This window comes from Humulus lupulus, chromosome 1 (genome assembly GCF_963169125.1).
Source record: "Humulus lupulus chromosome 1, drHumLupu1.1, whole genome shotgun sequence".
Taxonomy (NCBI): Eukaryota; Viridiplantae; Streptophyta; class Magnoliopsida; order Rosales; family Cannabaceae; genus Humulus; species Humulus lupulus.
The window spans coordinates 154,536,782-154,608,870 of record NC_084793.1 but is presented as its reverse complement, the minus strand read 5'-3'; the positions used below and the strand labels follow the sequence as shown (position 1 = coordinate 154,608,870).

Genomic DNA, 72,089 nt, shown 5'->3' with positions numbered 1-72,089 from the left:
CAAAAGAATTAAAACATCAAAGAAAATGCTAACTTGGGCCCATTGGGCCAGCCCAAACTGTAACTATCATCCGAAAAATTGGAGCTTTTAGTCTGGGCATCTCGAATTACGAGACAGATTCATGGGACAAAATCGGTCAGAGCAGTGGTGGTACAGGTCTGAACCAGCGGCGTACAATCCCGAGGTGGCCTTTTCCGTAGGTGAAACGTGGGGACAACTCCCACGCTCTATAGGGCGGAGTCAGGGTCATGGATGCTTGAACCGTCTCCTGGATAACCGTCCCAGAAAATACTTCCCAGATGCCTTCTGGGCCTCGCCCAGAATTGGGCTCTCGATATCCATCCTGCTCCTTGCCAAACGGGCCCGGACTAGGCCCAACCTCAATTGGGCAGTTAGTGAGCCTGGAATGCGATCTCGGGCCCATGGCAGGAAACAGGGATAACATTTAACCCCCAAGCCTTCATCTGGGCCTGCACGGTGGAGGCTTGCCTTGATCCCGGATACTTCCGGCTATCTTCTCGGTTCCTTATTAGAATAGTTGGCCCGTGGCAAGGGGGCTTCGCGTGTCAGGCGACTACGGAGCCCGGACTGTTTACCAAGGTCCGGGTTCATTTACTAAAATCTCGGTTCGTGATGAGGGGCACACGTGTCGCCCAACAACTGCTGCATTGATGGCACTTGAACCTGAAAGGTCATCAACCACCTCAGGGTTGCTAGGCCTAGGCTATTGTGTCAACTCGGACTTCGAAGCGTCCCATCCGCGTGGGGGATTTTCATTAATGCTTATGCGCTGAGGTGGACCGTAGGATGGGGCGACTTTGAAGAGCCTCCTATTATGGGACGTTGGATCGAAATGGAGCAGATCCAGCACTTGAGTGGATTCATTAATGCCTCTGCACAATCTTGGACCGTCCGATGGGGGATCGATCCTATCTGCTGGATTAGAGATCAGGATTTGGGTCCTTATAAATACCCCTCAGGCATTCATTTGAAACCTTTGCACTCTCGAGCCATTCTAAGAACTTGGAGGATTTGTTTATGTCCGAGCTTGCCGACGAACTCTTCCACCGTCTGCTCATTCTGCACCGTCGCCTTTTCCCAACAGTTCCGGCATCTGTACCTTTGCCTGAGCACACGTCTTCAGCCTGTCCTGTCGACGAGTTGCCGAACTGCCTTTGTCAGTTCAAGACTGAGATTTTGCCATCCTTACTGCCAGACAACCACCATTTTTTACGACCAACAATTCACAGTAAGTTCTTCTGTCATTTTCCTTTATAGATATACAAACATAGGTTTCCTGTCATTTTGCTTATCTGCTTAGGCTGCTAGAACTTGTTTGTGCTTAGAATTAGTGCTAGGGAGACTGCCTGGTCCGGGCCGCTCTGGGCCCTTCTGGGTCTGGATGCTTCCTGGACAAGTGGTGATGAACCGATTTAGGAGTAGCCTACTTTTCATTCCCGATCAGGGTCTTGTGGTTCCTTGGTGAACCCGGGCCTGATCCGGAGGGGACTCTAAGCAGTTCGTAGGAGACCCCCCGTAACTTAACCGACTTTCTTGGGTTTCGGTATTGACTGCTTCATTTGTTTTTTCTTTGCTCCCAGATTATAAGCCATGACATCGGGCGTCACCCTTCACTCGGAGGAGGAAGTCAACAAGGCCCCTGTCCTTCTTCCCGGGTCTCGGACCCCTAAAGGCAACCGATGGGAGATGGGCGCGGTACCAAACCTGTTCCGGAACTATCGGATGTTGTACGCCCTGGAGAAACACCTGGGCATAGAGTCAACTCCCGGACTCTTCACAACCACTTGGCCAGGAAAGAGGAGCGGGTGCACACCTCCGTGAATGGGTTTGGGGCCTGGAGCGTAGGCCACATCAGTGCGGGAGCTACACTCCCGCTTCATGATTACTTCGTGTGGTTCCTAACCTTCATGGGGATCACACCCTTCCAGCTTCTGCCCCAATCCTATCGATTGCTTGTGGGATGGCGCGTCTTTTGCGCCGCGAAGGAGATCGCGGAGTCGACCCCCACAGAAATCTTTACTTCTACAAGATGGAGCCGCAGGTCAATGCTAAGGACAAGGCCTTGGATGACTTTTATAGGCTCAAGCCGCAGAGCAACTACCCCGCTCCTACTAGCACCTAGAAGCACCCCCGAGATGTCTGACACTACTGGTTCATGACGTTCGGGTTCCTCGTAGAGAAGAACCCCACACTGATGTTGGACTTCCAGCGAGTGGGTAAGTGTTTTCCCGATTCTCTACATCACCTGTCTTCCTTTTTCTTTTCTTTTTTTTATCCACCGTATTATCTCGGGTGGCAGGACCTTTTGCCTAGACTCTTCTCACCCAGTTCATTTTGGACTGGAAGAAACTCTACTTTGAGCTGAGCGTGGAGGATTTGGACGTAGGGGGTTACGTCAACACCGAAAACCTCCAACTGCTCGGACTGCTCGCGGCCCACCAGACGATCAATGCCCCAAGCCTCCTGGGAATAAAGTGTGAGAAAGATCCCGCTATAAGGAAGAAGCTGGCCCTGGAGCACATCAAGGACGTAGAGGCCGCGACACTCGCGGACTTGGCCAAGCGGAAGAGGGACTTGGCCCAGTCGAAGGAGGCGGCCACTTTCAAGGAGCTGGAAGCCCTCTTCGAGGAGGCATTTCCAAACACGAGGACCCCTGGGGCTAGCGTATCCAGGCTAGGTAACTCACCTATGCTTTTGACTTATGCTCCCCAAGTTGGGGACTTAGCTAGGGATAGGCTATCACTTCCAGGCCCTGCGTTCGAGGCTGACGGGGAGACGAGACCTTCGTCTCCCGTTCCCATAGGCTCGAAAATTCTCATGTACCTGTCCGGGTTCCTCCAATACGGGAATTTCCTGAACCCGGATGTTAATTGTACTGACTCCTTTCCATTTGTGTTTGTTTCAGGAGAGTCTGACATGTCCGATCCCGTGGAAGAAATGAAGCAGCTCCTTGAGATCCAGGCAGCCAAGGCCGCGGCAAAGAAGGCTGCCAAGAAAACATCCGAGGCGTCAGGCTCTTCCCCCACAGCAAGGAGACGCCAGGGGCGGTTCCTCGACCCAGCCAGGTTGCACTTGCTGTGGTTCCCATTACAGTTGTGGACCTGGCCACCATCCCCAACCTTCTCGTTCACCCCCCGGTGATCAATCTGGAGCTGGGACCTGCGATAAGCCAGAGTTCCGGGAAGAGGGCCACGGGGTCAGGTGCGGCGGAGGTGGAAACTGGGAACAAGAGGCCCCGGACGAGGCAGGCTGGCTCGGATGGAGAGCCCTTCGGGGAAAGTCGCCTCGTCGCGAAGGACCTTTCGGCAACACCGGCCCTTCCCATCTATCCGGCCTTACCTAAGGAGGGGGAAGTTGTCTTGCGGGACGAACAGTCCAAGCTTATTTCCCAGACCTGGGAGAGTGGTTGGGAAAGGAGGGGCGAGACCTACAAGGCCCTGACGATTCGTCGTCAGGTTAAATTCGCTGAGCGCCCGGCGGCTTTTAGTGCCCCTCAGCCGATTGTGGATCGGCTAGTCGCCAAGACGGGCTTCCGCCCTAATCTGGGGTAGGACACGACCCCATTCACGGTGGACCTGCTGGATCAGGTGGGGAACACCATGTACAATCTCCAACTGAAGCGATACACCACCATCGCCAACCCGGACATGCTGTTCATTTCCCAAGCTCTCCGCCATCAAGCCACCACTGTAAGTTTGCTTTGCATCTTCTTTCTCCTTTTCCTTATTCAGTAAGGACTCTTCTAACTTTGCTTTGTTTCAGGATGCTCTACTATCCCATCGGAATGCCGACTTGGTGGCCGAGGCAGCCATGAAGATGGAGACGCTCCAGCTGGAGCTGGAGGCGGCCGTGAACCAAAGGGAAGCCGCCAAGGAGGCCTTGGTCAGGGAGACAGCCCAGGCAAATGAGTCCCTGTCCAAAGCGGTTGCTCAAGCCGAAGCAGACCGCGCGGAGTTCGATAGGGTCACTTTCCGGCTTGAAGAGTCCATGTCCTGGAAAGAAGCTGAGGCTGATGAGAAGAGTTCCCTTCTGGAGGCGGAGCTTCTTCGAGTAAAGGCCGCAGAGGAGGCAGCTGCGACTCAGTCCATACAGGACTGGGAGAGGGTCAAAGGTTTAAAGGCTCGGATCCATGAGCTGGACGGCTCACTTCGCAAGGAGGTTAAGGCGCATGAGGAGACCCGCCGCGCAAAAGAGCAGGTGGACGACATGCTACGCGTCACCTTCAAGGAGGCCATCTACATGGCTTGGCACAAGGATAAGAGCATGAACCTCCTGATCTTTCCTGACCCGGACTCAAAGAGAGCCGAATTTGAGGCCAAGGAGAAAGAGGACACGGAGCTCCTGGATGATAAAGCCTAGACCCGGATCTTCACCTCGCCTTTTTTCCTTTATTTTGTAATAACATTTTTACAGACGTGTACGCGTCCAAGACAATTTGTAGTGTTTTATCCAGCTTATGTTATTTTTGTTGCTCTTTTTTTTTACACCGTGCTGAGCGTCTAGTCCTGGTTCCAAAGGCCTGGACTAGATTATTCATGACTTTAACTTGTCAACTTACTTTAATCCCGTTATCTAGGACCCAACGACCTGGGCCATTAGGGAGTTGATAGTCATTACTGAATCTACCCGTCCAGTCCTCAACTTTGAAAATCTAATGGCCTGGACCATTGGGGTTCGGTTGGTTTATTTTGAAACCTAGACTAGGTTCCCACGGCCTGGGCCGTACTACTTTTGCACACACCTGGGACCCACACTCTAACAATCGCGGGCTATGTCCTTGCCCTGGGGCATACCGAATACTTTATCCCCCGGACAGTGTTCGTCCGGGGCAGGACCAGCCTGAGGCTTGGTCCTCTTTTTTATACCCCCGAACGTCGTTCGTCTGGGGCGGGACCAGCCTGAGGCTTCGTCCTCTTTATTATACCCCCGGACATCGTTCGTCCGGGGCGGGACCAGGCTAGGCTTGGTCCTCTTTATTATACCCCCAGAAATCGTTCGTCCGGGGCGGGACCAAGCCTCGCTAATGGGGTTTGTACCCCTAGACCTTGCCGGTCTGGGTCGAGACTAGGCCTGAGCCTTGCGCCCCACCTGGTATTTGTTCATACCGGGGATACCCCCTAAGTGAGCGGAGATTGGTCTGGGGTCACTTGAGTAGAATTTTCATTGTTTAATAACAATTCTTTATGGCATTTTGTACACACCATTTTTATTATTCAAGGAATTGCTCTGAGGCATACATTATTTACAGTGAAAATATAAAAATGGAACATGTTCTCCTGACTACTGATAGTATTTACGGAGATGTTCCGCGTTCCAGGCTCTTGGGACTTCCCTGCCATCAAGCCGCTTTAAATGGTATGTTCCAGGGCACACTTCAAGCTGGATCTCGTACGACCCTTCCCAATTCGGGCCCAAAACCCCCACTCCCGAATCTTGGGTGGCAGGGAAGACTCTTCGCAGGACCAGATCGCTAGTTTCGAACCTTCGACTTTTTACTTTAGAGTTGAAATGCCTGGCGATCTTGCCTTGGTACATCTTCAGCTGCACTTGTGACTCTTCCCGGATCTCCTCGATGAGATCTAGGGATTCCTAGAGTAAGGCATGGTTCTGGGCGGGATCGTACGTGTCTCTTCGGTGAGACGGGATGGTCATTTCAACGGGGATGATGGCTTCGCATCCGTAGACCATGGAGTAAGGAATGTTCCTGGTGGATGTCCTTTCGATGGTCTGGTAAGCCCATAACACGCGAGGCAGCTCTTCAGGCCACTTACTCTTACAGGCTTGGAGTTTTATCTTTAACGTCCCTTTCAAGATTTTTTTGACGACCTCTTCCTGCCCGTTTTCTTGGGGCCTGGCGACCGCGGAGAAGCTTTTGACGATACCATATCTTTCACAGAAATCTGTGAAGTGGATGTTGTCGAACTACTTCCCGTTGTCAGATAAAATCTTGTAGGGGAGCCCGTACCGACACACGATATTGTTGATGACAAAATCCAGGGACTTCTTCGAGGTGATTGTACTCATGGGTTCCGCCTCAACCCACTTGGTATAATAGTCGACGACCATGATGGCGTATTTCACCCCTCCCTTCCCGGTCGGGAGCGATCCTACCAGATCGATTCCCCACACTGCGAAAGGCCAGAGGCTTGTCATCAGGGTTATTTCTATTGGCAGGGCTCGCGGGACCTTCGTGTAACTTTGGCACTGCTCGCACTTGCGAACGTAGTCAATACAGTCATTCTTCATAGTTGGCCAGAAATATCCTTGGCGCAGGATCTTTTTGGATAGACTGAGTCCGGCTGTATGGTCTCCGCAGAAGCCTTTGTGCACTTCATCAAGGATGGTGCTTAGTTTAGTCCCGGACACGCACCTGAGGTATGGCATGGACAACCCCCTGCAGTAGAGTTTTTCGTCCATCATTACATACCTGTGGACCTGGTACTGAAGCTTCCTGGCTGTGGTCCTATCTGCTGGCAATCCACCAGTTGTCAGATAGTGGATAAGGGGTCCCATCCAGGACGCGGAGTGGTCAATGGTGTTGATCGTAGAGACTTGAATGCTTGGCATGGGGAGATAGTTAACGGGGACCAGTCCCGATAGCTTCGCTTTGGCATCGGTGGCTAATTTTGCTAGCGTGTCCGCGAACATGTTTTGCTCTCTGGGGATCTGGTGGATGGTGTGTCTCTTGAACGCTTGCAGCATTTCTCTCATCTGAGTCACATAAGCCGCCATTCTCTCCCCTTTGGTTTGATATTCTCCCGAGACCTGCCTAATAACCAGCTGGGAATCGCTGTAGATCTTCAGGTTCGTGGCCCCTACTTCCCGGGCCAAACGCAACCCGACCAGCAATGCCTCGTGTCGGCCTCGTTGTTCGATGCTTTGAAAAGAAATACAGGGCGTTTTGTAACTAGTGTCCTTGTGGCAACACTAGGATGATTCTGACCCCTGCCCCATTCTCATTCGAGGCCCCGTCCACGAACACCTTCCATACGGGCGTCGCGGGATCTGTGGGATCGTCCGCCTTGGTGATCCCGGAACATTCCACGATGAAGTCGGCTAGGGCTTGTCCCTTGATTGAAACTCTAGGAATGTAGGCTATATCGAACTGACTTAGCTCCATGGCCCACTTTAAGAGTCTCCCTGACGACTCGGGCTTCTGCAACACTTGCCGCAAGGGGTGGTTGGTCAGAACTTTTATGGTGTGGGCCTGGAAGTAAGGCCGGAGTTTCCGGGACGCCATCAGTAAACACAATGTCAATTTTTCAATCAGCGGATACCGTGACTCAGCCCCCAACAACCTTTTACTCATGTAGTAGACCGAGAGTTGGGCTTTCTCCTCCTTGCGCACTAGTGCGGCGCTGATCGCGTGCTCGGTCATTGCCAGATAGAGATATAAAGGCTCTTCGTCCACCGGTTTTGCCAAGATCGGTGCTCAGGCCAGGTGCTCTTTCAGCTTTTGAAAAGCCTCTTTGCACTCGGCTGACCATTCGAAGCGTTGGCTTCCCTGAAGAACATTGAAGAATGGGATGCACTTGTCCGTGGCCTTAGAGACAAAACGACTTAGGGCGGCTATCCGCCTGGTCAGACTTTGCATGTCTTTATGCTTCCTGGGAAAGGGCATATCAATCAGTGCCTTGATCTAGTCTGGATTGGCTTCTATTCCCCGGAAGCTCACTATGAACCCCAAGAACTTCCCGTAGGTCACGTGCGAAAGTGCATTTCTTGGGATTCAGCTTCATCCCATACTTCTGAATGACCACGAAAGCCTCGGCCAGGTCGTCCAAATGTTTCCCGAATGTCTTGGACTTGACCAGCATATCGTCGATGTAGACTTCCATGTTTCGCCCCAGCTGGGCCCGGAACATTCGGTTGATGAGCCTCTGATAGGTGGCCCCGACGTTTTTGAGCCCGAAGGGCATGAAAATGTAGCAGTATATTCCCTTGTCGGTTTGGAAACTGGTGTGCTTCTGGTCTGCTACATGCATGGAAATCTGATTGTAGCCAGAGTAAGCATCCATGAAGCTTAAGATCTTGTACCCGGATGTCGCATCCACCATCTGGTCGATTCGGTGAAGCGGGAAGCAATCCTTCGGGCAAGCCCTGTTGAGATCTGTGAAATCAATGCATGTCCTCCATGTCGCGTTCGGATTTGGCACCAGAACGGGATTGGCCAGCCACACGGGGTACACAACCTCGCAGATGAAGTTGATCGATGACAGCTTCTCTACCTCCAGCTTGAGGGCCTCAGCCCTCTCCGTTCCCAAGGGCCTTTGTTTTTGTCGGACCGGGGTCGCGTTCGGGTCGATGTTCAATGCATGGCAGATGATGTTACGGTCGATCCCCGTCATATCTGAATGAGACCAGGCCAGAATATCCTGGTTCTCCTTTCCTTGGGCGATTATGGCGGCTCGGACCTCTACCGGCAGATTTTTCCCGACTTGGATTATCCTGGTCGGATCGGTGTCACTAATGCACACCTCCTCAATTTTACCCATGGGCTCTAGGACGCGGTTGTCTCCTATCCTCGGATCCAGCTCATCTTCCTCCCTGACCACTCTTCCAGCAGGGGGAGGAAGAACCGGGCCGATGACTTCCTCGAAGGGTTCCTCCTGGACCATGTAGATTGGTCGGGCGGAAAAGTGGTAGCACTTCCGGGCATTCTTTTAATCTCCTCGGACTATCCCCACCCCTCCGTTGTCGTAAGGGAACTTCATGCAAAGATGACGGATGAAGGTGATCGCCCCGAACTCGACTAGTGCGGGCCGGCCGACAATGACATTGTAAGCAGTGGGGCAATCCACCACCACGAATGTGCAGAACTTGAATGAGTGCTGCAACTCGCTCCCCAATGTTACGGGCAGCTGGATCTTTCCCATGGGGAGTAACACGTCTCCGTTGAAGCCGTAGATCTGGGTTGGGCACGATACCAGATCCACTTCGGTCAAGCCAATCGCGGCAAAGGCGGGATTGAACAAGATGTTGACGGAGCTTCCGTCATCCACCAGCACCCGGGACACCAGCTTGTTGGTGATTTGGGTGTCTATGACCAGCGGGTCATGGTGCGGGAAATGGACGTTACGGGCGTCGTCCTCTGTGAAGGTGATAGGGAGGTTCATCAGTTTCGGGCGCTGAGCCGGGGCCTGGACCAGAGCGCACACCTCCTGATCGTGGTCGAGCTCGCTTATGTAGCGTTTCTGATCATTCCTGGACGGCCCTCCCAGGTGAGGCCCGCCCGAAATGATGGCCACATGTCCATCCACGCGAGGGAGTGTCGTCCCGGGTGGATAAGGCATTCCAGGGTCTGGTGTTTACACGATTGGGACCCCCTGAGGGGCCTGCGCCGCCAGGCCCTGTGCATATCCTCCCTGAGGCGGATATGCTCTGAGTGCACCCGGGACCACGGGTTGTCTGGGACCTGCTGACAGGCCCGGGACTCCCACAGGCATCCTTACCCACTGGTGGAGATGCCCCAGCTTGATCACATTCTCGATATCATCCTTGAGCTGCCGGCACTCTTCAGTCGTGTGGCCCACGTCCTTATGGTAGGCGCACCGTTTGTTGGTATCTCTCGGATTTCTCCCTCCTTTGAACATGGGGGCAGGCTTCCAGTAGTGAACCGCCCTTTCTGTGGGCGGGAAGATGTTCTCCCTGGTGTCCACCAAATTGGTGTATTCCGAATACTGGGGTTCGTAGCTCCTCTTGCCTTTCTTAGCTGGCTCAGAGCAATTTTGGCCCTTCCCGGACCTCTTCCCTCGGGAGGGGATTGCACTTGCCTCAGTTCCCCCCACCTGGGACTGTTGGGCCCCGACGGGGGCAGCACTGTAACCCACTAGTGCGGCTCCATAATCAGAAAAGGGGGCAGACTGGACCGGGGTATATCCTGAAGAGGCAGGACCATACACTGTAGGCGTGGTGTAGGTAACCCCGGGGGTAGCCGTCGAACCTGGGGCAATCGGGGGAGTGACGTAGGGCTGTGCTGGGAACTGCACCCCGTATCCCGAGAACGCCAAGGCATTGGGCTAAGGCGCCGGCGACCATTCGAACGCCTGGATCTGAGCCTCCTCCCAGTTGATGAACCCCTGGGCCCTCCTTATGAATTCTTCTAAGGTAGCAGCCTTGCTACGCTGCATGTCATCCCAGAGGGGGGACCCGGTCCGGATCCCGGATTTCAATGCCACCAGGCGTTGCCCATCGTCCACCTTGGTCTTGGAGGCTTCCTCGGTGAAACGTTGGATATAGGCCCTCAATGTCTCCGTAGGGAGCTGTTTAAGATTGGCGAGGGCACTGATTTGCATGTCCATCCTCATGGCGGCCACAAACTGTTTGCGAAACGCCGATTGTAGCCCTGACCAAGATTGGATGGATCCTGGCTTGAGTCTCTTCCACCATTCCTTGATCGAAAAATAGAGACACTTGCCGTGATCACTAACGTGGGCCACGATCATAAGTCGGTTGTACTGGGACAAATGATCCCTGGGGTCGGTGTTCCCAGTATAGGCAGTGAGACTCGGCATCTTGAACCCCTTGGGGAGCACAACGTCCAGGATGTGCCTCGCACAGGGCTCTTTGTCCTCCTCATCGGAGTCGGTGTTCGCTCTTTCCTACTTGCAGACCAAGTGGTTCATGACTTTTTTCAAAGCGGACAGTTGCTCCATGAGCTGCCTGGCCATGCCATCCTCTAGGGGAACTCCCTCATTCCTCTTGTCCTTGATGTCATTCCTAAGGTCGCCACCTCGGGGGCAGATCTTTTCCTTACGGGCCCGTTCTTTCCGAGCGTTCAGCCCATCGCGCAAGTCCACCTGGGACGTGTCGTCTCCAGAACTAAGGGCGTGATGTTCCTCGTTATGCGGGTATTCTCGGCGATTTTTGTTCACCGAAGCACTGGGGTGCAAAGACCTTTCCCGTCCGGCTCACCCTAGGGCATACTGGGGCCTAGCATCCCGCGGCCGCGTCCTTTGCGGATCGGTCGAGTGGCCCAATCTTGGGACGGGGCGCACCTTCTCTTTCCTAGGGAGCATCCGGGGACGGGGGGATTTTTCCCTTTGGTTTTTCCCCCGACCTTATTTTTCTCCCGGTTCGGGTTTCCTGGGCTTGGCTCAGGAAACTGCTCCGGGGGAGGGGTCACCCTCACATCTTTGGGGGCTCCGGTTCTGGCCTGTGGAGCGGGCTGTTGCGCTCCTGGAGGCTGGCCAGCTGGGAGATTGGTCACCGGACCCTGCGCAGCTATGAATGCCTGTAGGGCTTGGAGGGACTCTTGCATCCGCCAAGATGCCTCCGCCTGCTCAGCAATCCTGGCTTCCTAGTCCAGGACTTGCTGCCTCAGTCTAGTCACCTCCAGATCCTCCTGGTTGGGGTCCACTCCTGGGATCTCGGGATCCTCAACTTCGTCATGGTATTCCCCCTCATTTTCCTCCTCTTCCACGTAATAGTCCTCCTCGTACTTCGTTCCACCTTTGTAGTCTTGTGACTCGTCAGGGTGGGGCGTCTAATGAGGAGCATCCTCAGGTGGATTTTGAGGAAGAGGTTGGGTGGACAGCAGCTCTCCATTACCCTGTTCTGGGTTAGTAGGGTCGAAAGTGGTGTGTCTTGTATTCACCATTGTTGTAGAGGTTCGATGTCAATACTAGCTTTCTCAGGCTCTCAATGAAAGCACCAAAATGTTTACCGAGATTTTCAGAAACTATAATAATAAAAGATAAGAGTGATTAAGAGAAAAGGTTTAGAGGTTATAAGCAAGATTTTTACATGGTTGGGGCGTTAACGAGCCTTAGTCCACGAGACAGTTGTGTTAGAACGTAGAGAGTCTACAACAATGGAGTTTCTCTTAGTTTTAGCAGAGTAACATTATGCATTCTCCCAAGTTCCCCCTCTCCAGTGCTCTATTACATGTATTTATAGGTTCACATGAGCACTGGGCATGGGCCGGGCTGACCCGGGCCCAATAAATGTATAAATACTGCTGGCTTCTCTATCAGAAGCCCAATACAGAAGAATAAAACATCAAAGAAAATGCTAACTTGGGCCCATTGGGCCAGCCCAAACTGTAACTATCATCCAACAAATTGGAGCTTTTGATCTGGGCATCTCGAATTACGAGACAGATTCAGGGGACAAGATCGGTCAGAGCAGTGGCGGCACAGGTCTGAACTAGCGGCGTACAATCCCGAGGTGGCCTTTTCCGTAGGTGAAACGTGGGGACAACTCCCACGCTCCATATGGCGGAGTCAGGGTCATGGATGCTTTATCCTACCAACCTTGGGGACTCGACCCGGGTCCGTTTACCTCTGTCCCTCTCCGTTTACCATAAGCCCGGATCATCCACCAGGAGCTCGGATCTTTTACCTACGGAAAAGGCCACCTCGGGATCGTTTACCTATGGAAAAGGAGCTCGGATCCTTGCCAAATGGGCCCGAACTGGGCCCAACCTCAATTGGGCAGTTAGTGGGCCTGGAACGTGCTCCCGGGCCCACGGCAGGAAATGGGGATAAAATTGGCCCATTGTGGGCAAAAATGCAATTATATGTGTTAAATGATTGAGAGCACATTATTATGTGTATATATTTGCAATATTCGGCTCGAGGCGATCCTAGTGAGCGAGTTAGCGGAGTAGTCACAATGGGGTCCAATACCCAGCTCAGGGTGAGCCTAAGGGTATTTTGGGGACTTAGTGCGTACTTAGGATTTATTGGTTACGTGCAATTATTTGGTGATTAATTGGGCATGTCAAGATTGATTGGGAATTGATAGGGCTACTTGAGGATTAGCGCGAAATGTGGCAAATGACGATTTTGCCCTTGGGGCCATTTAAGGTTAAGAGTATGCTTAAGGGGTGTTTTGGTCCTTTGGCCAAGAGATAGGCTTGGTTTAAGGCTCTAGACTTCAATAGAAGCTTAGGATAGACTTGAATAGTCTTGGGAAGCAACTAGAAGGAAAAACATAACATGGAGTTGTTCTCTCCCTCTCCATCACTCGCGTTTCTCTCTCTCCCTCTAGAGTTTTGGGAGACGCTTGAAGTTTTGATGGATTTAGGGGAAATAGTTGAGTTTCTTCTTGAAGAATTGGAGCTGGGATTGGTTGTGATGCAGTTCAAGGTCGAAATCACTCTTGAGGTTTACAATCTGAATTTTTTTTGTGAATTTCCTGGTTTGGGTATTGTTTTGGCTAAGTTTAGCTCTAGCTTTTGTTCTGAATTGGATTGAGGATTTGATATGGATTCCAGGTTGTTTGTGCTTGGTTACCCAAAAATGGCTCCTGATGATGTGGCAAGGATTTCTTACACGTGGTTGGCACGTGGAAGTTCTGAATGAAGGGATCCTATTCGGTCATCGATCAGATAATTGTTGTTTTGCCAAGTCTTGCGGTTAGGTGCAACCAGTCTGGTCGCATGCTTCCATTTACTTCCTTTGAGATACACAATCTTGTAATAATTATATTCATTATATTTCCTTTTATTACCTTGACACACTAATCTTAATTATAATTAAGGCCCATTGGCCCATGTAACCTCTTTGAGCCTATAAATAAGAATGAGAGGGCTCAAGGAAGGGAGGACTTTTGACTTTTGCACTTTTAATCTTTGTATTCAGAGAGAAAAGCATAGGGTGATTATCCACCAAAAATTGTAATTGTCCTAAGGCTTGTGAAACTCAAGAACCGTAGTTCTTTGATCACAATATTGGGATTCAATATCAATAAGAACACTAAGTGGACGTAGGTCATTACCATTTAGTTGGGGCTGAACCACTATAAATTGCTTGTGTCACTTTCTTCCCATTTGATTCTTTTCTTGATTTCCTTTTTTGTCCTTTGTAGTTTATTTGACTCTGTGTCGTTGACCAAATCAAGGGTCAACAGTGCTATTTATAAGGTGTTATTGAGAGTTGTAGACTCATTTATGGATTTAGAACATGTTTAGGTTGAATTCTGTAGCTTTGAATTGGGGGAAAACGCAGAAAGAAGCTGGGTATTTCGGGTTCGCGGGGGCGCGCCGCGATCCTGTTAATGGGCGCCGCAGCCCGCGTGGCCCCAGGAATCTGGGGGCTTTCTGTCTCATGGGCGTGTCGCGACCCTCAGGGCCAAGTCGTGGTCCGCATGCCTGTAGGGGATGGGGGCTGGCGCCTCTGTCTTGGGAGCGCGCTGCGACCCTTAGGGCCAAGTTGTGGCCCGCCTAGGAAGCCATAACCAAGTTTGGTCTTTAGGCTCGGGGACTTAAACCTAAGCGCTTGGGACGAATTCTACTACCCAATTTAGTAGAATTCGAGGTCTCACAAGCTAGTATTTGATTCCAAAACATTTAATTGGTTTAGGATTTCAATGGTTATCCACTATCGCATTGTGACTAGGTTTTACCGCAAGGGCTCAGGATTAGGGATCGTGCTCGGGGATGGCATATGCTATCTGCTTGGGACTTGAGGTATGAAAAACTACACCCGAGTTGTGAATGGGGCTCAAACACCTGTTAATGAATATATTTTGAATATGAGCCTATGTATATTTGAGAATATTTGGAGGTGCATGCTTTTATACGCTGCCAATGATTATTTGTTATGCATTGTACATTTGTAACTATGTTTGTTTCAGGCCGGCCTAAGGGTACCCGGAGCTGATAGTAAGCGTGCGGAACACAACCCTTTCTAAGGGTGCTAGGGTCGGCTATAAGACCAGTGGACTCGGCCTAAGGGCGCCGGGCCTGGACATTATACAGTAAACATAAGTGTGGTTCGCACTTAACTATTTGTATTGATTGATGAGCTTGAATTATACATTAGATTGAGCTGAATATTTCTATGAGTTTGTTGCGTATACCCTATTGTTAATTGAACCTAATGATTTATGTTTATTGCCTTTATACTGTTACCTAATTGTGCATGTTGGTTTAAGTTTTCTTGTTGAGCCTTGGCTCACGGGTTCTACGTGGTGCAGGTAAGGGAAAGAGATAGCGGGACCATCCATGAGTTGGAGAGCTTCAGGGGCGGTGTGTACATATGCAGCTTGCTCGATCACCATGGTCGGGATAACTTGGGAGTAAATAGGGTTAAACCCTGATTTGCCGCTGAAGACGACTAAATTGTATTCTATTTGTCTTTTACAAGTCTGTAAACTGATTTTGGGGATCTCGTGTATAAACTCAATATTTTATTAAAAATAACCATTTTGTTGACCAAATCTTTTCATACTTAGCCTTGACTTAGTCTTTAATTACACATTTGAGTTCAAACAACTTTCTTCGCAAGTTAAGTACTATTTTAAACACATAGTGTAACGGTCTTGGTTATCTAGGTCGTTACTCAAGAAGATGAGAAGGAAAATTTCTAAGGGGACTAGGGTGTCTTCGAGCCCAAAGAATGGCTGCTGGAGAGCACCACTGAAAATTATGAACATCGCTGGAATCTGGGAATGTTCCAGATTCCGATCGGTTTTCAAGAAATGTGAAAAGTCACATACATAGTGTAGGGGGCCATTTTAACTATTTTTAATGTCAAAATGTGCCCAAAAAGTGTCTAAATATGCAACTATTTTAACTATTTTTTAAAATCCTAGACATGCAACTAAAACCATCAACATAATTAAAAAATTGCTCAATGCCAAATAGGAGACAGAAGTGAAACTTACTCGAAATGAAACGCTTGTAAGTATTGAAGTGAGTCCAGACTTTGAAAAATTGTTTGCCATCTAACTAGAAGTATGATGATTCTCGCTAGCCGTCCAAGGCATCAGGAACTCGGAAAATGGGAAAACTAGGAAAGAAGGAAGTGAAGTGGAAGAGAGATTTTGAAGGTTCTGAGGAATTGGATTTCGAATGCTAAAAGTGATTTCTAAGAGGTGGTTCTCGAAGTTTTATACTCGAACAGCTTGGGGTGGAAGCAACTCCACCTCGACCGTTGATTACTTATGACATAGGCATTCAAGAGCAATCCAACGGTCAAAACTCAAGAGGCGTGGATCGTGATCATTAGCATGGGAAAAGGACGCCTCGGGTCTGCAACGAAAGGATACCTAGGGTACATATTAGAAGTTTTGGGTAGTGGAATTGACTCCTTATTAATTGAATAGATTGATGGGCCCAGCAATAGGGAGTCGACACGTGGCGCTACCTTTTCCAAGAGTGACGCCATGAAAGCCCAAGCATCTCCTCCTAAAGACCTTTCGAATTACTCCTCTCAATCTAAGTCTCCACTTTCCTAAGAAAAGTGAAGACTTGGAGGGCGAGGGCGGGGGGGGTGCAAATGTTGTCTGTGTTTTCACTAGAGGACACATGGCACTCATTAGAGGAGTAATTAAGCTCCTCGAGCTCTAGTAAGGTTTCGTGCTATGAACTTGACAGACACAGGTGTCTCCAAGTGAGGCCACCCCCAAGGTTTTTCCTCGAGGCGCGGATGTCTCCAGGCGAGGCCACCTCCCATGACCCGTCCCCAAGGCGCAAATGTTTCCAGGTATGGTCACACCCCGAGAACCATTTAGATTGTCCTCGTCTCTCTTCATTCACCAAATCCCCCAGGTCTAGGATTTTTGTGCTCAGACCTGGAGTACCTGCTAGGTGTTAATCGCCACAACTGTGGCCCACGAAAAGATCATCTGTCATCTTTTGATAAGCTTCGAGTAGTGGTGCTGAGATCATACACTCGAAAATTGGCATTTCGCACAATGCCGCCTGACATGGGCGCCGTATCCTGACACGATCAGATATCTGTTCCCCATAAAGTTGGTAGACAACTTTCTACAAATGGGCCCCGTGCGATCTGCCTTGGCCCATGGTCTTTGTTAGTACATCCCTATGTAATTAATTAGTAGTTTACTCCCCAAATAATGGAGAATGATGTATTAATTGTTCATTAAGGGAATTAATGACCCATGCCTCTATAAATAGGTTGGGGTATCTCCTTGTAAAATGTTCAGAAGTTTTGCTAGTTAAGCATTGTAAAGTGAGAGAAATATATATGTTGCTTGAGACTCCATTAAAGCTGGCTCAAACAAGCTTCATACTAACTACCAAAGACTTGTGGACTAGGGCTCTATTATAGTCTGAACCACATAAAATCTCTGTGTTATTTTCTTCTAGTTTCTGTCAAGTTTTTAGATTAAGTTATTAGAAAAAATGTAGTCAACAAGACAAAAGTAAAAAAAATAAAATATTTTGTAACTGCTGGATTTTTTTAAAATCTTAATCTAATTGTTGTTTCGTTTGTTTGGATGTATTGAAAATAATTAATACTATATATAATAAAAATTAAAGAATTCTAATATAATATTTAATTAATCTTTCATATTGTTTTTCTTTTAAAAATAATATTTCCTTATAGTATTGACTTTATTAATATATAAATATATTTTTCTATATTATAAATGAGTGTTTAACGGATGTTAATTTTAAAGTCATTTAAACATAGGTAAACAAATTTAAAAAATAAAATTAATAAATTTATCTAAATAATGTAAATAAATTGAAAAAAATAAAAAAGTAATAATTGAAAAATAATAATTTCTTATCACATATTTTAAAATTTCATATTAAAGTATTTAAATTACTCTATCAATTATGGTTTCAATACTATAACTGAAAAATATTTATGTGTTTAAATTAATTATTTTCTTTCTTTTTTAATTATTTAATTTTCCATTTAACTATTTTGTTTATCCAAGCATATATGTAATAGTGAAATGAGACATAAATATATATATATATTTTCTTATTTCGTCATATAGTTTTTTTAATCAGAAATTACTTATTTTAATTGCTCTAGCCATTAATTAAATAATATATATTTAATTAAAAAAATTAAATTAAATGATTAAAATTTGATCAAATAAACTTTTAAATTCATACTTTTAATTTATAATTTTTTAATATTTTATTATATTGAAATTCATATGTATTTTTTTCTAAAAGAAAATTAGAAAAAATATTTAATTTTGAAATTAGAATGCACCATATCTTTATATATAAAACAATGTGTGTCTGATGTATTCTTTGTTTTAATATTTTTTTATTTAATTTTTTTTATCATATTATTTGTTTTAAACTATAGATAATGTTTTGGTTTAAACTTTTGAAAATATGTTTATGCCAATCTTTTATAATATATAACATTATTTATTTATTTAAAATTTATATGACAATTAAAAAAATAATAAAATAAATTAATACATTTTCTAAATAAAACTAAGCAAACGTGCATTGTTCATTGCTCTTACCTAATATATGTATATACAAATTAGTATTTGTTCCTAACATTAATATTTTTTTCGATAAGATTTTTTAATTTTTTTAAAAGTATTTATGGATAGTGATTAAAAAATATTATTGAATATTTAATTCTATATTAAGAAATAACTATAAATGTTAATTTACACACGAATACATAAACGTATCACTGAAATACAAAAGCAAAAAACATAAGAATAACGAAATAAAAATATAACATAAAATATATAGGGAGTTTCTTAGGTAGTGACATTACTTTTATCCCTAGTGTAGGGACATTTTCTATTTTTCAGTACTTGGAAAAATTATAATTTACTTTTTTTTGTATGACAACGTACATGATAGCTATAGTAGACATCTCGCTAATTTTTGGAAAATTTCAAATAATTTACAATATGGAAATCAAAGTTAAAAAAATATGTTTTCTATGCATATAAAAAAAAATTGGCACGAGTGAAACTGACTATTTCAACCCCAATTTCAGCATCGTAAATTATTTAGAATTTTCTGAAAATTGGTGAGATACCTCTTATAATTATAATGTATGCAATCATATAAAAAATTGATTATAATTTCTCTAAGTGCTAAAAATAGAAAATACTTATACAATAAGGGCGAAAGTGATGCCCTTACTTGAAAAAAAAATCTAATATATATTAAGTTATATAAAAGACAAAATGATTATATTGGAAATATTGTAAAAGATGTTGTAAAAAAGGTATATAGCCCCTCAGTATATAGTAATGATATATAAGGAGAGAAGCAAAAAAAACATAAATGTATCTTTCAAATTGATAAAATGATGCCCCACCCATAAAGAAAGATAAAGAAAGGACTATGATGAGAGCATTATGGATATTTAGGTAAAAAGTTATCCGGAATGAAAAATAAGAAGATGAAATGTAATTTGTAACTTTCCAAGATTATACTTTAGGGAAGTAATAATTTATTCTCTGCTATATTGAAAAAACAGTATGATGTTGTGGTAGGTGCCTATAGGCAACCTTCTACCCGTTTCTTTATCTTAATATGATTTGTTTTTTTTTTTATCAATTAACTATTTCAATTAAAATATATTAATATATTTAACTTTGTGTAAATAATTTGTAACATTAATTTAAAAAATTTTAAATTTAAAAGTGAAACAAATAAAAATGTATATTTTGCTTAGTTTTGAATTATATATTTGATTAAGTTTAATTTTTATTGATTAATTTATAAATTATTTGTAAAAAAATCAATATATTAATAGATTTTTATTAAGAATATCATTGTTTTTTTTATAGGATTAAACTTAATAATAGATTATCAAAATGAGAATTTTCCTACAAAGCTTGATTTTGGGGAATTCTCTGGTGTACCCCCTCCCCTCTAAAAAAAAAAAAGAGTGCACTGTGTTTTTGGTTCGGGAAGTATTTTCAGCGAATTTTTTTTTATGACCGTGTACATTGTAGTTATTTAGAGCATCTTGCAAATTTTCAGAAAATTCTGAATAATTTACAGTGCCGAAAATTAGATTCAAAACAAGTTGTTGCACACGTGATTAATTTTTTTATGCACATGATAGGTAACATTTTTTAACCCTATTTTCGGCTCTGTAAATTATTCAAAATTTTCAGAAAATTTGTATGATGCTCTACACAGTCATAAAAAAAAATTCGCCAAAAATACTTTTCAAGCAAAAAACAATATAGGAGTGCACTGGTGTGCTCTTTTAGAGGTACACCCAAGAATTTGCTAAAGTTATTTACATTGTATTTTGGCATCACATGGTTCATTATAAAAAAAATTAAATATAAAAGCATATACGATATTTAATTAAAACTGAATAATATAAAATAGTATAAACTCTAAAGAGGCATGTAGCTATGATTATTAAGTAAAAAAAATGCCCATATACATATGACACAGTGAAATTGAATGAATTTGCTCTGTTATTTTTTTTATTCAAAATTTGTATTCTAATTTTTTTGTGATAAGTAAATTAGAATGATGGAAAGTGTGATCAATAAAAAATATGTTTATAGTAGTAGGCGTGGTAAATTAACTTTAAAAATGGTTCTATTGGAATTGAATGACTAAAATGATGGTGAATGTACACGGGGCTGCCCTGTATCTTTTTTATTAGCTGCTGAAATGATAACGGGCAGCCAAAAATCAAAGAAAAAGACATTAGTATTTCAAGCGTAAAACTGCTTTATACATAAAATGACAAATTTATATTCATCTCCGTATTGAAGCCTTATTGAAGCCCAAGTTGTTTCTTAGTATGGAAGAGATTTAAGGAGAAACAAAACAACAAAAGACAAAATAAGGAAGAATGAGCACTAGTTTATTGATTTTTATATGTATAGTATAGATGATAAATTAACCAAACTAATAGAGTAAAGGTGAAAATAGAATGAAAAGAGAAAGAAAAGACAATAAAAAGAAGGAAAGAATGAGAAAAAGAAGAAAAGAAAGAAACACAAGAATGAATTTTTTTGTAATCATTACTTATTCATTATTCTATTTTATACAAGATAATAATAATATATGTAATTTCTTTTAAGTAACAATCGCAAAGATAAAAAGAGTGCAAAAAACAAAAACAGAACAAAGAAAAAGTAATAGGGAATCTAATAAGAATATTTCGACTTAATGTTTTGGTCAAAATCTTCTCCAACACAATAACTCTATTGGCTTGGCCAACAGTACAAATCTGTTCTTCATTGAATTGAAATACTAGAACAAAAGGGGAAGTACTTGGACAAGATACCCCGATATTTAAGTTAGTTAGTTAGTTGTTCTTACTCTCAATCCACAATCAAACAAGCAATCATCCATCCAAGGTCCTTAAAATGAGTTGTAAAACGCCCTATACCACTATCTTTGCAAAGAATGACTACTTGATAAATTATTTAGAAAAATACTATAATTATGAAGAAAAAAAAGTTTAGTGGGCCTTATCAAATCATGCAATATGAACCCCATTTGTTAAAATAAAAACATAATGTGTTTTATGCAATTTAAATAAAATGTAAAAGTCCCACTCATAACATAATTAAACAAAATAACTCATAAAAGTGTTCTTAGGCGTTGCTAGACCGTTTTCCATTCATCATAGCCCCACGACATACATATTCAGACCAAGGAACGCCCCACATCACTATGTGTGCCAATGAGAAACCATATTGCCTACCTGATAGGGAAAGTAAGGGGGTGAACTAAAAGCCCAGTAAATAAGTAAAAATAAGAACAACATTCACATAAGTACAATACAAAACTATTTTCATCGTACATAAGCTTAAAATAACATATCTCATACACTTTATATGAAAACTCATCATAACACATAAAGCAAACAATTCTATGAGGTAACTAGTAAAACATAAACCAGTAAATCCTCCTCTGTGAGGTAATCAGGATCTCAACTCCCAGAATAACCTCGACGCGCCTGCCCTATGAGTTACCGTCATTCCTTGGTAACTCCTTTGTGCGCCGCGTTTAGCACGCTAACAACACTCTGCTTTTCATACAGTCATACATCACATACATACATAACAATTTATCTCACAACTGATATCTCATACAGTTCAACATAATAGCATAATAATTGTAGCTAACTTCCTTACCTCATGGCCAATCAAAGTAAAGAGTGAGATACTTCACAATGAGCTTAGAATAACAATCAAACACTCGTCTTAATACAAAATAAAACCAAACACACCCTACAGACATACCCCACGTATGCATGGGCCATGCACATGTGGCATGAGTTGCATCTCAATTCATCCATACAATAATCTCACATAAACTCATAAAGAATAATACAATTTCTACTAAGGAAATCCCAATAGTTTCAAAACAAGGATCATGCACTTGATCAAATATAGTAATTTGATAATAAAAATTTACTTGCATGTAACATGCACACATGGGACGGTCTTTAAAATTCACCTTGAAGTTGTTAAAATCTATTTCCTTATTTTATTGTTGCTTTCTTAAAAATTCAGCAAGTAATAATAGTTGCCAACTTGTTAATAGTACCATATTACATCTTTAGATCATAAAGTTTCATTGTAGATTTTATTTCACAACATCATTTTATTGAACTAGTTCTTTATTTATATTTGTACCAAAATAATAAAATCTCATCTATTATTTAAATATAGATAAATCATGACAATTTTTTTTTTCTATTTCCCAAAAATTAATTAATTTTGACAAAATTAATTAATTTCATAAAATACTCTAATTCAATTTAGCAATGTTAATTAAATAATGAATAAAAAATGACATAAATTAACCTTGTAAAGAGAATAAGACCTCAAGGTTACAAAATTTTACATTAAGTCATAATATATAAAAATTGAAAAAGAGCTAACTATACTCTCATTTATTAAATAAATTATTTGGTCATCTTTTTTTTTAAAAAAAAAACTTTACTTAATTGTTTTATTAATAAAATCTGCATAAATACATAAGAGAAAATACATATCTAAAGTATGGTAAAATCATATTTTACTTATATTAGTTTTAAGACATGAATTTTAAAGGCATATATTTGCTCTCCTTTTAGTTAAAAGCAATTTACCATAAAACTAAGTGAAATTCAGCAAGCAAAAATTTACTCAAAGTCCCAATTTTCTTTTATATCATGTTAACAATTAATCTAGTATATTTGTATACCTCCATGGATTCAATAACACAATTAGCATGCAATGGCAATTTAATTAATGAAATAAAAATTAAAAAATATATTCTTAAACATACATCACCCCAGGCTGAAATTCCATGAGGCACAATCCATGAAAATTTACCAATTAGCATGCTCATAACTATTAGGTTTTTAAAAAAAAAAAAAAAGAATAAGAACACACGAAACACAAATAGAACCCTATTATGCATTCTATTTTTAACATTTGCATTTTAATTATCACGACATCAAATTCATTAAAACAACAACAACCCAAATAAATCTTTCAAGAATATACAAATCAAAAGTCTTAACAATGTTCATGAAACCCTAACATGGTACTATTATAACAATATTTCCACATCTCTTTGATGATAAAATAAATAAAGCAAAGAAAACTAAGCCTGAAGCATGCATTCAACATAACATTTAAAAAAAAAATTAATTCTAGAACCCTACACATGCCTTGGCCGAAACCACCATTATTATAAGCCTCTCAATATCAACAATATTAACATGTTTTCTAATAACAAGATCAAATCAAGATTTCAACAATAGGATGTAACCACCCTAGTCAAACCCTATAGGAATTAACATCCAAATAAAACCTTCAAACCCATACATAGCATGGTTCTAAGAATACAAGAATCCAAACTATAGAGAACTTTCATCATTCAATAAACAACCTCTAAAATAAAACAACAACTCATCAAAGCTAGAGGTCAAAACATAAACATCTCTTGTCAAAACGCCAACCAATAGTACAAGGCCACAACCAAAACTCAAATTATCAAAACAAACATAGATTGAGAGAAAAATCCATTACTTTCCTTGATTGTGTTCCAAAAATACAAAAGCAAAAGAACACTTTTGGCACCTAAGATTTTCGAACACCACCAAGACAAGAAAGAAACAGACATTTAGAATTGGGGAGAAAAACTATACTTAAAGAATCAAACCCAAAAACCAAATCAAAACATAACTAGCAATTCGAACCCTAGCCTTCTTCTCTTTCTCTCTTCCTTTCTATGCAGTCGGCTAGCACACCAAATTTGTAAGAGAATTTCCTCTCTTTCCTTTTAGCTCAACATTCTAACCCTAAGATGAAATCTCCTATTTCATTCCTCCTATACTCTCCCTTGATTCTCTCTCCCAAAGTCAAGTAATAGAAACACAAGAGAGGAAACCCCTCTCCCCTAGTTGACCAACCCATTTAGCCCCTCTCTCTCTCTCATCAATACTCGCCCACCAAGGCCAACTCACATCCTCACAACTCAATCTCCACCTTCCTAAAATAACTCAAAGCACATAGTGCTATCCCTCTCATCCTTATCTCAATATTTACTTCACTCTAATTTCCGTAAAGGAAATAATAAATAACTTTGAAAAGGTTTTCCCACTCTAACTCTAATGCCCTACTCATCAGGGACCGTTACACTGGGTATTTAAAATAGTGTCAGACTCGCTAAACGAGTTATTTAGACTTAAACGTGTAATTAAAGTTAATTAAATCGGTTAGTTACTAAAAATTTCAGCCAAAAGAGTATTACTTTTCATTAAAAGAGTTCAATATAATTGGGATACTAGAAAAGAGTTTATAAACATGTACATTAGAAAGAGACTAGAAAATAGTCGTCTTAAGCGAAAAAATGGACTACAGTTCTAAATCCATAAAAGTTTTATCAACTGTGGTGATCGAGCAGGCTACATATGTACACATCGCTCTTGAAGCTCTTCAACTCATGGCTGGTCCAACTTATCATTGCCCTTACATGCACCACATAGCACCCGTGAGCCAAGACTTAGCAAGAAAACTCAAAATCAACTGAACAAATAATCCACAGGTTATACATCATTACTAGCATCAGATAGTCAATAGATTATAAATCATTACTGTCTTCAGATAATCAACAGGTTATAGATCATTACTAGCATATGATAATCAACAGGTTATAGAACCCGTGAGCCAAGACTTATCTTCCCTTATTATAATTTCCATTCCTTTAAATAATAAAAAAGAAAATAGGAAAAAAAAAATAATATGCATGGAAAAATAATGCATGCTCACCATGCATACATTGCACATGCTCACACACAAGTGTTGATGTCTACCTCTACTAAGTGTGCACCATCTTGCACACAATCGAAACTCACAAGAAAATTTTACAAAAATTAAACAATTAAAAATTAAATTCACTTAATTACTACCAAAAAATTCAAATAATTAAAATCAAATTCTAACAATTAACAAACAACAATTTAAATAATACAAATAAATAAAAAATTTGGTGCGCTACAATATACCCTCGAAAGGAATTTTGTCAAATAACTCGGGGTTTCATTCTCTCATGTCTTCCTCTAGCTCCCATGTTGCCTCTTTCTCCGTACTATTCCTCTACATGACCTTAACTAATGGAATCTTCTTGAACCTTACTACCTTGACTCCTTCTTCGATGATACGCTCAGGCTGCTCATCATAACTCATGTCTTGCTTCAACTGTAACGACTCATAACTTAAGACATCTGAGGGGTCTAACACGTATTTACACAACATCAAGATGTGAAAGACATTATGCATTTAGCTAGTGTTGGGGGGAGTGCTAAACGATACGCAACCTTCCCAACTCTGTCAAAAATCTCAAATTGACCTATATATCTCGGGCTCAATTTTCCTTTCTTGCCAAAACGCATAACTCCTTTCATTGGATAGACTCTCAAAAGCACAAACTCGCCTACTAAAAACTTGATGTCCCTCATCTTAAGGTCCATGTAACTCTTTTGCCTACTTTGAGCAATAATCATTCTCTAGCGAATTTTCTCAATCCCCTTACTGACTTCCTTGAAATTATGGGGGCCTAATATCTGCTTCTCCCCAACTTCATCCCAATGTAAGGGAGACCTACACTTGTGCCCATAAAGCATCTCATATGGAGCCATCCCAATAGTGGACTGGTAACTATTATTATAGTATTAGGGGTATGTATCGACTCCAAGACTCCGAAAAGTCCAAAGCACAACATCTCAACATATCCTCCAAGATCTAAATAGTCCTCTCAGACTACCCATCTGTCTGAAGGTGAAAAGCGGTACTGAATTTCAATCTTGTACCCATCGCTCTTTGTAATCCTTTCCAAAAGTTGGATGTAAACACTAACCCTTTGTCAAAGATAATCGACTTTGGTACCCCATGAAGTCTCACAATCTCACTAACATATAACTCTGAGTTCTAATCTGCTGAATAGGTAGTCTTAACTGATAAGAAATGAGCAGACTTAGTGAGTCTATCTACTATTATCCAAGAAGAATCTTGCTGTTTTGTGGTCCTAGGTAACCCTACCACAAAATCCATTGATATGTTTTCCTACTTCCATTTTGGAATGTAGAGTGGCTATAGTAACACTGCTGGTCTCTGATGTTCTGCCTTCACTTGTTGAGAAGTTAAGCATCTAGCAAAAAACTCAGCGATGTCTTTCTTCATTCCTGGCCACCAGCACAGTGCCTTAAGGTCTTAGTACATTTGGTAGATCCCAGATGCAAAGAGTAGGTGTTGTACCCTAAAAACACGAGCTCAATTATCTTGATCGGAGTACATCTGACACGAAATAAATAAAGGAGGCAAGACTTCGGAGACATCTTACGAACTCTAGGCCAATTAGCTCGAGGCTATGTAACTGAATCTAGGATGGCCCAAGATCCTCTAGATTGTTTGAAGCACGAATGACAAAGGTCAAAGTATCCAATGTCTAGTGTCCAAACTGCCTTTTCTAAGCCCGAGTATTGTTCGAGTCAATCCATCTTGTTCCCGTTCGAGTGCGACATCTAGCTTGAGATAGTTCAACAACGCACATGGAAGAATTCCTATAGACTCGGATGCCAGTTATGAACAATAAACGTACACAATTGTTATCCACATATATTGATTGATGTAAATGGAAATGGACTTAATTAGGATAATTACATATCAATTAATTTGGGTAGCTTCCAAAATATTGTATGGCATCATTTATAGCACGGTTACCCAATATTTTCCGTCATAATATTGATCCAGTTTACACAATCTCTTATCTCAGCATCATCATCGTCGACCTCATCACCTAATAATACTACCTCTAAGGCATCACTATTCATCCTTCTCTTCGAGACTGCCTTCTCTATCACATCCACACTATAGCAACTGTCACTAGCCACCGGATACTTCATGGCCTTGAAGACATTAAAGACCACCTCATCTCCTTGAACTCTAAGTTTAAGCTCTCCCTTTTGAACATCAATAAGAGCTTGACCTGTGGCTAGAAATGGTCTGCCGAGAATAATAGGTACATTCATATCCTCCTCCATGTCCAGAACGATAAAGTCAGCTGGAAATATAAACTTATCCACCTTCACAAGAACATCTTCAATAATACCCCGTGGATGTGTCACCGATCGGTCTGCTAGTTGTAGAGTGACGGTTATTGGTTTTGCCTCCCCCAAGCCAAGTCTTCTAAACACAGATAAGGGCATCAGATTAATACTCGCCCCCAAATTACATAAAGCGTGTTTGCATCCAAATTTGCCAATGGTGCAAGGTATGGTAAAGCTCCCCGGATCTCTCAACTTTTTGGGTAACTTCCTCTGTAATATCGCGCTGCACTCTTCAGTGAGTGCTACCGTCTCATAGTCTTCCATCCTCCTTTTCTTGGACAGAATCTCCTTCATGAATTTCACATAGCTGGGCATCTGCTCCAAGGCCTCAGCAAAAGGAATATTTATATGCAGCTTTTTAAACACCTCTAAAAACTTAGAAAACTGTTTATTCAGTGTAGTGTTTCTAAGCCTCTGAGGATATGGAACTCGAATTGGATGCTCATTAACAACTGGCGGACTCTTTTCTGAAAGCTGGTGGTCTTCAGTAACCTTTTTTGGATCAGACTATTCACCCATCTCTTTATTCTGAACCACTGCCTGTGGAGATCTAGGCTGCTCAGTTTGCTTCCCACTCCTCAGAGTAATTGCCTGAACTTGCTCCTTAGGGTTAACTTCAGTATTACTAGGCAAATTTCCCTGCAGTCTGTTATTAAGCATATTAGCCAACTGCCCTACTTGTGTTTCCAGGTTCTTGATAGAAGATCTAGTCTCTGTCATGAACTGAGTTTGAGTGTTGGTGAGGGTCAATAATGCAGCTTGCAATTCATTAGGCCTTTCAGGTGGAGCTTGATTCATTAATTGTTGAGGCCTAGGCTGTTGTGATGAAGAGGCTTGATGCATTGGTGGCTGAGGCATATTATTCTGAAATTGACCCTGAAACTGAGGTTGCTGGCCCTGATTATTCCTCCAAGAAAAATTAGGATGATTTCGCCACCCAGGATTGTAAGTATTGGCGAATGGATTATTTACTGGCCTCTGAAAGTTTCCCACCGATTGAACCTGAGCTTGATCCATTGGAATGTTATTGTTAATACTGGTAGGGCACTGATCAAAAGAATGAGAACCACCACAAATTTCACACCTAGCTGCCATTTGAACCGCATTAGCAGATACAGTGCTCTGTTGTAACTGTTTTGTCAAGGAGGCTACTTGTGCTGTTAGAGCAGTGATTGCATCCAGCTCATGCACCCCAGCTACCTTTCTGACCCCCGATGATCTTTCCTCAGACCACTGATGATTATCTGTGGCCATGTCCTCCAGCAGCTCATAACCACCAGTTGCACTCTTGCTCATAAAAGTACCACCCGCTGCAGCATCAATGATGGTTCTAGTAGTAGGGCATAAACCATTATAAAAATTATGCACTAACATCCACTGTTCAATGCCATGATGAGGACATCTTCTCAAAATTTCTTTGAACCGTTCCCAAGCTTCATACAATGACTTTCCATCATTCTGGCAAAAATTATTGATTTCTCCCCTCAATTTAGCAGCTTTGGAAGGAGGGAAGAATTTTGACAAAAACTTCTGAGCCAGATCTTGCCAGGTGATAATAGAGTTCGGTTGCAAAGAGTTCAGCCAAATTTTAGCTCTATCCCTCAGAGAAAATGGGAAAAGCCTAAGTTTAATAGCGTCATCACTCACCCCATTGTATTTAAAAGTTCCACACAGCTCCAGAAAATTAGACAAATGGGTGTGAGGATCTTCAGAAGGCAACCCATTAAATTGAACAGAGGATTGCACCATCTGTAGAATAGCTGGCCTGATCTCGAAGTTGTTAGCCTCTACAACTGGTGGGCGTATACTGTTTTGTACTCCCGTCAGAGTGGGCAGTACATAGTCTCTCAGGCTCCTCTCAGCATTGTTCTGAGCCTGACCCCCTTGTGCAATTCCAGGAATTAAAACATTCCTTTCATCCCCATCATTTTGTGCCATCTTCACAAACTTCTGGGCTTCCCTCTTGTTCTTTCTGTTTTGCTTGCAAGACTTTTCAATCTCAGGATTCAAAGGAAAAAGACTGTCTGCTCCTCTTCTGCTACACATATAACACAATTCACCCGAGATAGACAAATTAAGCAACTGAACAGGTTAGAAACAAGAGAGATTAAAATCAAATTAGAATAAAAATTAATCAAACTAATATTGATAATGCTTTTCAGTCCCCGGCAACGGCGCCAAAAACTTGTTGCGAAATTTATATGCTATGCAAGTGCACACAGTCGCAATTTGTAATAATATGGTAAAGAAACCAAGTATCGTCCTCAACGACTGAATTCTCAATTACCAGTCAATTAATTTCTCTTTCTATTTGATCAATTAAAATTCTTGATTTTTTTGTAGACACAGCAAAAGAAACTATAATATTCAGAAACAATAATTGAAAATTAAATAGAATAACAACTAATAGTAAAACCTTTGATTTAAACACTGAAGAAATAATTAGGATGTTTAATCTCATCAACTATCCTCCCTATCATTCCCTAATGCAAAGTACTAAGTTCTTATTCTTTCTGCCTAATTCAATTAACAAGTTGATACAACAACCTATAATCATACTATGAATTATAGACTCAACCTAGGGGACAATTTCCTATATTTCTATGGTAAATTGAACCACAAAGGTAGCATTAATCTTGACAACTTAATAAACAGTTACACAATTAATATGGATACTTTCGTTCCAAGTTAAAATTATGTCCAATATAACCACAGCAGATTCAAATCTCACTTCTCAGATTTTGATTTAAAAACATATATATATAATGACTATAGATGGCCAATTGATAATCAATCAATAAGAACAGGTTATATGGAATTGAAGAAGATTGAAGAAGAAGGAAATTGAAATTGCATTAGTTCATAATAGGGATTCAAGTGATTCAATTAAAAATCCTAAACAGAAAATTAGTTCATAATCATAATACTAATCACAAAGACAATTAAAGATAACATCAGAAAGTAGAAGAAAAACATGTAGATTGAATACTCCAAGCCTTCAGCCTTCAAGCAATTTCCACCCCAGATCCGTACATCCTTTTCTTCTCTCTTTTTAGCCTTATAAAAACTTAAGATTCAGTTTTTAAAAGAGGCGGGCCGCGGCTCTACATGCACCATGCCGCGACCCATGTCTAAATTCCTGGGCGATTTGTTCTCTTCATGCCGCGGCCCTAGTCAGCCATGCTGCGACCCGTGTCTAAGATTTCTGGGTTGATGCCCATCTATGTCGCGGATCTCTTTAGCCATGCCGCGGCCCGTGGTTCTCCTTCAAAACAATGGCTCTGTTTCACCTGATAGCCGTGGCTCTACTTTGCTCATGCCGAGGCTCTTAAGAGATTTCTCAATTTTTCAAGATTTCATTCCAAAAATTCACCAACACTTCCAAATCATGTTGAGATTCATCCTTTCTCGAAATATGTTGTAAAACTTGGTTATTTCTTCCCTTTCTTTGACATTTTCCTCCAAGTACTCAATTCTTCCTAATATTCACAAAGACAAACAAACACAGCATAAACCCGCACTAAATGAAAGAAAAATGAGATAAAAGGCTACTTAAAACACCACCTAAACATGACAAAAACTAGACTCAACAGTAACCTGTCAGAATAATAAAAGAACGTTCAGAACGTTTTCTCTTCGTCTTGTTCCCTTTTCGACACTCGTTCGCATTTTCGAAGGAAATTCGAGTTTTAGGACTCAGATTCAAGCAAGGATTGAGGCATAGCGATTCTAGGGAAGATTAGAAGCTTATTCACCGGAGGATTTAGTTGGGAAACAACTCAATCAGAGGTAATCTAAGTTTTGAGTTCTAAGTTTTTAAGCTTTGATTGGATTTTATGTTTTGATGAGTTTTTGGATGAATTGAAGCTTGGGTCTTATTGGTGTAGGATAATTAGGATGTTTGGGAACTTTGATTTTTGGATTTTGATATGTTTGGATAGCTTTTTGGAGGATTTTAAGTGGGAAAATTGTAGGAGATGGCTGATTTCGTGGTCAAGTCGCGACCATGTTCTAGCAAGTCACGACTTGGATGAAGTCAGGAGCCAGGAGGGCTCTACTAGAGGGGCGCACCGCGACCCAAGAGAGGCCAAGTCACGGCCCACACCCTAAAGCCCAGGTAAATGCTCTCTTACTTGGGGCAAGTCGCAACCCTAAGGGCCAGGTCGCGATTGACTTCTGTATTTTTGCCTAGATTTGGTTTTTAGTCGTGGGAACTTAATTATAAGGGCCTGGGATCGATCCTACTGCCCAGTTAAGTAGGATTTGATGTCCCGGAGGCTAGGTTTGAGTTTGGAAGTATTTATTTACTCATTTTTATGAGGTTTTATATTATGGTTGTGACTAGGTTATCGCTTATGACTTGGAAATAGGATCATGCTTGAGGGTCATTTATTGGTAACATGTGCTTGGACCAAAGGTAAGAAAACTCCACCCAGTATGTGATGCATAAGATACATGTGATTAGGGCATGGCATGAATGTTGAATATGAGATTGATCAGAGTTTGAGTCTCTATAAATATGCATGATCATAATTATGCTAGCGAATGTTGAGTAAGCATGTTGAATGCCTAATATTTGGATATTTGACATGTGATATATGCCTGGGTGCATTGCTTATTTATGAGTTGTACTAACTCATTAGTCAAAAATGACACGAGTCATATGGAATTGACCTATGAGTCAAGAGCGGCATAAGAGTATTGAACGCAGAGCCGAAATGATTAGATTTAATCAACATGAGCATGAAATGCTTTACTGACCCCAAGTTCGATGAAAACTAAAAGCGCTTGTCTAGTATAAAGGCTAGTTACTTGGAATTAGGGCCAAAAGGCTCAGGTGACTGTAACGTCACGTGGCTTAGGGTGCGGGGCCCAAGTGCGTGACTCATTAGTCACTTATCTGATTAGGGTGCGGAGCCCAAGTACGTGACTTATTAGTCACTTATCTGATTAGGGTGCGGAGCCCAAGTGCGTGATTCATTAGTCACTTATCTGATTAGGGTACGGAGCCCAAGTGCGTGACTCATTAGTCACTTATTTGATTAAGGTGCAGATCCCAAGTGCGTGACTCATTAGTCACTTATTTGATTAGGGTGCGGAGCCCAAGTGCGTGACTCATTAGTCTCTTATCTGATTAGGGTGCAGAGCCCAAGTGTGTGACTCATTAGTCACATATTCAAATATAGACTCATTAGTCATCTATTCATGGAACAAATTCACAGATTGACTTGATAGTAATCTATACAGGGGTTGGGCCCATAATCATTTATTTGGACTTGCTTGCATGCATGAATAGGGCTATTATTGCTAGGCATGCCTATTATGATCCAGTGACATGTTATTACCTGTTCATGAGCGTATTGATTTTTCTTGCTAAGCTTCAGCTCACGGGTGCTATGTGGTGCAGGTAAAGGCAAAAGAAAGTTGGACCATCCTTGAATTGGAGAGATTAGATAATGATGTGTACATATGCAGTTGTTCGACCACCACGGCCGAGGGTATAAAGAGGAAGTAGGGTTAAACCCTATTTTGCCGCTTAGGTCGGCTGGTTGTAAATATTTTATTATAATTAACCTTTAAAATATATTTTGGGATCCCAATGTATATAGTAAACGTTTTAGTAAAACATTGTATCTTTGACCAAAATTTTTAACCCTAACCTGTTAATCACATTTAGTTACACGATTATGGCCAAATGACTCAGTTAGCGAGTTTAGCAATATTTAAAATGCACAACGTAATAGTCCCTGGGTAGTAGGGTGTTACACTCGCCTACTAAAATCGGGTTCATTAGGTAGGCAAAATATCCAACATGGATCGCCAACCCTGTTTTGGTTCCAAAACCAAATGGAAAATGGAGGACCTGTATTGAATTCTCCAACTTGAATAAGGCATGCCCAAAAGACTATTTCCCACTGCATAGAATAGATCAACTGGTTGATGCCACAACTGGCCATGAGTTTATGTCCTTCATGGACGCGTATTCTGGATATAACCAAATCTCGATGAACCCTACGGACCAGGAGCAAACCAGCTTCATGACCGAACACAATGTATACTACAACTTAGTCATGCCGTTTGGGCTAAAGAATGATGGTGTCGCGTATCAGAGGCTAGTCAACAAAATGTTCGTTGACCAGATCGAGAAAAACATGGAAGTGTATTTCGATGACATGCTTGTAAATTCAAAAACTGCCAATAACCATGTCTTTGATCTGGAAGAATGTTTTGGTGTACTGAGGACGTATCATATGAAGCTGAACCCCCAGAAGTGCACCTTTGGAGTCTTGTTGAGGAGATTTCTAGGCTTTATAGTTAACTCTAGGGGGATTGAGGCAAACCTTGAAAAAAATCAGATTGTTGTTTGAAATGTTGTCACCTAGGTCATGGAAAGAAGTCCAGAGCTTAACTAAAAAAGTTGTGGCCCTAAATCTGTTTGTGGCCGTGTCTAAGGACAAATGCCTCCCCTTTTACAATTTGATCAAGGGAAACAGTCGATTTGAATGGACAGTAGAATGCGAACAGGCATTTCAAGTTCTGAAGACACATTTAGCTGAACCCCCATTTTATCAAAACTAGTTGTTGGGGAGTGTCTATATTTATACCTAGCTGTAATAGAGAGCACGGTTAACGTTGTGTTAGTTCGAGAAGAAAATTGAACACAGAAACCAGTGTACTACCAGAGTAAGAGGCTTATGGGAGATGAATTAAGATATCCTCTTATTGAGAAACTCGCGTTCTGCTTGATCTTTGCTACAAGGAAGCTTAGACCATATTTTCAGTCCCACACCATACACGTCTTAACCAATCAACCTTTAAGGCAGGTCTTCCAAAAGCCTAAAGCATCAAGATATTTGTTTAAGTGGGCCATCGAAGTTAGCCAGTTCGAAATATTATACAAGCCACAAGATGCAATAAGGGTTAGGCCCTCGCTAACTTCGTAGCTAAATGTACTGGTTTCCAGGATGAGCCTGTGAGGGAACTAGTATAAGAATTGTGGAAACTCTTTGTTGATGGGTCATCCAATGAGAATAGACCTAGAGCTGGCATAATCCTAATTAAACTTGAAGGATATCACTTCCATAAAATTATTAGATTCGGTTTTGATGCATCCAACAACAAAGTGGAGTACGGGGCTTTGTTGGCCGGAGTTCGGGTAGCCAAAGAGTTGAAAGCAAAAGCAATTCAATGTTTCAGTGATTCTCAGATCATAGTTAATCAAGTATTGGGCAAATATGAAGCTCTGGGAAACAAAATGGTGACTTATCTAGCTAAATTGAAGAGCGAACTGTCAGAGTTTTAATTATACTCCATCGAACAAGTTCCACGCGAGCAGAGCACAAATGCAGATGCATTAGCCCAACTCGCCACCACCAAAAGACAGATACATTGAATGTGGCCCCCGTAGAATTATTGGAAAAAACCAATCATAAATGAAGAGTCAAGAGAGGTCGGAATAATTCACGAAGGACCGACCAAGATGACTTTAATCATTGACTACCTCGAGTCCGAGAAACTACTTGAAGACCGAAATGACTCATGAAAATTGATATACCAGGTCCCAAGGTATGCCATGGTTGAAGGGATTCTATATATAGATGGGGTCACTCAATGACTCTTCGAAGATGTGTCTTGCCTGAGCAAGCCCAAGATATCCCCAGTGAGAATCACGAGGGGTTTTGTGGATACCACATTGGGGGGCAAAGCTAGGCACTAAAGGTGCTAAGACAAAACTATTTTTGGCCAACACTAAAAAAGGACTTGGCCTCCTAAGTCCTCAAGTGTGACAAATTCCAACTCTTTGCCACCATCTCTCAAGCTGCACCCATGGAGTTGACCATGATCTCCATTCCCTGGCCATTTTTCTGTATGGGGGATTGACCTAGTTGAATTGTTGCAAACTTGAAAGGGCGGAGTCCATTACGCAGTCATCGCAATCAACTATTTCACAAAGTGGGTTGAGGTTGAACCCCTGGAAATTATAACCTCGAAGAGAATACTGGATTTTTTGGTAAAACATATAATATACTGATTTGGATGCCCAAAGAAGATTTTGTTGGACAATGAAACTCAATTTGATAGTGACTTGTTGACAACCTTCTATGAAAAATATGACATAATTAAGAGCTTCTCTTAAGTTGCATACCCTCAGGCCAATGGGCAAGTTGTGGCAGTAAATAAAACCCTCAAGGAAAATCTAAAGATACGACTAGAGGATGCTAAAGGGCTATGGCCCGAACAACTCCCAAGGCATTGGGCCTAAACAAACACACTTCGCACTTCCATTGGGCACACTCCCTTCTCCATAACTTTTGGAAGTGAAGCTATGCTCCTAGTCAAGGCTTTCATAACGTCGCACAGGCAAAAGACCTTTGACCAGGATCAGAATCACACCTGCTTAATGCATCCCTGTATATAATTGAAGAGAAACAATAAGAATCTTAGCTACAACTTCCAAACTTAAGAAATATTTTGTAACAACTAAAATCCTAGAGTTTAACTAGGTACAAACAAAAATCCTGGATATAACCATCAAACAAAAATCTTGGATATATCCCTCGACAATCTTTGAAATATCTTGCAAACTTAAGATAAAAAAGTAAACTTAGAATTTGGAAGTTTGGAAAGTCTACGACTTTTTAAAGCTCAAGTTTTTAGAGTAATTCTAAATAGGAATTTAGTTAAGAAAATTCAAAGCAACAAAAAAATCCTAGAATTTAACTAGGTACAAAAATCCTGGAACCTAACCAGGATCGAGGCCTTAATCCTAACAGGTATGCGCAAATCGTTTAAATTTAATAAACAACATACTTACTAGTTTAATTTTTTTGATTGCAGGTGTATATGTCTGGCGACGATACTCAAGAAAGACTACACGCCATAATGCAATATCTTGAGACATCATCATCCCGCTCTTCAAGGATTATCACTTACAATCCACTCTTTCAACCTTCAAAGAAAGTCAATCCAATACAAATCCCATTACACCTTGACAATAGTTCTGACTTTGAAACATCAGTTAAGTCTTAATTGGCCCAGGAAAGGACGTTGAAAGAGATGGTAGTGTCGAATCTTGACCATCAACCTTTGTTTAATGTCCTACTATCCAGAGACCGTTACATTATGCATTTTAAACAGTTCTAAACTCGCTAACCGAGCCATTTGGCCATAATCATGTAACTAAGTGTGATTACGATTTATGATTAAATTTTTTTTGTTAAGATTCAACGTTTCACTAAAACGGTTACTATATACATTGGGATCCCAAAAATATATTTTAAAGGTTAAATACAATAAAATATTTACAACCAGTCGACCTAAGCGACAAAATAGGATTTAACCCTAGTTCCTTTTTAAACCCTCGGCCATGGTGGTCGACCTGCCGCATATGTACACATCGTCACCTAAGCTCTCTAACTCAAGGATGGTCCAGCTTTCTTTTCCTTTTACCTACACCACATAGCACCCGTGAGCCGAAGCTCAGTAAGAAAGCTCAATATGCTCATGAACAGGTAATAACATGTTACTGAATCATAATAGGCATGCCTAGCAGTAATAAGCCTACTCATGCATGCAAAAAACTCCAAATAAATGTTTGTGGAGTTCACCGCTCTAAGTAGATGACTAATAAGTCTCTCGCAGTGAGGTAGATGACTAATAAGTCTCTCAAAGGTAGACAACTAATAAGTCTTTCTCTGAATAGATGACTAATAAGTCATACTCTGTATAGATGACTAATAAGTCTATCCTTATGTAGATGACTGATAAGTCTATCATTGTATAGATGACTAATAAGTCTATCTCTGTATGGATGACTGATAAGTCTATCTTTGCTAGATGACTGATAAGTCTGTCTCTGAGGTAGATAACTAATAAGTCTCTCTGTATAGATGACTAATAAGTCTATCCTTATGTAGATAACTGATAAGTCTATCTCTATTAGATGACTGATAAGTCTATCTCTAAGGTAGATGACTAATAAGTCTCTCTGTATTGATTACTAATAAGTCTATCCTTATAAAGATGACTGATAAGTCTATCTCTATATAGATGATTGATAAGTCTGTCTCTGTGTAGATGACTGATAAGTCTATCTCTATGTAGATGACTGATAAGTCTATCTCTGAGGTCCCATACCCTCCTAGCCATGTGGCATGTAGGTCACCTTAGCCTTTTGGCTCTGGCTCTAAATAAGTAGCCTTTAGACTAGACATGCACTTTTTTTTTTCATCGAACTTAAGGTCAGTCAAGCATTTCATGCTTCTGTTGATAACACTTATTTTGATTAGATCTAATCTTTCTGGCTTGCGTTAAACACGCTAATACCATTCTTGACTCATGAGTCAATTCCATACGACCAGTGATCAATACTACTACCAAACTTGACTAATAAGTCACAGCTTCACTGTAATTACCCAAATTTGCTAATAAGACTTAGGGCCTTGATTAGCGTGCTTGGAGGGCAATAAGTGATTTATTGTCATAATATGTGAATTTGTGTGAATATGTGATTAGTGATGCATGTTTAGGTTGATTGAATATTCATGTGGGCCCCGTTAGGTTATTAGGGGCATGTTTGTAATTTTAGCTCGCGGAAAGCATAAATGTGATAAATGTGTGAATAATTGTGATATGTTCATGAAATATCTGTGTTGCATGATCCGAGACAGTCCTAGGGAGCGATTAGCTAGAAAGTCACAACGGGGTCAAAAATCTAACTCGGGGGGAGTCGAGGGGCATTTCGGGTATTAGACATTTTATGGGTTTATTGGGTTATGGAAATAAATATTTGGAGATATATTTGAAGATAGAATGCTTAGGGGGGAATATCAGGGAAATTTACCATTTTGCCCCCGGGGATGTTTTTGGTACCCCGAGCCTTGAGGTAACCTTAGGAACTTGAGTTAAATAAAACAAAACCAAAAGAAGCCTTTAGAAAAAAAAAAGAAGGAGCCGACCCTCCCTTCTGCCTCTACTCTCTCTTTATTTCCTCTAAGTCTTAGCAAGGGAAACTTTGGTGGAAACTACTCAAAACTAAGGAATTGGGCTGGGAATCTTGGTAGCTAGAAGCTTGAAGCTTAAGGACCTAATTTAGAGACCCAACTCAGCTCAAGGTAAGCTTTAATATTAGTGAATTATGCTGGTTTTAAGTTGAAAATTCTGGAGTAATGCATGTGTGTTGAGTGAAGAATTGACATTGAGTTTGATAAGGTTTTTGGCTTGAGTTCTTGTTGGGTTTTGTTGCTGAATCTATAGTATAACCTCTGTGATGATTAGTTTGGATTGTTGGCTTGATTTTGGGGTTAATTTGATTGGTTTTTGAGGTAAAAATGGTGAGTTTTTATGGGCTTGAGGGATCGGGCCGTGGCGCTGTTCTTGCTGAGCCGCGGTGCCCTTCAGGAAGGACCGCGACGCGTGTAGGCTGACTTGAGGCAGGGCCTCGGGTTGAGCTGGGGGCCTCAGCATGAGTTCCTAGGGTCTCAGCGATTAGTGCATTTTTGGGTTCTAAAGAGGTTTTAGGCTCGGGAATTCAATAGTTAAGGCTTGGGATGGATTCTATCACCCGGATTGATAGAATTCAATGTCCCGGAGACTAGAATTATGACCCAAAGCTATTCAATGGATTAGAACTTGATGGGTGGAAATTTTTAATGCGTTGTGACTAGGGTTTCAGCGAGGCTCAGACTAGGGGACTATGCTCAGGACATCGTTCCTTGGAAAGCTTGGGACACAGGTAAGAAAACTACTGTTTCCATAGAGCTTGAGTTGCAGGACACGACCCTTAATGATTGAGTTACAGGGCTCGACCCTATATGATTGTGTTGCAGGGCATAACCCTTTGATTGAATTTATATGTGTTTAAGTATCTATTTAGTTATATTATGTGTACATATAAATGAATGAAAGACGATGGTCAGGAACGCAGAAGGCCGAGAATGGCAAGGGGCCGGGAGCAGCGTTTAGCACGCGGAGTGCGAGTTGCCAGGGCGAGACCCAAAAGGATACCTGGGATATCCTCACAATGCGGACCACGAAACCAGGGCCTGGTAAAGCGCCTGGGACGGCATGGCAGTACGTGTATAGCCTGATGATGGCTTGTTTATATGTTAAGTGATTGAAATGCATATATTATCTCCTTGTGCGGGTTTTCTTGCTGGGCTATGGCTCACAGGTGCTCTATGGTGCAGGTAAAGGCAAGGGGAAAGTCGACCAACCTTGAGTATGGTGAGCGTGATGAGCAGTGCGTACATGTCTGGTTTGCCTGGCTGCCACCGCCAGGGGTACTATTGGGGGATGATTGTACTAAACTTAAATTTTGTCGTTTAGCCGACTCTGATTATATTTTTGAATTGTAAATATTTCTAAACAATATTTTTGGCATCCCAAATGTTAAACACTTTATAGTTTTCAATGAATGGTTTATTTTCAAGTTTATGACTTTGATTCTGGTTTAATTACACTTTTTTCCTAAAACCTCGATTAACGAGTTAATTGCACATTTTAAACTCACTTAGTAATGGCTCTAAGGCAGTAAGGCGTTACATTCACAATCAATACTGACACAATTGTCGTTTCCTGACTCATAGGTCAGTGCCATACATAGATAAGAAAACTGCTAAGCATTTAATATGCATTCCATATATACAGATAGAGCCCTCAACATGCCTCATCAATAACCATGCATGTCACTTATTGGGTGCAGTTATCTTACGTCTGGTTCGAGCGTGAAATAATAATAAAAAACCTTTGAGAACGATCAATCTTTTGGTCCCTTAGCAATCACCTAGTCATAACCAAATATGGAATTCCATCAATAAAATCAATAATAAAAGGGTATATAATCTAAAACCTCACTCCCGGGACCTCGAATTGTACTAAAACGATTAGTAGATTCGATCCCGAGCCTTAGGAATTGAACCCCCAAGCATAAGCCCTTAAAAAATCCTCCCTGGCACAAAAGGAAGGGGCAACTCGTGACTTGGCCTAACAATTAGTGGCGCACCACATGTCAGAGAGCTCACTCAGCCTGGGCACTAGGGCGGGTCACGACTTGACCCCACGAATAGAGCCCCCTTCAATGGCTGAACATAAGCCTAGATCCTCTAGCCTTAATCTCCTAGCTTGAACCTTCAATCTTAGCTTCAAAAATCCAAAGGAAAAAAGAGAAAAGAGATGATCAGGAGAAGAGGAGGAAGAACTCTGTTTTGCTACCTTATTCTCTACAGCCTTCCAATTTAAATATAACCTAAGGTCAAATCACCAAAATGCCCCCAAGCCCAATTTATTTCCTTAACAGCCCCCAAGGGAAAAAGTGTCATTTCTCCTCTAATCCCGTTAATAATAATTAATGTCCTCCAATTCTCGTTAGTCCCAATATTCTCAAAAAATTAATAAATCATATCCCTTTACCCTTTTAATTCCTGGTAATGTACTAATCATCAAATTACCCCGAGCCCGGAAATTAACCCTGTTATGACCAAACCGCTAACTTGCATTCAAAGATCTAATAATGCCGTATAACTCGAACAAATACACATTATAATGTAGCCTCATTCATAATTCACAAACATGCATGAAAATATACAAATGTGCCCTCAACGGGCCAAATTACCAAAATGCCCTTAAAATGAAAAGTGGACCCATATGCATGCATTTATCATCATATAATTATATAACTCACATAATCATGCATATAATCATTTAATGGCATAATAAATAAATTATGGCCCTCCCAGCCTCCTAATCATGGTCCTAAGCCTTATTAGGAATTTTGGGTCATTACAACTATCCCCTCCTTACAGAAATTTCTTCCTCGAAATTTATCTGAATCGCTCGGAATATAAATTTCGCATATCTGATTCCAGTTCCCAGGTCGCTCCCTCGACCTCACTGTTTCTGTATCATACAAAAACTAAAAGTATAGCTTTACTTCTTAGAACCTTTTTCTTTCTTTTAAAATCTGAAATGGCTATTCCTCATAGGATAACTTAGCCTCAATCTCCAGATTCTCATAACTCAACACATAAGTCTCTTCTAACACATGTTTCCTTAACATGAGAATACAAAATACACTTCATACTACTGACAGTGCCAAAGATAAGGACAATCCAAAGGCAATCGGACCGGTCCTATCCAGGATTCAAACGGTCTTACTAATCTAGGGCTCAACTTGCCCTTATCTCCTCACCCCTTTCCATGGTGATACTTTAAGGAACATACAGTCTTCCACTTGGAACTCCATGTTCCTGCATCTCAAATCAACATAACTTTTCCATTTAATCTGAGAATTGAGCATCAAAGCTCTAACCTATTTTTTAAAATCCTCAATGATTTTCTGAACTACCTCAGGATCCAGATATAACATCTCACCCATCTCATAAGATGCCTTTCCAATAACTGGATAACTCTCTCTCTGATTTACCATCAGTCTGAGGATAATAAACTGTTTTAAATTCCAACTGTATACCCATCGCCTTCTACAACCTTTCCCAAAACTTGGAAGTAATGATAGAGTCTTCATCTGATATGATAGACCTCAAATTCTGTGAAGACGTACTACCTCTCTCACACAAAGATCTGAATAATGATGAGCTATGTTACTTGTCCTTACTGATAGAAATGCGCTGACTTAAATACTGGTCCATAATGACCCAATCCCAATCACGCTGGCTTACTATCCTGGGCAGCCCCACCGCGAATCCCATCGCGATGTTTTCTTCCACTATGGACTGCACAACGTCTGTAATAGCCTTACTGGTTTCTGATACTCTGTCTCGACCTGCTAACATGTTAAGAACTTTACCACATATTCAGTCATGTCCCTCTCCATCCCAGGCCACCAATGTAAAGCTTTCAAACTCTGTTACATCTTTCATGATGCCTAAATGAAGAGAATAAGAGGTAACATGAGATTCATCCAGAATCCCTCGTTTAATCTCATTGTCCATCAGATTCCAAGTCCGATCCCTATACCATAATAAACTCATACCTGACGTTGCATAATCCTTGGCTAATCCAGCTAAGACTTTCCCCTCACTCCTTCCCATCCGTGGGTCACTTAACTATTTTCCCTTTTGATCCTCTCTGAACTAGTAACCTCAAGTGTAATATTGGCCACCTGGCCCACCAGTAACTCTACTCTAGTTCTGGTCACATCCTTCAAATAACATGATGCTTAAGCAATCATTTTTCCTTGTCACTTAGGTGTCATAACAACCTAGAAAGTGGTTCTAATCTGTAAGAAGACTCATAACAGTTCCACAAAGCACATGTAATATCCTGCCCATCCAAGGAAACTCCTGCCCTCTGAGGCGTTCCTTGACCTTGACAAATCTCCAACTGAGAGTATATCACAATATCGTCGATTAAGACGACCACAATTCCAATTAAGATAATCTTTAAATACTCTGTTCATCTGATCCATCAAAACATAACTCAGCACTCCCAGTGCCCATAACTAATATAAAAACAGTCTTCTTCATATCCTTCTTCCTGATCTTTAACTGGTAATAACCAGATCAAAATCCACCTTGGAGAATACCATCTTACTCAATAACTGAGTCTTTAGTTCTTACAGCTTTGCTGAAACCGTTCAATACAGTGCCCTAGACCTGATTCCATCACTGGCACCAATCCAATCACCATTTATCTCTTTGTGTAAATGTAATCATGAAAAATCCCTTGGAGACACATCCAAAAATTCATAGACTAATCCAGTCTGTCCTGATCCCATTGGCACAACCTAAGTGGTATCCACCACCCTAGCTAAGAGTTCCATGCATCCTCCTGCAATAGATCTCTAACTCTAAATACAGATGTCATAAGCATACGAAATCCATGCACAATGCCAAATACCACCAGGGTTTCCCACTCTCAAACCCAAGAGTTACTATCCTTTCCTTGCAATCTAGCATTGCCCCACACTTGGTTAACCAATCCATATCCAGGATCATACTGAAGTCAGTCATAACCAACTTTATCAAGACAATTGATGAGTCATTTCTACCATAATCTAACTCATCACAACATAACCATGCAATCGATATAACAAGTCTATGCTTCTCTAGATGCAACAAATAAAGAACAAAATGTCATCAAAACTAGTCAGCATAATACAAAAATTAGAACTAGAAAGCTGACCTGCCACCATTGAGGAACCAGCTTCAGTCTCAGTCTTTGCCTCTGACTGCATTGGAACGAACACTCGAGCTAGAGTCGAGCTGTCCACCCCCTTTGGCTCATCTATCCCTTGCATTGGGAAATCCTTCATGAAATTCCCAAATATTCCACATAGGAAACATGCCTTTGCTCGGCATTCTCCCAGATGACGCCTCTTGCACCGAGCGCATTTTGGATAAGTTCTCCAGTTCTTATTTTTGCTCAAACTAATAAGCGGAGGTGTCACTGTCTGAGCTCCATGCTCTCCGGCACTCTCCTTCTCAATCTGATTTCCTGTGCTCTCAACAGTAAGAGCCTTCCCTACCACCTGAGCGTAGGTAGAGATTTCATCCACTAGGGCAACTCTAATGCCCTCAGTTATTCTGGGATTCAATCCCTAAATAAACCTTTCCTTCTGGGCTATATATGTGGGTAACATATCAAAAGCAAACTTGGCTAACCCATCAAATCTTAACATACTCGATTACTGTTGCATTTCCCTTAACCAGGTTTAGAAACTCATTCATCTTAGCAGTCTTGGCTGCATCATAGTAATATCTTTCATTAAACAGCTGTCTAAATTCTTTCTAGTCCATCACGGTTGTATCTTGTGTCTGGGATACTACTTCCCACCATGTCCGGGCATCATCCCGCAATACATATGTAGCACAGATCACCCTATCGTGACCTACCACCCCCATACTATGGAGAATGGAATTGATCAAGCCCATCCACTGCTCAGCTCTGAATGGATCTAGGCCTCCCTCAAATACTAGAGGGTAATACTCCTAGAATCTTCCACAAAGAAATTCCCACCTGTTCTCAACCCTAGGCTTAGCCAAAACTGGTGCCACTCCTGGCATAACAAAGGAAGAGGTGTTCCATAACAGATTCTGTTGTTGCTTCAAACACCTAATATCTTCCTCCTGCCTCTGCAATCTTAATTGCATATCTATAAACACTTGCTGGAAATTCTGAGGGGTAGGTGAAGAATTCAAACCTTGGCTGTAATCCCCAGCCCCGGAATAACCACCACCAGGTCTCATTAACTGCCTTTGGATACATACCTGCTGATTGAATCTGCAATCAATAACTTGACCCATTAAACATGATGAGCATATCAAAAGCCTTCCCCACGGGAACAATCATACCACACTACATTCACAACCACTACAGTGCTAAAAACATGCCCATAGCATTTCTTCATTAATTCATAACCCTTGCTCTTCCAACATACACACCATGCTTCCAACTCCAACTCCAACATCCAATTATCACATTCATATATATATATATTCACGGAGCATGTAATCATATAATCATATTAATAGTAAAGAGCCAGGTTCTATCAGAATCTCATGCTCCCAATACAATATGCAGGTAAATCATTTACATTCTATTTAAGTAGTTAATCACATAAATAGTTACCATACATTGAGTGAAGCTATCTTTAGTGATGAGTGTACATGCCTAGATTGTCTTCAGAAACCCTTAACCTTGGCTCGCTTTGATACCAAGTTGTAACGCCCTACTACCCAAGGACTGTTACGTTGTGCATTTTAAACAATGCTAAACTAGCTAACTAAGCCATTTGGCCATAATCGTGTAACTAAGTGCAATTACGGTTTAGGATTAATTTTTTTTTGTTAAGATACAACGTTTCACTAAAATGTTTACTATATACATTGGGATCTCAAAAATATATTTTAAAGGTTAATTACAATAAAAGATTTACAACCAGGCGACCTAAGCGACAAAATAGGGTTTAACCCTAGTTCCTCTTTAAACCCTTGGTCGTGGGGGTCGACCAGCCGCATATGTACACATCGTCACCTATGCTCTCCAACTCCGGGATGGTCCAACTTTCTTTTGCCTTTACCTACATGACATAGCACCCGTGAGCCGAAGCTCAGCAAGAAAACTCAATATGCTCATGAACATGTAATAACATGTTGCTGAATCATAATAGGCATGCCTAGCAGTAATAACCCTACTCATGCATGCAAACAACTCCAAATAAATGTTTGTGGAGTCTCATGCTCTGAGTAGATGACTAATAAGTCTATCCTTATGTAGATGACTAATAAGTTTATCCCTGTATAGATGACTAATAAGTCTATCTCTGTATGGATGACTAATAAGTCTATCTTTGTTAGATGACTGATAAGTCTATATCTAAGGTAGATGACTAATAAGTCTATCCTTATGTAGATGACTGATAAGTATATCTTTGTTAGATGACTAATAAGTCTATCTCTGAATAGACGACTAATAAGGCATACTCTGTATAGATGACTAATAAGTCTATCCTTTTGTAGATGACTGATAAGTCTATCTTTGTGTAGATGACGAATATGTCTATCTCTGTGTAGATGACTGATAAGTTCATCTCTGTATAGATGACTGATAAGTCTATCTTTGTGTAGATGGCTGATAAGTATATCTCTGAGGTCCCATACCCTTCTATCCATGTGACGTGTAGGTCACCTTAGCCTTTTGGCTCTGGCTCTAAATAACTAGCCTTTAGACTAGACAAGCGCTTTTGTTTTTCATCAAACTTAAGGTCGGTCAAGCATTTCATGCTTCCAATGATAACGCTTATGTCGATTAGATCTAATCTTTTTAGCTTGCGTTAAACACACTAATACCATTCTTGACTCATAAGTCAATTCGATACGACCAGTGCTCAATACTACTGTCGAACTTGACTAATAAGTCACAGCTTCACAATCAATACTGACACCATTTCCATTTCCTGACTCATAGGTAAGTGCCACAGATAAGCAAACTGCTAAGCATTTAATATGCATTCCATATATACAGATAAAGCACTCAACATGCCTCATCAATAACCATGCATGTCACTTACTGTGTGCAGTTTTCTTACCTCTGGTTCGAGCGTGAAACGACAATCTTTTGGTCCCTTAGCGGTCACCTAGTAATAACCAAATATGGAATTCCATCAATAAAATCAATAATAAAAGGGTTTATAATCTAAAACCTTGCACCCGGGACCTCGAATCGTAATAAAATGATTAGTAGATTCGATCCTGAGCCTTAGGAATTGAACTCCCAAACTTAATCCCTTAAAAACTCCTCCCTAGCAAGTTACGGCACGCCCCAAGTTAGAGAGCACACTCAGCCTGGGCACTAGGGAGGGTCGCGACTTGCCTGGCCAAGTCGTGACTTGACCCCATGAACAAAGCCCCCTTCAATGGTTGAACATAAGCCTAGAACCTCCAGCCTTGATCTCCTAGCTTGAACCCTCAATCTCAGCTTCAAAAATACAAAGGAAAGAAGAGAAAAGAGATGATTAGGAGAAGAGGAGGAAGAACTCTATTTTGCTGCCTTATTCTCTACAGCCTTCCAATTTAAATATAACCTAAGGTCAAATCACCAAAATGCCCCAAGCCCAATTTATTTCCTTAACAGCCCCCAAGGGAAAAAGTATCATTTCTCCTCTAATCCCGTTAATCATAATTAATGTCCTCCAATTCCCATTATTCACAATATTCTCAAATAAATAATAAATAATAAATCATATCCCATTACCCTTTTAATTCCCGGTAATGTACTAATCATCAAATTACCTCGAGACTCACCCTAAGCTCGAAAATTAACCATGTTATGTCCAAACTGCTAACTTGCATTCAAAGATCGTCTCATGCCGAATAACTCGAAAAAAATCCACATTATAATGTGTCTCATTCATAATTCACCAACATGCATGAAAATATACAAATGTGCCCTCAAACGGGCCAAATTGCCAAAATGCCCTTAAAATGAAAAGTGGACCCATATGCATGCATTTATCATCATATAATTATATAACTCACATAATCATGCATATAATCATTAAATGGCATAATAAATCAATTATGGCCCTCCCGGCCTCCTAATCATGGTTCTAAGCCTTATTAGGAAATTTGGGTCATTACACTTTGTGTATTCAATATTCAACATTGGACGTTAACTTTGAAATCAAGTTGGGCCTCATACATTTACTACCATCTTTCCACGGGCTACTAGAAGAGGATTCGAATAAGCATCTTACGGAGTTTCCCATAGTCTACTCTAGTATGAAGCAGTGTTAGTAACTGAAGAGCAAATAAAATTAAGAACATTTCCATTTTCTTTAAAGGATGGTTTGAATGAATGGCTCTATTATCTTTGTCTTGGAACGGTTAATACCTGGAATGAAATGAAGACAGTGTTCTTGGAGCGTTATTTCCCAGCATCTAAGGTTGGTAGTATAAGGAAGGAAATTTGTGACATTCACCAACAGTCTGGGGAGTCATTATATGAGTATTGGGAGAGATTTAGGAGGCTATCTGCTAGCTGCCCCCACCACCAAATAAGTGAACTACTCGTGATCCAATAATTTTATGAAGAACTATTTCCATTGGACAGGAGCATGATTGATGCAGCAAGTGGGGGAGCACTGATAGACAAGACTCCTGCTGCAGCTAGGAGTTTAATTTCTAATATGGCCGCCAACTCCCAATAGTTTGGAGTTTGTCATGAAGTTTTAGTTAAGGGAGTAAATGAGACAAACTCTAAAGTAGAGCATGAGCTTGCGTAGTTAACGAGTATGGTTCAACAAATGGCTTTAGGTCAGCAAGTGAGACCTTGTGGCATATGTCAGTTGAGGGGGCATCCTACTAATGTATGTCCCACAACTCAAGAGGTTACCAATGAGCATGTAAATGCAATTGGGGGGGGGGGGGGGGGGGGTTCCCAGGGCAACCTAGGAAAATGTATGACCCTTATGCTATAACTTCTAATGAAGGTTTGAAGGAACATCCTAATCTTCGATATAGGAGTCAACAACAAACCGTACCTACTAGACCAGCAGGGTTTCCTTACCAACAAAGGCCTCAATAAGCCTATGTACCTCAGCTTCAACAATCCCTTATCTCACAAGCTCAAGATCCATCACTGGCTGATATGCTAAAAATGTTAGTTGCCTCCAATATACAGACTCAAGTAATTCTTAAAAGTGCTCAAGCATCCCTGAAAAATCTAGAGAACACTATGGGTCAAATAGCCACTTCATTAAGTCAAAGTGAGCCACAGAATCAAGGAAAGTTACCTTCACAATCTATTAGGAATCTAAGGGAAAACGCTAATGCATCCACATTAAGAGATGGCAAGACTTATGATCATCCTATTATTCCATCAAGTTCAAATGATGCGCCATTGCCTCCTACTCAATCCACCCAATAAGACAAAGATGAAACCCCAACCACAATGCCCAAACCTAAACAACCTAGTCCCACTTATGTCACTACTCCTCCATTTCCTAGTCGTTTTAGAAAGACAAAGAAAGATGAAGCTAAATAGGAAATACTAGAAACTTTTCACAAAGTTGAGGTAAACATTCCTTTACTCGATGCTATTAAACAAGTACCTCGATATGCAAAGATTTTAAAGGAGTTATGAACTAATGAGAGGAAGCTAAAAGTGAATGAAAAGGTGAGAGTGGGGGAAAATGTTTCGACAGTTCTTCAAAAGAAACTTTGCCCAAAGTGTAAGGATCCTGACACTTTCACTATTCCTTGCACTATTGGCAATAAAAGGATTGAAATTTGTATGTTATATTTGGATACTTCAATCAATGTAATGCCTTACTCTATTTACACCTCTTTTAATTTGAGACCACTTGAAGAAACAGGGGTGACCATTCAATTAGCGGATCGTTCTAATGCCTATATAAGGGAAGTAGTAGAGGATGTATTGGTTAAAGTAACTGAATTGGTGTTTCCGACGGACTTCGACATTCTTGATATGGAAGATGACTCAAGTCCAAGTTGTACACCTGTTTTATTGAGAAAGCCATTTTTAAAGACAACTAGAACTAAGATAGATGTTCATGAGGGAACTTTGACCATGGAGTTTGATGGTGAAGTGATTCTCTTTAATACTTTTGAGGCTATGAGGTATCCAAGTTCATTCACTTTCTTCAATTGATATTCTGGACTCATTGTCAGAAAGAATTCTTGATTTACATGGAGAGATTGAGTTAGATGTTGTTTGAGGGAACCATTAGACTTGAATAAAGAAGATGTCACTACTGAAGTAAAGGAGATGATGGCTGCACTTTATAGTGGTGGAGAGGTTTCCAAAGAGGTGCCGTTCTTAGAGTTGCCTATTTCTCATGAACAAGTTAAACCATCTGTTAAATCACCACCCAAGCTTGAATTAAAACAACTACTAGAGCATCTCAAACATGTTTACTTGGGTGAGAAAGAGACATTACCGGTCATTATCACTACACACCTTACCCAAGTATAAGAGGATCGTTTGATAAGGGTACTTCGGGAATACAAAACATCCATAGGGTGGACCATAGCAGATATCAAGGGAATAAGCCCCACTATGTGTATGCACCATATTCTCCTTGAAGAGGGGTCAAAGCCTTCTAGAGAAGCTCAACGAAGGTTAAATCCCCCTATGATGGATGTAGTTAAAAAGGAGATACTGAAGCTCTTAAATGTGGGTGTGATTTACCCTATTTCATATTGCAAGTGGGTGAGTCCAGTTCAAGTTCTTCCTAAGAAATCAGGCATCACTGTGGTAAATAATGATGAGGATGACTTAGTGCTCATGAGAGGCCAAACAGGTTGGCGAGTTTGTATTGATTATAGAAAGGTGAGCACTGCAACTTGAAAAGACCACTTCATTTTGCCATTCATCGATCGAATGCTTGAAAGATTGGTAGGACACGTTTATTACTGCTTTCTTGATGGTTATTCAGGTTATAATCAGATTGGTATTGCTCCTGAAGACCAAGAGAATACCACATTTACATGCCCATTTGGCACATTTTCTTTTCGTAGAATGCCATTTGGATTATGCAATGCTCCTGCCAATTTTCAGTGATATATGGTTAGTATTTTCTCAAATTACATAGAGAACATCACAAAAGTATTTATGGATGATGTAGTGTCAATGGTGATTCATTTGATAGGTTCCTCAACAACTTAAGTCTAGCTCTTAAATGATGTATTGACTCTAATCTTGTATTGAATTGGGAGAAGTGTCACTTTATGGTGCAACAAGGTATTTTTTTGGGGCATGTTATTTCGAAACAAGGGATTGGAGTGGACAAGGAAAAAATTGATCTCATTCGTTCTCTTCCACCACCATCAAGTGTGAAAGAAATAAGATCCTTTCTTGGTCATGCATGAATCTATAAGCAGTTTTTGAAGGATTTCTCAAAGGTTGCTTCCTCCTTATGCAATCTTCTTCAAAAGGATGCGACATTTGAATTAAAGATAAATGTTTGTTTGCATTCAACAAATTGAAGGAATCCTTGACATCAACACCTATTATTCAGCCACCGAATTGGGAGTTAGCATTTGAAATAATGTGTAACGGTAGTGACTATGCAGTAGGAGCGGTCCTTGGGAGAGTTGGTAAGGTTCTTCATGTTATATACTATGCCTCTTGGACTCTTAATGATGCTCAGTTGAATTACTCTACTACGGAGAAAAAGCTTTTAGCGGTCATCTTTGTTATAGAAAAGTTTTGGTCTTACTTGATTGGAACTAAAGTTATTGTTTACATTGACCATGCAACTCTTAAATATTTTCTAGTTAAGAAAGAAGCAAAGCCCAGACTTATTCAGTGGATTGTACCCCTTCAAGATTTTGATTATGAAATAAAAGAGAAGAGAGGCTCAGAAAAATTGGTGGCTGATCATTTAAGTAGACTTATTTAGGATGAAGATAACTTGCAATTAAATGAAAAGTTTCCTGACAAACAACTCCTAGCTCTTAAATAAGTTATTTCATGGTTTGCTGGTATTGTAAACTATTTGGCTAATAAAGAGTTACCAGGAGACCTTACACAAGCTCAAAAGAAGAAGATTAAGCATGATGCCAAGTTCTACATTTGGGATGAGCCTTATTTATGGAAACATTGCGCTAATCAAGTCTTTTGAAGATGTGTTCCTGATTTTGAATTTCAATCTATCCTTGCTTTCTCACATTCTCATGCTTGTGGAGGTCATTTTGGACCACAAAAAAAACCCATAAAGTACTTGACAGTGATTTTTATTGGCCTACAATCTTTAAAGATTCATATGCATATTGCAAGGCTTGTGATCATTGTCAACGAGTAGGTAAAATGACTGCTATGGATCAAATGCCCCAAACTCCCATACATATTATCGAGATTTTTGATGTTTGGGGCATTGATTTTATGGGACCATTTCCATCGTCATGCAGTTTTGAGTATATTGTTTTAGTGGTTGATTGTGTGTCTAAGTGGGTGGAAGCAAAAGCAACTAAAGTAGATAATTCTAAAACAGTAGTTGAGTTCATTAGAACGAATATATTTGTGATATTTGGTAATCCAAGGGCAATAATTAGTGACTGAGGTACTCATTTCTGTAATAAAAATATTGAAGCTTTATTTCGGCACTATCAAGTGACTCATAAAGTAACTTCTGCCTACCATCCACAAGCAAATGGCCAAGCCGAGGTATCGAATAGCGAAGTCAAGTCTACTCTTGAAAAGACGGTGAACCCAAATAGGAAGGATTGGAGTGTAAGACTAGATGTTGCTCTATGTGCATATCACAGGGCATACAAAACACCGCTTGGTATGTCGCCGTATCGGTTGGTGTATGGAAAGACTTGTAATTTAGCGGCTGAATTAGAGCATAAAGCTTGGTGGACTGTGAAAAAGTGTAACATGGAGATGGATAATGCAGACCAATAAAGAATGTTGCAATTACAAGAGCTAGAGGAAATTCGTAATGTTGCTTATGAGAACTCTAAGATTTATAAAGAAAAGACCAAGACCTTTCATGATCAAAATAGAATTATTCAGAAAACGTTTGATGCAGGACAAAGAGTATTATTGTATCATTCTCTTCTTAAACTATTTCGAGATAAGTTGAAATCTCGATGGGTTAGACCTTTCATAGTGGTACACCATTATCCTCATGGAGCGGTAGAAATTACAAGTCCATCAACGGGAAAACTACTCAAGGTTAATGGGCAGAGATTGAAGCCTTATTATGAGTCTTTCGAGGAGGAACAAGCTACTATGATTCACCTCTTCAATCTGAAATATATTGATGAAGTATGAAAAGGTTTTATGTTGAGCTAGCAAAGTTAATCTTAGCCAAAGTTTATGTACTTTATTTTATTTTTAAGGCGTTTTTGTTTAATTTATTTTTCCATGTAATTTTTTCTTTTTGAACTTAGTTTTAATATTTTTTTTCTTTATTTTAGAACCGTGAAAAACGTGAAAAAAAAAATTGGGTCGCGACCACAACTTGGAGAACAGGGAGTAGTGGCCATGCCCACCAATAACCCCAGGCCGTGGCCACTGGATGATTTTAGCCAAAAAAATTTAAAAACCCCCAAATCATTTTTTCCCACTTCCCACAATATCAAAACCTCTCAAACCAAAAATACTCTCTCATTTCCACCAAATTTCATTATTTCAAACCCATTTTCACTAAAAAATTTCCCCCAAACCATCACAATTCCCACTCTCAATCTTCATTTTCTACCATTTTCACCTATTCACACCAAAATTCCCAACTTCTACACCATTTTCACTTTCAAAACCTAAAACTCAATAATTCTAAATTTGCCAATTGAGGTTCTCCAAGTAGTATCAAGGTGATTTATTGGCACAATCAAGCTTCCAAGACTTTCTATTCTCGATTACAAGTAAGTAGTTTCTCTTCAATGTTTGGATTTTATGATTTTTGGTGGATGAATCGCTTATCTATTGTGATCCTTGGCTTGGATTAAGTGTTTATGTTGTTGTATTAGTGATAATTTAAATTTTGGGGAGAATGGATTACTAGAACAATATTTTCCAATCTTGGATTTGCTCATGCCTACTAAGTGTTTGATAAAAGTTCTAAGAGAAGTGTGATTGAGTTTTAAGGGGAATTGGTTGAATATGTTTCAAGAAAAAGCATTTAATTGCTTAGTTGATTTTGGTTGGTATAGTTAGAGAAGTTTGAGTTGATATTTTTGGGATATCTTGAATTGTTCTCTTAGTGCCTGATTATTTTTGTTAAAGGAAGCTTGTTACTGAGTTTTGAAGAGAAGAATGTCACCAAAGAGATTTAGAAAGAATACCAAAGATGCTTCCTCATCCGGGGTTCAATTTGCTGCCAACAAATTTATTTTCGAGGAGACATTTAAACACTATAAAGATGTGGTAGTGAAGCAGAAAACAATGATTAAAGAGAGGGGTTTGATATGGAAGTTCGGCATGGGTATCCATCCATTGTGGAGCAAATTAAAAAAAAAAATTGGAAGAAAATTTTCAACCCGATGATGCAGTAATCCCTATAGTAATAGATGTTTATGCCAATGGAAATTCTCAAGTCACAGCTATGGCTACAGTGAGAAGGGTCAATGTGAATTTTACAAGAGCAACAATAAATTCAAATTTATGGGCTTCCTAGTGTAGAAAATGATGAGTATAGCCAAATAGTTGATAATCCCGACTTTGATGAGATCATCCAATTTTTGTGCAAACCAGAAACCCAATGGATCTTAACTGAATGAGGTCTTCCTACTAAGTTTAAGCAAGAGGCGATGGGAGTTATTGAAAAAGCATGGCATAAGTTTATCAATGCGAAGTTCTTTCCAACTAAACATGCTAGTGATGTGAATGTGGATACCGCGATACATTAATATGCCATCTTGAATGGGAAAACAATTGATGTGGGGTGCATAATCAAGTCATCCATTCATAACAGTTTCAGACATGTCTCTAAGGGGTTCTATCATCCCCATCTCATTACTGCCATGTGTGCTCAAGCTGGTGTGAAATGGGGTCCTTCTGAGCCTTTGTTGCAGCCTATGCATATATTGAATAGATCATCCATCACTCGCTTCAAGGTCACTAACACTACTGGGGCGACCTCATCTTCTTAAACTTAGGCTAGGCCACCGCCATAAACAAAAAAATGAGACCTTGGCAGACCATATGAATATTGCGGAGGAATCTCTGTACAATACCTCTCAAGATCTGCATGCTCATCGTACTAAAATCCACGCACACCATCAACACATGATTGAGTGGGCTAGCTACCAAGATGTCTTTTTTAGGATGAATGCCATGCACCTTGGTATGGAGATGGCAAACTATCCACTTGCACCATAGTGGTTTTGACCGTATCTACCACCTATTCCCATGATGCAAGATGACAAGAACAAGGAGGAAGCTGAAGATGACCAGGTAGATATGCCTGATGAATAAGGGAGTTTTTTCTTTTTCTTTTTCATTATATTTTCTTTTATTTTTCATTGAGGACAATGTATTGTTTAAGTGTGGGGGAAAGGAACAACTGAAACTTAACTACTTTATTTTTATTTTTATTATGTGGAGTTGTTTTTATGTCGTTTTTTCTTCTTCTCACTTTAGTTTGTTTTTAGGTTTTCATAAGCATGGTTGTGTTGAAAGTTGTCTGTTAATGATAATACTTCTGATTGAGATGAGACTACTCCTAGGAAATTGATGAATTCTCCATGAATTGTGTGCTTAACGCTTGTGTGATTGTTACTTAAGCTTGATCTTCGATGTTTAAACATAATGTGTGTAAAATTATATTTACTTTTTCACTATTGTTTGGAGATATTTATGCATGCTATCTTCTATATATATAGTCTCGACCACTGTAGAAATCATTGATTAATTGTTTAAGGCAGAATCCTAAGTACACAAAATTAAGAAGATGATTAAGAAATATACATTGGATCGTTTGAGCATTTCATGCTTACCTATGAAATTGAATATCCTAGTTTCCCATTTTCGAGCCATAATGACTAATCTTTTTCTTTTATAAACTAATATCTAAATCTTTTGCAACTTAAAATTTCTATCATTTTTGTGACCCATTACACCATAGTTTTATATGATTGTTTGATTTGGTGGGGTGGGTTATAGATTGTAAGAAGGGGGAGTTTTATTGGTTTGTACAATTATAATGTGAAAGTATATGTTCTACTATTTCTTCCGATGAGTTGAATAGAAAAGAAAAAAATAGAGAAAAAACATCTGTATAGAGAAATATTGAAAAAAAAAAGTTTTGCAAAATTATAAGTGTGAGGGAATTTAGTAAGATCATGTGAAAAGAAGGAAGAGAGAGATTATGTATTCTTGAAGTGTATAGGAAAATCTAGAGAATATAAAAAAAAAATATATATATGCTATGGTGTGATTTAAGCTTAAATATTCATTTTTCAACTACCTTCACCTTTGCCTTACATTACAAGCTTTTAAAGACCTTTTGATTCTTGATTATGTGTGTTTACATTAGTGAAGAACAATTGGTTAATGTCTATGGAATGGATGTTTTTCATGAAAATATTATTATATATGAGACTGTAAAACACACTATGGAATGTATAAATTGATTCAAATGTTTGTTATTTAGAAGGTTTAATTGTGCATAATCATAAATAGATCGAGTCGAAGTGGTGACTAGGAATTGAGTTGAAATTATGAGGAATGTGGAATTTAGATTTTTCTTATAACGTATTTTTTTTTTATCAATCTTTGAGATAACTAACGCTATCGACAAAACAATTGCTAATGTTTTTATTTGTTGAGTTTGTAGTTTTTATTAGTTGTTTTGCTAAGGGACTAGCAAAGTCTAAGTGTGGGGGAATTTGATAATGGCATTTTGGATATTATATTTGTTATCCTTTCGCATTTAAATAATGTTAATTTCAAGTATTTTTAGGTGTTCTTAGCTTTATTTTACGAGTCTTTGATTTTCAAGCAAATTTTTTTTTATATGGTATAATTGATGAATTTGATATAATTTTGTGGTTAGGAATGGATGTGCAATGATAGGACTCGAGAAAATGAAGTTTGGGATAAGTTTGAAGTGTTTTAGAAGTCCCTTAACCCAAGGTTCAAGCTTAAAGTTGAAGATTACGAAGAAAAAGCACGCGAGAAGATTTTGGGCTATGGCCGCGGCCACCAACATTCACTGGCCACGACTTGGGAGTCAGAGAGTAGTGGTCGCAGTTACCATAATCACCTGGCCACGGCCTGCGATAGAATTTTCCTTAAAATTCTAATTTTTAATGGGTTATAAAAGGGATTAGGGTTAACTTTAAATACAACATTGGATTGCGAATTTTAGAGGCTATAGCAGCACAAGAGGATAAAAGACATCCACATATACATTCTTCAATCTAGTTCTTCTTTCTTCTCAAAACTCTTTTATTTTCATTGAATATTTATTTTTGTGAATATGATTGTGATTATGGAGTAGTTTTCTTTATAGTTGAGGGTTATTTCAAAATCCTAAACATAAGATCTTGAATGCATTTGATGAATTTTATTCCTTCTATTCCCATATTAAATTGCTTTTATTTTTCTATTTGAATGTTATGAATCGTGTAAAATCTTGTTTAGATGACCACTAATTAGGGTTTTTCATTGTTATACTATCATCTTAGGATTTCTATTCACCTAATAGTATAGGATTTTAAGTAGAGTGATAAATTACAATTAGGATATTGTGATGGGTATCTTGATTGGGATGAAAAATAAAACCAAGGTTAAATAGATAGAAAGCTTAATGGGTTTATTGTTGGGTAAAAAGGGTTAATTAAGAGCGCTTAGCTTTAATTATTTATAATAGGAAAATTGAAATAATTGACTGCTTAAGTGTTATCTGCGGGGTTAATAGTTTAATCGAGAATAGGGAATATTATTTATCATTGTTAATAGATTGATTGTCGAAGGTGGAGAGTAATTCTTGACTATTTCTTTAATATCGTTATATCCTTAGTTATATAATCTTCGATCATTATTTTATTTTATGTTTTCATTTTTCAAAAATAAAACCCTTATCTAATTTATGTTAAGTTGTTATTTTGAATAATATTTTGATCACAGTCCTCGTGGCTTCGACCCTTATTTACAGCTATACTAAAGTAGCTAGTACAAGTGATAAAAAATATATTTAAAATTGATACGACATATGACACCTTCACCCACCATCTCCGCTAGCGCCGGATGTCATGTCGACCGATTCAGCGGGCTCCTTCGCCAATTGGTCCCAAAACTTGGAGAGGAAACACTCCCAGACCTCAGGATCAAGGAACGAGAAATCCTTGATCCAACATAATCCTCCTGGGCCTTGGACAGGGACTTCGTCTCGGCCTCCAAAATCTTCAGCTTAAGGTCCTCGAGCTCCTTGAGAAGGAGATCTCGGCTCTGAGTTAACTCCAAAGATTACGCCTTAGCAATATTTTTGTTGTTCTGGAAGGTTTCCACCTCAGCTTAGATCCGAGCAATACCACAGATCTAAGCCATCCAAGACTACAACCAATGATTAAAGAAAGGCCTGTTTATGAAAACATGGGACTAAAGAAGGAGGATAAGGATAAGACTTATGGTCAGAGTCATCCCCAACACAGAGTCGAGGACGGTCGCCGAGGGTCTCACCTCAATGGCCTGCAACTCTTTGGTGCTGACCAAGTTCGTATGCTTCATCAGATGGTTCACAATTTCCTGGAATGAACCACGCAGAGGTTCTGGATGTTTCCCCACCTCGATGTGAGGACCTGGGATCGTGGTAGTTGGAACTACGACTTGGAAATCCTGCAGGATATGCGAAGGGTCATGAGGAATTGGGGAAGGGGCCTCTTAGGTTGTAATTACAGAGGGCTAAAGCTGCTTCTAGGTGGAACTGGTCCCCTTGGTCTTGGCTGGAGAACCAGCAGCAGCGCTGGTTCCAGAAGTAGTTTTCTTCAAGTTCCTCACCCTCTTGATGGAAAGGCCAGTGCTTAAGATGTCCTTGAGGCTCATATCTTCTTCTGTAAGGACGAACATAAATGTTATAACAAAGTTTTATAATTCTAACTATGCAAGCAATAAGTATTAATAGAACAAGAACCCTATCCTTTGAACTAGAGGAGGAAATTACTACAATTAGTTTTGGATTATGGACCAGGCTAGATACAACCTCTAACTCTTTGAATATTGGGGGTAGGGGAGATTCTAACATTACTACTTCATGGGACCTACTAGGTTCTGGCTCCTTATCTGGCCTAGGTTCATATTCGGCTTGCCTAATACCCGAGGTAAAGGAACGTCATGACAAGAGGTTTGTACCATACTGTTCAACAAAGGTGGACCTAAAATGTAAAGTGTTATCTATAACTATGGTATATTTGGTGTAGGAAAAATCATGGCATATGACCAATTGGTTGATGCACTGATGTAAGGTCACATTCAGGTCGGGGTCTATAGGATGTTGACTCACAAGCTGCCTCAGATTGAATCGGGTTAGTGCAAAACTGGTAGCAGCCCGATTTATTTCCTTATCATTATTACCTTGGTCGGAGGTGCCGACTGCTGCCCCCGATTCAGAATGACCTTGGTCAGAATCCTACCCGCCTTCAGTGATCTTTCATTTACGCACCAACGGTGCAACCTCCTCTTCTTCCTTGACCTTATTAGCGATTGGAGGTAACCCCTTGGGAAGATTTTGAGGCTTGATGGCTAGTGTCTGATCTTCCTTGATCAGCTTGCAGACCACCATGGTGGCGTCATTCACCACTACCCTGAACTCTTTCTCCTCAGTGGGAGTGTTGGCCAAAGTATTGTATTGAACTCCAAGGGTCTCAGACCACACTGTTCTTTTATAGATAACTGCACAAGATAAAGACTCGATCATAATAAGTAAGAGTTAACAAAAGTGAAGAATTCGATGGAGTATAAAAGAAAAGATACTTACGAGGTCGGGTGAAATAACAGTAATCGTAGTTCCAGATTCCTTTTGACATAAATAACTGCTCTTTGAAGTCATTCGGATGGCTGGGAAGGTCGATGATGCTGGTGGACTTGGGAAACTGGGTGAGGTTGTAGAAACCATTACCTTTGGTTTTAGTGGATTGGCCTTCACACATAAAAAATACAAAATTTCCTCTGGGGTCGGGACCTCCCACTCATTCTTGAGAAATATATATTTTAACCTCGTGAGGAGGTGATAGGAATTTGGCGGGAGCTGGACTAGGGCAAGCTTCACGTAATTCAAGAAATTTGCGAAATACTGGTCTACGGGGAGGAAGGCATCACTCGTTAGGTCTTCATAACACCATGCAACAATTCACCTTAAACATTGCGTCCAAACCCGAGCCCTTGATCTCTTTGAGCTCCAACTTTCGACCTTCTCTCTCTTTCTCTTTTGTTCTCTTCTCCTCACCCCCACTTCTCCTTCTTTCTCTCTTTGTTTACGTAAAGGATAAAAGAGAAGTCTTCTCTTTATATAGGCTCCAAATGCCTTAGCCACCAATTCTACATTAAATGGTAATTGATCCTAATTACCAAATCATCATAAAATCTTGATTTCATATAATTGATCACTCCCACGATTTTCTCTAATTTGTCTCATGAATCGAGTCCTCTTTTAAAGCCATGTTCTTGATTGATTTCCATTCCCCATGATTTTCAAAATCACAAACTAACAATCAACCATAAATGCTAATTGATCTTAAATTTCTAATCACCCTTGATACACTTGATTCCATTCTTAATTACTACCATAAACACATGAACCTCGATTTGATCTTGCACCAAGTTCTTGATTGATCTCCAATCACCTTTTAATTTCGAAATCTCTTCTTCTCAATTACCTTGATTGTTGAAATCGCCACTTAAATGGAAAGAAAATCAATAACAACAACACTCATTATCTTGTCATAACATTCATAAATCAATCAGCAATTAATGATTTTCTAATTGTTAAAAAATTCGAAATTAACTAGTTGTCCCCACCCTAAATCATAATTTTGAAAATCAAGCCTTAACTGTCACCTTTAATTTCTCCAAATGATATCATTCCCAATCAAATCATAATCACATTTGCTGTCCATATTTTTCACCAAGAACACGTGGCATTGTCAAGTGGTCAAGAGAGGTCAAGGCCCAGCGAATACTGAGCAGGGAGGGGTCTGAAGGCCCAGACCCGTCTTAGTTCCAATGACTAGTGAATAATTGCATAGTAAAGAGCCCAGACCGAAGACATAGAATCGAACCAACTTCATGGGCTCACCCAATCTCCATCTTCTGGTATTTAGATCATTGTGGTAGACGTTCCATTCCAGGGGATGGATCCTACCATGTGGATCCAAATGAAGTTTTTGGGTCCATCCTCACAATCCAATTCACTACCAAGATGTCCATCAATTTGTAATCGCTATCTCTTGACCGTCCTGGTAAATGAACCTGGGCCTAAGTAAATGAACTTGAACCTCAGTAAATGAACCCGAACCATACATCCTGGTAGAACAAGACCAGTTCTTCATACATCTGATGTGTCCCCGAGAAGTCCTGCAGTTGGTCTCCTCAACTAACCTGCAGAAAGGGATATGCATGGAACATATGATGTTCGTAGGGATCGGTACTGCCTCTACTCTAACATATCCTATCCCCAGAATCCCCCTGGTAGCCCATGCACATCAGTCTGTATAAATGTACAAAGGGCAGCTGTAAGGCTTTACCATGCTTAAGCCACCCAGTGGCCCTAGACTGAACAACCTATAATCATGTTACACACTTGTATTATAGCTACATTAGAGAGCATGTATGCTTATATCCTTATTGGGCCCAGATTAGTTTGGCCCAAGCTACATGACCACCTATAAATAGGGTCATTTGTGCACTATTGCAGGAATATGATTTTTCATGTATGTATAAACGTTGTTGAACTTGTAGAAAACCTCCATTGTTAAACTCTCTAAAGATCAATACAATTGACTCGTGGAATAAGGCTCATTAACACCCCAACCACGTAAAAATTGTGATCTTGTTCATTTCTTTTCCTTTCTTTCTAGCTCTTACTTCTCGATATATTTGTAGTTTCCGAAAAACGCAGTAAACATTTTGGTGCTTTCATTGAGCGCCAGAAGAAAGCTTGAACTAGTCTTTATCATTTATGAAGATGGTGAATATCAGACACACTATGTTTGATCTTGCTTAATAGCAGGAGCAACAGGATGATGGAGAACCATTACAAGACTAGTAACTTCCTCAAGACCAACCAAAGGATGTACCCTATCACAGGCCCCTGCCTGACGACTCCCAGAACTTTGAAGAAGGGGTGAATATGATGAAGAATACTACGAGAAAGACGGAGAGGGGCATGAAGACCATGAGGCCAAAAATCCCATCAATTCCAGTGAGAATGATGTGGAACCTGAATAGGAGGACCTAGAAGTGGTTCATATGAGACAACAGGTCCTCGGTCAAGAAGCAAGGATGGTGGAACAATAAGAGACCCCCCGCCAGATGCTAGAATCCCTCCTGAGTCTTCAAGCATTTATTGTTGCTCAGGGAATTATAGTTAATCCCCCAAGAACTTTGCCAACTATCCCACCTACAGGGACTGGTGCTCCAAACAATGCTACAACCCTTACTTTTCCTCTGGGACAATCCACTCATCAACTTATCCCATAGAAAAAGAAAAGCCCAAAAAGAAGACTCCTCCTGCTCCAAAAACTAGGGTGGACCCTGGGCATTTCCCAAGGAAAGAATGGGTGAATCATGTCCAATGACAGAAACACCCGAACAATCCACAGGAGAAATGCCCGCAAGGAACCAAGCCTCGAAATGTTCCAAGACATGATGACTAGGGAAGAAGTTTTTATCCTAGTGCATCCGTGAACAAGGATCACGGAGGGTGTAAGCACGGGGAGGAGCCGGAAGCTGTTAGTTCGGGAGATGACACATTTTGCGGAGATTTGCGAGACGGCCTCAATGATCGAAAGGAGCAAGCCCATAAAGAAAAGATTCACCCTTGGGGAGGCAACATAAGGAATAACCTCAATGACAGAAGGAATGAGAGAGTTCCCATTGATGATGGAATGGCCAGGAAGTTCATGGAGCAGCTGGCCGATCTCAAAAAGGTCATAGACCGCTTGGTCCAAAAAAAAGAAGGCAGTGGTTCCGATTTTGAAGATGAAGAAAAAGAACCATGTGCAAAACACATCCTATATGTCGTGTTACCCAAGGGGTTCAAGATGTCGAACATACCCGCCTACACAGGAAACACTGACCCTAGAGACCATCTATCCTGCTACAATCGCCTGATGACTATAGCCCATGTCTGCGACAACACCAAATGCCTGTGCTTTTCGATCACCTTGGTCAGATCTGCTGAAGAGTGGTGGAAAAGGGCCAAGACAAGATTGATCCAATCTTAGTCTGGATTGTAGTCGACTTTCTGTAAACAATTTGTAGCCGCCCAGAAATTGACATTGAGGTCAGTGCATTGACCAACATTAAGCAACATCCTAGTGAGACCCTTAGGGCTTACATCCAACGCTTCACAGAGGAAGCTTCAAAGACTAAGGTGGATGATGGGCAACACTTAGTAGCCCTCCAATTTGGTATCAGAACTAGATCCCCTCTCTGCAATGACATGCAACATAGTAAGGCAACCACTCTTGAAGACTTTATAAGAAAGGCTCAAGGCTTCATCAATTGGGAAGAAGCTCAAATCCAAGCTTTTGGATGGCCTCCAGCAGTGCATCCTGGTTACGGGGCGCAATACCCGAAAAATCCCTATCCGACACCTCTAGTAATATCTTAGATGCAGTTCATGACCCTAAATGTCTATGTGCCCACTTCATCAGGATATGCTCCAGCTTCTTTAGCCCTTTTTTTGGATTTGGAACTGCACCAACCGGATATAGTGTCCTTGCCAGAGCGGTTCAACCATCCCAAACTGAAGTAGCAGAGGCGAGCATAAACCCTTCTCAAGGAAAACGATCCAGGAAAAATCAGAGTCTAACTGATCCTGCAAAGAAGGGAAAGAGGAGGGGGTATGGGCCACAATACATAGAATACACGAACTTGTTGGATACCCAAGATAATATCTACCTGCAACGGGCATCGTAGTCCTCTACCAAAAACAAGGCCCCATGTTTAAAGGGGGAAAGAACTGAAGGGACATGAGAAAAAGATGTGCCTATCACAAGGACATAGGCCATACAACAGAGGAATGTCGTCAGCTGAAGGGTGAGATCGAGAATCTAATCAAGCTGGGGCACCTCCACCAATGGGTCAGGATGTCAGTTGAAGTTCCGGGACAACCCATAGCTCTTGGACAACTTTTTGCCCAGGGAGCACAAAAACAATTCAGACCCCCTCACGGGGTGTACGCTTCAGGACCGGGAGCACAAGCCCCTCAGGGGGCCCCAATAGTGCGACCTCCCGGGGGATCTATGACTGCTGGACCCAGGATGCCGTATCCGCTTGTAATTGCGCCGCCTCTACTAGATGACTATATAGCCACCATATCTAGAGGCTCGCACCTGGGATGACCATCCCAGAATGACCAAAAGAGGTACCTCAGTGAACTCGACCACGACCATGAGATGTGTGCATTGGTCCAAACTCCAGCCCAGTGCCCAAAGCTGATGAATCTACCGATAATGTTCATGGAGGAAGATGCCTAGAATGTCCACTTCTCGCATCACGATCCCTTAGTCATTGATGCCCAAATCGTCAATAAAAGAGTATCCCGAGCATTGGTAGACAACGAGAGTTCTGTCAATGTCTTGTTTAAGCTGACCTTCTCAGCAATCGACCTAGCAAAGGTGGACCTAGCATCATGTCTAACGCAGATCTACGGCTTCAATGGTGGTTCATTGCTCCTGATGGGCAAGATACAACTCCCTATTACATTGGAGAATGATGTTCAAAACACATTAAAGTACTTCACATTCATGGTGGTAGATTGTCCCATTGAGTATAATGTGATTTTTAGGTGCCCCGCCCTAGTCGATTTTGGTGTTGTAAATGTGGAAATTTTCCCTTGTGAATTTTATTTACAAGTGAAGCTCTATGCAACGAGGCTTCCTACATGCTACTTATTGCACGCACCAGGGAACAAGGATATCACATGGCGTTGAAGGAATTGGGCTAAGAGAGCCACCCTCGCTATGCGAGGGCCCTTGGCCACATGCCAAACCGAACGCCACCCTCGCTATGCGAGGGTCCTCGGATGGCCATCTGCGTACGCCTTGTCCCCTCAGGCATCGGGCCTCACCTTGCCTGCACGAGGGAGAAGAAGACCAGCCTCGCTACGCGAGGCACCCTCGCTATGCGAGGGTGTGGCCTTGTTGCGGCGCTCGTACCCCAAGCCATGCGTACACCTGAGGGAAAAGGGCCAGCCTTGCTACGCGAGGGTGTGGCCTTGTTGCGGCGCCCATGCTGCGAGCCTCGTGTCCATGTGACCTACATAAGCAGGCCCCGACCCCTGGCGCCTTGGCTTCTCAGGATATGCATAGGTTGAAGCCTCCTTGACATAGGCACGGGGACCACTTGGGGGTACCTTATTGGTATGCCAAACGAACATTGGGCACTGAATGGGGATTGATGAGGACGACCGGGTACAGAACACGTGCGCTGACACGGGGCGTACGGTTGTGAAGAATAGAGGCACGACCCTGTGATCTGCGTCTGAGGAGTAGTGGCGGTACGGACCTGTAGGAAGAGTAGTGGTACCACTTGGACACCCCCGACCATACGCCAGAGTCGACAGTACTATGTCCTAGGCCACGACTCTGACACCATCAGGGTAGACACCACTACGTCCTGAGCCACTACACTATCAGAGTACCTGTGTACGTCCCTGTCGTCTGGGACTTGTTTGTATCCAGGGCCAATAGAGCCCCCCTATAAATAGGCCCCAACCCATCAGGTTAAGGGGTTGGAAAACTGAGTGTATGAAAGAGACTTAAGGAATATATGATCCTGGTTTTCAATGTTGCTTGAGTTTTCTTCTGTTGATTCAAGTTCTTTCTATCTGATTCAAAGCTTTCTAAAGTATTGAAATCTAAGTTTTCTAACCTTTAATCGTTGACGAGTTCTTACCGTCAACAATTTGGCGCCGTCTGTGGGAACGTATGCACCAAGGTATGTCCGAAGGACTACTTCCCTCTACACCGGATAGACCAGATGGTGGATGCCATGCCTGTGTACGAGTTGCTAAGCTTCATGGATGCCTACTCCAGCTACAACCAAATTTCTATGCATGTAGAAGACCAGGAACACACCAGCTTCCAAACAGAACAGGGTGTATACAGCTACATTGTCATGCCTCTCGGGCTAAAGAATTTCAGAGCCACATATCAAAGGATTGTCAACATAATGTTCCGGGACCCACACGGAAAGAACATGGAAGTCTACATAGACGACATGTTGGTCAGGTCCCAGACGTCGACTAAACATGTAGATGACTTGGCGGAAGCATTCGCCATTATCCAGAAGTACAGGATGAAGCTAAATTCCAAAAATTGCACTTTCGGTGTGGCATTCGGGAAGTTTCTAAGCTTCATAGTTTGCTCGAGGGGGATAGAAGCTAACATAGATAAGATCAAAGCTTTGATCAACATGCCATCACCACAAAAACACAAAGATGTTCAAAGCCTGACGGGAAGAATATCGGCTTTGAGCCGCTTTGTGTCAAAGTCCATGGACAAGTGCATCCCATTTTTCAATGTACTTCATGGAAACCAGAGGTTCTAATGGACAACCGAATGTGAAGGAGCATTTGGCACAAGCAATAATCTTGTCAAAGCCAGTGAATAGGGAGCCACTGTACCTATATTTGGCCTTGTGATACCATGTTATAAGCATCGCCTTAGTGCGAGAAGAAGGAAAGGTCAAACTCTTGGTTTATTACGTAAGCAAAAGGTTTCTGGACATGGAGTTCAGATACCCTTTGATTGAGAAACTAAGATTTTGCTTACTGACAGCCTCTAGGAAGTTAAAACCTTACTTTCAGGCTCATGCCATTAAGGTACTAACGAACCATCCCCTACGACAAGTATTACAAAAACCAGAATCATCAGAAAGACTTTTGAAGTGGGCCATGGAGTTGAGCCAGTTCGATATCACCTACGTCCCCAGAATCTCCATCAAGGGACATGCCCTGGCTGACTTCATCGTAGAATGTACTGGGATTGTTGAGGATGAAGAACCAATCAACCCTACAATTCCCTTTTGGAAGATCTTTGTTGATGGGGCCTCCAATGAGAATGGGGCCTGGCCAGGATTATCCTAATATCCTCCGAAGGTCACCAATTGCAAAGCTCCCTATACTTCTAGGTTGAAGCATCAAACAATGAAGTTGAGCACGATGCCATGCTGGCCAGATTACGCTTGCCTCGGGAAGTGGGAGCAGAGAACATTGAAATCCATAGCGATTCCCAGTTGGTGGTAAGGCAAATATCGAAAGAATACCAAACGAAGGGGGAGAAGATGGCTGCCTATGTGGCACGAACGCGGGAGTTACTTCAATCGTTCAAAAGATACGTCATCCGCCAAGTCCCCAGAGAACAAAATGTGTTCGCGGACACACTGGCAAAGTTGACCACGAATGTTGAAGCAGAATTCTCCAGAGTATTCCCAATCGACCATCTACCCGCACCCAGTATTCAATCCCCCGCCTTCGTAAATGCATTCGATTACACAACATCCTGGAAGGGACCTCTCATCGAATATGTAACAACTAGAGAATTACCCACGAACAGGGTTGCCGCCAAGAAGCTTAAATACCAGGCCCCCAGATATGTCATGATGGACGACAAGCTCTATGGTAGGGGGTTTTCCATGCCATATCTTCAATGTGTATCCGGGACCGAGATGAGCGCGATCATGCATGAAGTGCACGAAGGATTTTGCGGAGATCACTCAGCGGGACTAAGCTTGTCGAAAAGGACCTAAGGCAAGGATATTTCTGGGCAACAATGAAGAAGGACTGTGTAGATTACGTCCGCAAGTGTGACCAATGCCATAGATACACAAATATCCCACGATCTCCTCCCACAGAGATAACCTTGATGACCGGTCCTTGACCTTTTGTAGTTTGGGGAATTGATTTGGTAGGATCCCTCCTGACCGGGAAGGGCGGATTGAAATATGCCATGGTAGCCATCAACTGTTACACAAAGTGAGTTGAGGCAGAACCAACGAACACCATTACCTCCAAAAAGGCCTAGGACTTCATCATCTACAATATTGTGTACCGATACGGCCTCCCTCATAAAATCGTGTCAGACAACGAGAAGCAATTTTATAGCATCCACTTTACCAAATTCTGTGAAAGACATGGAATTGTCAAAATCTTCTTCACAGTCGCAAGGTTTCGAGCAAACAGAAAAACAGAGGCCATGAACAAGATTTTAAAGGGCACATTGAAGAAAAAGTTACAATCTTGCAAGAGCAAGTGGACGGAAGAGTTTCCTTGCGTCTTATGGGCATACCAGACCACGGAAAGAACCTCAACCAGACATACTCCCTACTCAATTGTTTATGGGTGCGAGGCAGTCATCCTAGTAGAAATGGTAGTCCTATCCCACAGACGAGACACGTATGACCCCATCCATAATCACTCCTTGCTCCAGGAATCCGTGGATCTCATCGAAGAGATCTGGGAAGAATCACAGGTGCAGCTAAAGATGTATCAGAGAAAGAGTGCAAGACACTTTAACTATAGAGTTAAGAGCCAAAAGTTCAGGACTGGTGATCTAGTCTTGAGAAAGAGTCTTCCTTGCATCTCAGGATTCGGGAGTGGGGTTTCTAGAACCTAATTGGGAAGGACCGTATGAGATCAAAAATGAAGTATGTATAGGAACATATCATCTAAAATGGATAGACGGAACAATGGTCCCAAGGGCCTGGAACGCTAAACACCTCCGAAAGGATTTAGCCATATCTTCTTTCTTTAACTTGATATTCTCAAGTAATAAACGCCCTAAGGGAATTTCTTATTTAATGTAAATGGTGTTAACAAAACAACATAAATGTTTTGTAAGAAAAGAAAAGGTTCATGTCCATGTTCAATTTTTACACGAACAAGTGACCTAAGACTACACTCTTTGGTCACTTGGGGTGTAAGACCATCTATACAGCCCAGGATAAAAAATAAAAAAAAAAGTAATGCAAGGCTCAAAGCTTAGTCCTAATCCAGAATCATATGGACTGGGGGTTCAAAACCCAACTTCAAAAAAAAAAAAAAAAAGTGGTCCAGACCTAACATGGTCCAAGACAGTTTAACCCTTATATATTATTTCCACGTAATGGTCCAGCACCATTGGAACTTAAATTTTAGGTTTGATTTGATCAAATATAGAACTCCATAATGGTCCAAGACGTTGGAACCTGAACTTTAGATTTAGAATAAATCAGTTAAATCATATCTAGTAAGTCCAAAACAATCCAGACTGTTGAAACCTGAACCTTAATTTCAGGATAAATTAATTAACCACCACAATTTCTCCCTAATGGTCTTGGCTATTGGAACGAAGATTCCACACTTAAAAAAAATCATGCATAGTGGTAAAACACTTAGTGAATTAATAAATAAGTATAAAGCGAGAAATCATTGTGCAAGGATAGAAACCAATATAATAACTGGATAATGAGGTAAATCATTGTCTTAAGTGCATTCGCGCTCATAAAAAAATATATATTCTAAAAAAAAAAAGAGAAGAGAGGAAGCCACAAATAAAATTACAAAGGCTCAAGCTTGGGCTAAGTTCCGATCCGGAACATCCGGAGCGATTTCACCTTATGGATCCTTGGCAAGGAGCTCTGCGTCTTCTTTCTCTTTGGCCTCAAATTCGGCTCTCTTTGCAGCCAGATCCGGATAGACGAGGAGATTCATATTCTTCTCCTGGAGCCAGGCCATGTAAATGGCTTCACCAAAAGTGACCGCCAGCAACTCTTTAGCTTGCTTCTTCTCCTTCTGAGCCTCCTTGCTCTACTTCAACTGCAGTTGAGCTCGGGCCTTTAAAGCCTAGACTTGGGCCCCGAGATATTCCACCTTCTCCCATTCTTGAAAAAGTTAGGCCTCAACCACCCCCTAGAGTTCCTTGGTCAAAGCCTCTGAGTCGTGGGCATAGGACAGTTCCGCCTCCAGCTTGTCCACCACTTTATTGTGGTCAGCATCCTCCCTGGACAAAGCTTCCTCATGCTGAGCTTGAATCCGAGCAGTTTCATTGGTCCTTGGCAGCTTCTCATTGGTTAACGGCTCCCTCAAGCTCCATCTGAGCTGTCTCTAGCTTCATGGTAGTCTCAGCCACAAGGTTCGCATTCCTATATGCCAGCAGTGTGTCCTGGAACAAAGCAAAGTTAGAAACAACACAAAAAAATAACGGTAATAAAGAAACTAGACGAAAAAGTGGCTTACTACCGTGGCCTGATGATGGATGGCCTGGGAGATGAAGAGGGCATCATTGATAGCTAGGGTAGCATAGCGTTTGAGCTGCAGGGAGGACATGAACGTCCCCACTTAGACCAGTAAGTCCACAGTGAATGGGGCCACGTCCTGCCCCAACTTCGGCCGAAATCCAATCTCGGCTCCTAACTGATCCACCATCTGCTTGGGAGCGTTAAAAGCCTCGGAACACCCAGAGAACTCCACTTTCTGGCAAGTAATCAAAGCTCAGGCCACCTCATCCCGTTTGTCGCGCCCCTCATCCTAGGCCTGGGATACCATTCTCATCCTCTCCTCCAGGATGATTGACTCTCCTTCCCCAGGAAAGGTCGAGCTGATGGGAAGCACAGGAACATCCGGCGTAATAGTGAGACTTTCTTCAGAGGAATGTTCCTCGATCACAGTGAAGTCCCCCATTGTGTTGGCCTTCTTGGTCCACTCTGTGGACACCACGACATCAGAGTTCGCCTTCCTTTCATTTGTGCCACCTTCTACCAAAGCTCCTGCTCCAAATTTATGATTTGGGGAGGAGCAGGATGGGATAGATGCTCCTCAGCAAGCGCCATAAAGGCTGAGGCAGCAGCTCGAACTCCCTTGGCGGTCCCCGCAGTCGATTTTGTGGCCACGACTATCAAATCAATGATCTTTATCTTGGTTCGGCCCTTGGCGGCCTTCTTCGCTGATGCCTTGGCCACAGCAGCCCTGGCCTCAATCATTTCCTTTATCTTGGCCACGGGATCATCCATGTCTGGTTCAACTCAAAAAAGAACAAAATATAGATTAGTAGCGAAAAGGGAAGGATGGACATAAAAGAAACATGCAAGTCTATGTCCTCTGGGACATACCATTTTCTATGGAATGGGCCTGACTTAATTCTCCTAGAGCAAAAACATGAATTTGATCCCCCATGTCATCCAGGTCCAAAAAGCTACCATGTTGAAGGAACCAGGATGAATGCACGAGGGTTAGTGTGGCCACGACAATGGGGCAAGGAAGCCCCACGTTGCTAATAGTCTTGGTCAAATAGTCTCGGTGTTGTCGCCTATTCCTAACAAAGCCCTCAGAATGAGGGGCATAAGTAAAAAATGGAGGCGTTTTACCTTGCCCCGAGATGCTGGCCCTGGGAGCTACAGTGTTGGGTTGCCTTCCCTCGAGCAAGGCATCCAACTCCTCATATTCGGCCCGCTCTGCAACACGCACACGCTTCATCTTCAACCTCTCATCGTCTGCCTTGATCACGGTCTCCACCACTTCAATTTGAATGAGGGCCAAATCTTCCCTCAGAGTAGGGTCCCTCTCGCATTGCACTCCCTGAAGGTTGGGGGCATCTATCGACTAATGGCTGGGAAGAAATCCGGACAACCAAAGATTCTCCGTGCCCACTAAGGCCCCCACATCCAGATCTTCGACACTGGTGGAGGCATATACTTTCTTCCTGTCCAAGATGAACTTGGTTAGACAGGTCTGGGCATATGGACCTGTTCAAAAGAATGTGAACATCCAATATATGAAAAGGAGACAATACGTAGAATGGGAAAGGATAGCTTACCCACACGCTCAAAATCCAGCACTAAAGTGGGATTCTTCTCCAGAAGAAACTCGGATGTCATAAACCTTTAGTGTTTGAGATCCGGGGGGTGTTTCCAGGAGCTGGTTGGATCCGGACTGACATTATGACTCTTCAATCAGTAGAATCCATCCCATGTCTTATATTTGGAGTTTAGTTGCGGTTCCAACCGATAGTAGTACAACACCTCCATGGGGGTGGGTACCGACATCTCCTTCCAAGCGTAAAATACATGACATCGTGCAAGCAACTTGTGCGCCTAGGACAGAAGTTGGAATGACGTGATCCCCACGAACTTGAGAAATCGCGCAAAATAGTCATGGAGCAGGAGATTGGCTCCCACGCTAATGTGGCTTGCGCTATAGGCCCTGAATACACCCACTCCAGTATGGGCCTTCTCCTCTTTTCGGGCTAGCCTGTTGAAGAAAAGCCCTGGAGTCGACCCTATTCTGAAGGATTTCTCTAACTTGTTTAGCATCCGGTAGTTCCAGAACTTGTTGGCCTCCGTATCCATTTCCATGCATTTCCAGTGGGAAGCCCCTTTAGGATGACGTGGTCAACATTTAGTGAGTCTTTCGGGTAGAGTGTGATATCGTGAGCCATGATCAAAGACCTAGAAGCGATAGAAAAGCAAGAACGAGGCAGCTAGCACCAAAATTGAAGAAAAATGGTTAAGGTACGAGGATTCTCCTAAACTTCTTGGAGAGGTCCCCTTCGGACACTGCTCCAAGAATTGTTAAGGCCCCAGGAGCTTGAGTCGGGAACTAAAAGCAAAGTATTTTTGCAAAAGGAAACTAATTTACCAGGACAGTTTTGAGGCATC

General features: G+C 41.3%; 2 protein-coding genes and 1 non-coding gene across 3 annotated transcripts; all 3 read left to right on the top strand.

Moving 5' to 3' along the window:
• Positions 1-28,689: 28,689 nt before the first annotated feature.
• LOC133813570 (small nucleolar RNA R71) lies at positions 28,690-28,796 on the top strand. Its single transcript, XR_009884580.1, has one exon. It is a non-coding gene; the product is annotated as a small nucleolar RNA R71 (small nucleolar RNA).
• Positions 28,797-50,832: 22,036 nt separating this feature from the next.
• Positions 50,833-52,190, top strand: LOC133823609 (uncharacterized). The gene is made up of 3 exons (XM_062256474.1): positions 50,833-51,172; positions 51,544-51,816; positions 51,898-52,190. The coding sequence occupies exons 1-3, from the start codon at positions 50,833-50,835 to the stop codon at positions 52,188-52,190; spliced, it is 906 nt and encodes a 301-aa protein (XP_062112458.1).
• Positions 52,191-52,193: 3 nt separating this feature from the next.
• On the top strand, positions 52,194-52,562 carry LOC133823603 (uncharacterized). The gene has a single exon (XM_062256467.1). The coding sequence runs from the start codon at positions 52,194-52,196 to the stop codon at positions 52,560-52,562; it is 369 nt and encodes a 122-aa protein (XP_062112451.1).
• The last annotated feature ends 19,527 nt before the right edge of the window (positions 52,563-72,089 follow it).

Coding starts and splice junctions, on each gene's coding strand:
- LOC133823603 (XM_062256467.1), top strand. CDS start 52,194: ATGTTGCAATTACAAGAGCTAGAGGAAATTCGTAATGTTGCTTATGAG.
- LOC133823609 (XM_062256474.1), top strand. CDS start 50,833: ATGTGTAACGGTAGTGACTATGCAGTAGGAGCGGTCCTTGGGAGAGTT. Junction 51,173..51,543: donor ATTGGTGGCTGATCATTTAA/GTAGACTTATTT, acceptor CAATCTTTAAAG/ATTCATATGCATATTGCAAG. Junction 51,817..51,897: donor GAATATATTTGTGATATTTG/GTAATCCAAGGG, acceptor GGCACTATCAAG/TGACTCATAAAGTAACTTCT.